The 63,298-nt window shown below is 45.5% G+C and overlaps 1 protein-coding gene across 1 annotated transcript; it reads left to right on the forward strand.

Moving 5' to 3' along the window:
- The first annotated feature begins 6,320 nt into the window (after window positions 1–6,320).
- LOC122942115 lies at window positions 6,321–37,378 on the forward strand. Its single transcript, XM_044299610.1, has 7 exons — window positions 6,321–6,376; window positions 28,867–29,018; window positions 29,141–29,332; window positions 29,415–29,538; window positions 29,658–29,758; window positions 29,855–29,951; window positions 37,158–37,378. Exons 2-7 carry the CDS (start codon window positions 28,911–28,913, stop codon window positions 37,376–37,378), a joined length of 843 nt encoding a protein of 280 aa, XP_044155545.1. The 5' UTR covers window positions 6,321–6,376; window positions 28,867–28,910.
- The last annotated feature ends 25,920 nt before the right edge of the window (window positions 37,379–63,298 follow it).

Below are 63,298 nucleotides of genomic sequence, written 5' to 3' on the forward strand. Positions count from 1 at the left end.
CTACCACAATTTAGAGGATCTTTGTTCTCTTTATGAATAATCGTACTGTGGGCCGAAAGCGATTGGGGGGGGAGGTGGCCACCGTTCAGTAGGTGGTTACACATGGAGCGGAAGTGGGGGACTAGGACCTCTTGAAAATTTTTATAGTACGTAATGGAGAAGCCATCAGGTCCAGGGCTCTTCCCTGAAGGAATAGAGGCCAGTACTTTCCGCGCTTCAGCATCTGTTATTGGGGCTACTAGTTGAGTTGACTGGGATTGGGTGATATTAGGGAGATGTAGGGAGGAAAGAAATTTTTCCGTGGCGTCCGTGAGGGTATTGAGCGACTGATTCGAGGGGGGAGGAAGATTGTAAAGCTCCGTATAAAAGGTGCTAAAGGCCATCGCAATGTCAGGGGTGGACTTCAGGTGAGTTCCTTTAGCATCTTTGATAGCAGAGATAAAAGAATCAGAATGTTGTTTTTTAACCAGCGCTGCCATAAGTTTGTTCCCCTTATCGCCATGAGCGTACGATTTAAATCTAGAGCGTAAGAGCAGTTTGGCTGATGTAACATTTAGTAAGTTCTTAAGCTTAGTTCTAGCATCACTAAGTTCAGTGGCACAACTAAGTGCCTGTGATTGTTTGTGCGTAAGTTCGAGCGACTCAATTTGGGACATAAGGGTGGCAATGGCTTGAGAACGTTGTTTTTTAACATGGGAGCCGAGGGCGATAAGTTCACCTCGGATCACCGCTTTATGGGTCTCCCATACAATCGGTGGCGAGGGAGGTGTGGGACCTGCGTTATTCCGCTGGAAGAACTCTGTCAGAGAGGAAGCTAGCTTCTGGGAGTTGGCTTGATCTAAGACGAGGGTGTCATTGAGGCGCCAATTCCACTCCCTTTTTGGAAGAGAGGTCAAGGTGAAATGTATAAAAATTGGGGAGTGATCTGACAAAGTAATATTACCTATTTTGGCGTGTAGGAGCAGTTGGGCATGTTTGGAGGATAAGAAGAGGTGATCCAGTCTATGGTATGAGGACTTGGCATGGGAAAAGAAGGTATAATCCCTACCAGAGGGGTTTAGAGTGCGCCATGTGTCAAACACACCTAATTTTTTCAGGGCCAATTTCAAACGCCTCAAACGTATGTGCGTAATAGCTGACTTCCCGGAGGAGGAGTCTAAGCTAGGATCAAGGGATACATTAAAATCTCCCCCTAAAATTACAATGCCCTCCTTGAAGGAGGATAGGAGCGTGAGGGTCTGAATCAGCCATTGGACCTGTCCCCTATTAGGAGCGTAGACGTTAGCTAGCGTGATCTGAGTGTCAGCAATTACGCCCTTCACAAACAAGTACCGACCATCTGGGTCTGAGGAAGAAGCTGAGACTACGAAGGGTAGTTGCTTGTGAATGGCGATGCTAACACCTCTGCTAGCCGAACCATGTGTGCTGTGGTACCATTGTGAGAATTTTTTGGGTGGAAGATTAGGTATCTTACCCGACCGGAAGTGGGTCTCTTGGAAGAATGCTATGGAGACTTTATCTTTCTGCAGTAGAGATAGGATTTGCGACCTCTTACATGGCTCATTCAGACCTCTCACGTTGAAAGAGGAAACTATGACTTCAGCCATCTCCTGGCGGTGGTTGGGTACGTTGCATGTCATCAGTGGTAGACCAATCAAGCGTGGAAGAAGGAGGGAAAGACACGGTAGGAGAAGGGAAGACACAGACAAAATGAACAAAACTTCTGCAAATAAAATAACGGAAAATTAAATGCAAAAACCAGCATAAAACACAGAAAAATGAAAGCTCCACAGGGCGCCCGATGGTGAAACGATCCATTTGCATGACGGCGGACAGCCGGGATCTACCGGGCGGGGGGTCTCATGGAGCCCTTAGGGGCCAAAAGGAGGCCATCAGGGGGTAGGGTCGTAAACCGGGTTAGACGCTGGTTAAACCCCAGCTTCTCGGGGGGAGGGGGGGAGAAGTAATGTGAACCATAAAACGTAGCATAAACAAGGTCCCAAAGAGAACGAAAAGGGAAAGTCTCTTTCGTGCTGTAACAAGGGACGCCATCTGGGTGACATCAGGGGTCACAGGCCGGGTGATCAGCGAAGGCAGTGCCCTTTTATTGGGCTGTAGAGTTGATTAGTGTCCCATATGCGACATATCATCTCAGCGGTGCGGAGGAAACTCGGAAGTGGCGGGGAAAGGGCGTTCCCGGCTAGGTCTGGTAGCTTTACCCGAGGTGGCAGTATTCCACTGGTCCGAGCTTGGAGGCGAGGGTATCGGCACTCCCTGATCGGCAGGCATCCAGGACGGTATCTCCAGCGGTGAAATACCCAGGTGAACCCAGGCAGCGTTTAGATCCTGAGGGGAGCGTATAGTAATCTGTCTCCCGTTCTTCATAACGGCCAGGCCGAATGGGTAAAGCCATCTGAACTGGACGGCAGAGGCCTTGAGAGCTTCTAGGAGTGGCCGGAGAATTCGGCGTTTCGCCAGCGTAGTAGGAGCCAGGTCTTGAAAAAACAAGATCGGTGTGCCTTCAAATCCCAGGCTGTCTGCTTCTCTACTTGCTTTCAGCAGAGCCGCAGTGTCCACATAACTAAGAAGGCCACACACAACATCTCTCGGCGGCTCAGAGCCTTTAGGTTTAGGTCTCAAAGCTCTGTGTATCCTCTCAATTGTGATTTTCGCAGCTCTGTCCGTTCCCAAAAGATTCGCAAAAATTTCGCATGCGATTTTTTCCAGAGCTTCCGATGCGAATGATTCAGGCAGGCCCCGGATGCGAATATTTCGCCTGCGGCTGCGATTTTCTTGATCCTCGATGCGCAGCAAAGCATCATTAAGGAAGCCTTTTTGCGAATTTAATACTGCGCATATTTCAACCTCGTGGCGAATAATCGCATCATGCGAATTTTCTAAGTCCGCCACCCGCTGCCCCATGCTGCGCAGGTCTACCTTGATCTCTGCTAGGTCTTGTCTCAGGGGAGCCAGAGCGGCGTCCAGGACCTCCCGAAGTGCTGTCTTAGATAGAGTTCCACTCCGTTTTCGGGCTTTGTAATCCGAGATGTCAGAAGCGCTTCCTGCTTCAGAATAATCTTCTCCCTCAGAATGCTGAGAGGCAGCCGGCGCCATCTTGGGGGTCTCAGCTCCACGGGCCTTGGGCTGCTTTTTCAGGTATTGCTCCATGTCTGGCTGCTTAGAGTGGACCCGGGTGGTCTCTAAGGGGTCCTTGCTGCGGTCTCTCCCCGTTTTGCCTATTTGCGCAGATAAAAAAGTGCTTTTAATGGGGTTAGTCACCAGCTAGCCGGAGGAGCTCAGCAACAGGCAGCCATTCAGGAAGGCAGCCAAGCTCCGCCCCCCTTAAGTAACCATTTTACTTCATGTTGCCATCATTCTGTAAATGTCATTTTTTTTTTTGTAGGACATTAGAAGGCTTAGAACCGTTCAGTTCTGAAGTCACTTTAAGGGGCTTTCATAGTAGAAACCACCCATAAATGACCCAATTTTCAAAACTACACCCTCAAGTAGTTCAAAACTGAATTTTGAAGCTTTGTTAACCCTTTAGGGATTTTCCATTTAAATCCATCTTTTCTGTCACACAGCAAGGGTTAACAGCCAAACAAACCTCAATATTTATTACCTTGATTCTGCAGTTTACAGAAACTCCCCATATGTGGTTGTAAACTGCTGTATGTGCACACAGCAGGGCTTAAAATGTTAAGCAACAAGAAAAAAATCTATGTGGATAAATAGAACTGTACAAAAAGCAATAAAAGACAAAAAGAAAGCATTTAAATCACTAAAGCAGGAGGGTAGCGAGGAAACCTTGAAAAACTATAAGGGAAAAAAATAGAATATGTAAAAGACAAATAAAAGCCGCTAGACTAGAGGCCGAGAGATTAATTGCCAAAGAGAGCATTGTTCTTCAATTATATAAATGTTAAAAAGTATAAATCTGAAGGTGTCGGCCCTTTAAAGAGTAATGAGGGGGGAGTCGCAGAGAGCGATGAGGAGAAAGCAAAGCTATTAAATATTTTTTTCTCCAATGTATTCACTGAGGAAAATAAACTGTCAGATGAAATGCAGAATGTAAAAGTTAATTCATCATTAAAAGTGCCCTGTCTGACCCAGGAAGAAGTACAGCGGCGTCTTAAAAAGATTAAAATAGATAAATTGCAAGGAAAAGATGGCACACACCCCCGTATCCTAATGTGATAGCCAAAACCTTAATTTTGATATTTGCGGACTCTATATTGACAGGGAGTGTTCCACAGGATTGGCGCATAGCAACTGTGGTGCCAATATTAAAAAAAGGTCCAAAAACAGATCCCGGAAACTATAGGCCGGTAAGCTTAACATCTGTCGTGGGTAAACTGTTTGAAGGTTTTCTGAGAGATGCCATATTAGAGTATCTCAATGAAAATAAGCAAATAACGCAATATCAGTATGGCTTCATGAGGGATCGGTCATGTCAAACTAATTTAATCAGTTTCTATGAGGAGGAAAGTTCTAGACTTGACAGCGGCGAATCAATGGATGTCGTATATCTGGACTTCTCCAAAGCATTTGACACTGTATCGCATAAAAGGTTAGTATATAAAATGAGAATGCTCGGACTGGGAGAAAACGTCTGTATGTGGGTAAGTAACTGGCTCAATGATAGAAAACAGAGGGTGGTTATTAACGGTACATACTCAGATTGGGTCACTGTCACTAGTGGAGTAACTCAGGGGTCAGTATTGGGCCCTATTCTCTTCAATATATTTATTAATGATCTTGGAGAAGGCTTGTGCAGTAAAATATCATTTTTTTGCAGATGACACTAAACTGTGTAAAGTAATTGAAACTGAAGAGGACAGTATTCTGCTACAGAGCGATCTGGATAGATTGGAGGCTTGGGCAGATAAGTGGCAGATGAGGTTTAACACTGACAAATGTAAAGTTATGCACATGGGAAGGAATAATGCAAGTCACCCGTACATACTAAACGGTAAAACACTCGGTAACACTGACATGGAAAAGGATCTAGGAATTTTTGTGAACAGCAAACTAAGCTGTAGAAACCAGTGTCAGGCAGCTGCTGCCAAGGCCAAAAAGATAATGGGTTGCATCAAAAGTGGCATAGATGCCCGTGATGAGAACATAGTCCTACCACTTTACATGGAGTACTGTGTACAGTTGTGGGCTCCTGTGAACAACGCAGACATAGCGGAGCTGGAGAGGGTACAAAGGAGGGCAACTAAAGTAATAACTGAAATGGGGCAACTACAGTACCCCGAAAGATTATTAACATTAGGGTTATTCACTTTAGAAAAAAGACGACTGAGGGGAGATCTAATTACTATATATAAATATATCAGGGGTCAGTACAGAGATCTATCCCATCATCTATTTATCCCCAGGACTGTGACTGTGACGAGGGGACATCCTCTGCGTCTGGAGGAAAGAAGGTTTGTACACAAACATAGAAGAGGATTCTTTACGGTAAGAGCAGTGAGACTATGGAACTCTCTGCCTGGGGAGGTGGTGATGGTAACATAATTCAAGAGGGGCCTGGATGTATTTCTGGAGCGTAATAATATTTCAGGCTATAGCTACTAGAGGAAATCCAGGGAATTATTCTGATTGCCTGATTGGAGTCGGGAAGGAATTTCTACCTCACAGGGTTTTTTGCCTTCCTATAAATGAACTTGCAGGATAACAGGCTGAACTGGATGGACAGATGTCTTTTTCAGCCTTATAAACTATGGTACTATGAAGCTATGCAAGGCAGATGGATGCATGCCCAGTACAGGTTTCGTCCACTCTGTGAGCCTCATTATTGTACAGCGTGTATAGCGATAGAAGAGATGCATGCCCAGATGACAACGGAAGGGGCATGGTCGGTGCATACACTGACTGGAGCTCCTGGTGCAACAGCAACACACTAGTTGCACCAAGGGGCTAATTAGCATAATATAAAACAGCACACAACACGGATCTACATGGCATATTTCCCATGCAGCTGAATTTACATCAAGGACCAAGATAGGTGCTGACAGATTCCCTTTAAAAGCAATAAATATAACCTATACAAAATACAGACAGGATTAGCTCCTAGTGCCCCTTTAGCCTGGCTATCTGCTATGCCCAATTCTTCCTGCAGTTGCTCTGTCACGAAAGTGAGCCATAACAATATACCACCCGAGAAAACTACAACAAAAAATGCCCTTTAGAAATGACTGTAATGAGCATGCGCATCAAGGCGGGATCAGGTAGAGCACTAACTGTACTTCCGGTGCTCTGTCAGAGGCCAGCCAGTCACGTGGTGCTCCCAGACAGGAAGTTTTCGGTAATGAGCCGAAGCTGCGCTTCTGAGGAGATGGTAATTTCCGGCATGAGTCAGTGGCGCTCAGTAAGTGCTCAGTGTATGTGAGTGTGCTCGGAGGCTCCTGACAGACGTCCTCCATACCGTCCTCTATTTCCCTGCATTGTACCGCTCTAGGGACGGCCGTGCTGAAGATGCTCGGCGCCCAACGCCAGCCTGTGTGTCATAGTGTATGGTTCAGTAATTGATGCTTATTGCTCGCCCTTCTGTGGGCTACTATGTGGCCATTACATCCAGGCCTATGTTTCTGTCAGCTGGTCTGGTGACAAGGACTGATCCTCAGCACCTACTGGTCAGGGTTGTCATGGGGACATTCTGATTTTTATAGTATTTAGTAGTTGCCCTCAAGTTCCCTGTTTATGTAGACATTGGTGCAGCAGCATGACCAGTGTGGAAGGCTTTGGACAGTCCCATTTCCCACACTAGTAGATGGATCCGAGGGGTTTGTTGCATTACCCCCGAGGAATCAATTTGAATATACTGGAAAAGAAAATGGCAATTGTTTTTTTTTCATAGTTGGCATCACAGGGAAAGTGAAGCTACACAGTTCCCATTGATACCCCAATAAACTTGTCATATTCTCCAGGGGGGGGGGAGGGGGATCATCTAGTAACCCAGACTGTCCTAATATTATATTTGTAAGTGGGTTTACCAGAAAGTCCCATCAAGCGGGCCCAGGAGCTGAGCATAATAGGAAGAACAGAGAATTCCTATAGACTGTATTACTATACTATTGAAGTCTATGGTATAAGTCCTCTAGCGGGACTATAAAGTAAAAAAATAAAATATTTTCAAAATATAAACCCCCTCAAAGAATTCAAAATTCAACAGTATACAATAAACATAATTGATATTGCCATGTGCAAACTAGTAAAATATAACAGTCGTAATGGGAAAAAATCTAAATACGTGAATCATGGAGAAGATGCTCTGTTTCGGGGTGCAGTGAAGAATGGGGCGGATCCCAAAACATAGCATCGTTCTTTATATACAGTGGGGAAAAAAGTATTTGATATACTGGTGATTCAGCAAGTTTTCCCACCTACAAAGAATGGAGAGGTCTGTAATTTTTTCGTATGTACACTTCAACGGTGAGACAGAATCAAAAAAAAAAAACGAAAATCACATTGTGGGATTTTTTTATAATTCTATAATAACTTCATAGATGAATTTTTACTGTAAAAAAAACCCATTTCCCAAACTTGGGTTAGTTTCCAAGTGGTACCTTGGAACCGAACCCAAGTTCGGGAAGTGTTTGTTTTTTTTTTTGTTTTTTTACAGTAAAAATGTATCTATGAAGTTAATATGTGAAGTCACGCGAGACTTCGCAAAGTAATAACTTCGGCTCATCAGGGCCAATACAAAGTTTTATGCAAATCGACTTCGGGTGTTTCATCCAAAGTCGATTCGCTCATCCCTAGCTTCGATGATAATGCTAATTGTATTCCATGTTTGTAATACATCCTTTATATGTTTAAAATCAATAAACAGATTTTAAAATAAAGATAATGCTAATTGCAGACATTTAACAGCTCAGATGCCATGGTAAAATGTGACCACAGCATCTGAGAGCTAAAAAAAAACAGGAACACGCTCTCCTGGGACTGGAGTGGCTCTGCCTGGCAGCAGTCGGGAGAGCCGTTTATAGCCTGTGTCAACCTCTTGATCCCAGACTGCTACAGCTATGTTGTGGAGACCCTGTCTGTGGCAAGGCTCCATAAGAACTAGGGCTGAAACGATTACGCGAGAAAGGCTACTTTCCCATTAGCGTTTTTTTGCGGATCTGTCATGGATCTGCAAAAATGCTTCCGTTACAATAATACAACCGCATGCATCGGTCATGAACGGATCTGGTTGTATTATGTCTTATACAGCCAAGACGCATCCGTCAGGAGCTCCATTGAAAGTCTATGGGGGACGGATCAGTGTTCTATTGTGTCAGAGATAACGGATCCGTCCCCATTGACTTACATTACAGTCTTGCTCCGTACCACATCGCAGACAGAAAAACGCTGCTTGCAGTGTTATTCTGTCCGCTATGTAAGCGCAATTAAACGGAACGGAGTGCATTTTAGTGCATTCCGTTTCATTCAGTTCAGTTTTGTCCACATTTACTAAGAATGGGGACAAAACTGAAGCGTTTTCTTCCGCTATTGACATCCTATGACGGATCTCAATAGCGGAATTGAAAACGCAAATGTGAAAGTAGCCTAAATCGACACAAAAAAAACCACGATGCAAATTTTTGGCATCGAGGATTCGCTTGTGTCATGTGACCACAGAGCGTTAGTAAATTGCTTGCTATTTCTCACGCTCCGTGGTTCCCCGCCGGCCTGTACCACACTGCACTGCCCTCTTGACACGTCGTCAGGTCATAGTGCACGTAAGCGTGCACTATGACCTGATGCTGTGTGACTTTATGACGACAATGCAGCGCGTGGCAGGAGCGTTGCTAGGTTATAACATTCGGGGCCTGGGACCCTAATGTTTTTCCCCAGGCCCCGAATGTCCTGCCTGCCAGCTAGATACAACTATATTGCCATCCTCAGGATGGCAATACAATTGAATCTAATGCACTGGAAGAGCTGAAGGACCTGTGGTGGCATCACAGGTATTGTGACCAGTAAAACAGTCAGTGGTTGAGAAGGGCTTGTGATGATGTCACCATTATGTGACCACTGCAGGAGAGGACGACAGTGAAGAGAAGACCTGGGAGAAGAAGCTGTGGTGATGTCTGTTACATGAGGAGAGGTAAGTGAAGGGAGAGGAAAAGCAATACTGGGAGTTGTGGTTATTTAACTGGGACTGTATGTTAGGGCTGAAGAGAGGGATATTACTTACATGGGACAGTGTGTTGGAGGTGGCTGGGGAGGGAGTGATGTTATTTACATGGGACTGTATGTTGGAAGTGGCCGTGGGAGGGAGTGATGTTATTTACATGGGACTGTATGTTGGAAGTGGCTGTGGGAGGGAGTGATGTTATTTACATGGGACTGTATGTTACAGGGGTCTGAGGGAATGAGTGATGTTATTTACATGGGACTGAATGTTGAGGGGACAATGTTATTTAAATGGGACTGTATGTTGAAGGTGGCTGGTGGGGAGAATGATGTTATTTACATGGGACTGAATGTTGAGGGGGTGATGTTTACATGGGATTGCATGATGAGGCGGCTGGGGGGGTATTATTTACTTGGGACTGTATGTTGAAGGCGGCTGGAGAGGAGGTGATGTTATGGAAATCTCTGCCTGAGGAGGTGGTGATGGTGAGTACAATAAAAGAGTTCAAGAGGGGCCTGGATGTATTTCTGGAGTGTAATAATATTACAGACTATAGCTACTAGAGAGGGGTCGTTGATCGAGGGAGTTATTCTGATTGCCTTATCGTAGTTAGGAAAATTGGCTTCTACCTCAGTTTTTTTTTTTGCCTTCCTCTGGATCAACTTGCAGGATAACAGGCTGAACTGGATGGACAAATGTCTTTTTTCGGCCTTATATACTATGTTACATGGGACTGTATTTTGGAGGGGGCTGTAGATAGAGAGGGATGTTATTTACATGGGACTGTATATTGGAGGGGGCTGGAGACATGGCGTGATGTTATTTACATGGGATTGTATGTTGGCAGGAGGAATATAATGGCACTGAGGGGCAGCTGATGGCACTGGTGCAAAACCTGATGGCACTGGGGTGGTGGGGGGCTGATGAGTTTTTATAAAGGAAATTATTTTTTAAATTAGTTTTATGTTATTAGAGTATTTGATTAATTGTTAGATTAATTGGTAGAATGCTCGATTACAAAAATAGTGGATAGCTGCAGTCCTAATAGGAACATAGCGGAATTCTCATCTTTTCTGAGAAAAGCAGTCTGATGATAGCTTTTGCAAGTTCCTAGGTGAACTTTTAAAAAGTGTAAAAAAATATAAGTTTTAAAAACATTATTAAAAATATAAAAATTCTAATCCCCACCCTTCCCCAAAATGAAAATACCGTATTTTTTACCCTATAAGATGCACCTGCCCATAAGACACACCTAGGTTTTTGAGGAGGAAAAAAAGAAAAAATATTTTGAACCAGAAGATGTGCTTTTGGTGCGTTTTGAACTAATGGTGGTCTGTGGGTGACACTTATATGGGGGGATCTGTGGATGACGCACTGTTATGGGGATCTGTGGATGACGCACTGTTATGGGGATCTGTGGATGACGCACTGTTATGGGGATCTGTGGATGACGCACTGTTATGGGCATCTGTGGATGACATATATCCTATATAGCATGTTATGCTATTTATGTGTCATCCACAGATATCCCCCTATAACAGTGTCTCTGTGTATGGTAAATAGTGACCCCAATACAGGGGGTGGAGGCTGGCAACTGGTGTTGAAATCTCGGAGTCACTGTACTCTATTACACCAGGCCCCGCTCACACCAGTATTCATATGTAAACTGTAGGTAATCGATATGTAAACTGCAAGGTAGGGCAATCCACATAGTACTCACTACTAGCAGACACTGCAGGCTGGCCGGTCACTCACTTCCTCACGTGCCTGCTTCATTAATAAAGTGGGAGGAGCATGCGCGTGAGGAAGTGAGTACTATGTGGATTGCCCTACCTTGTAGGTTGCATATGGATTGCCTACAGTTTACATATGAATACTGGTATGTGCGGGGCCCGGTATGTTAGAGTACAGTGACTGCAGCCGGCGCTGTATCAGTGTTAGCGGAGTAAAAATGTCAGCATTCGCCCCATAAGACGCGGGGGCATTTTCCCCCCACTTTTGGGAAAGAACAACTTGTCCCGCAAATAAACATGTCAATGGAAAATGGCTCCGGGAAGGCCGGGATTAACAAATGTAAACAGAAAATTGCCTGGGGTAGAAAGGGTTAATGCAGGCATGGCCAACTTGTGGATCTCCAGCTGTTGTAAAACTACAACTCCCACCATTCCCTGCTGTAGGCTGATAGCTGTAGGTAGTTTGGGCATGCTGGGAGTTGTAGTTAACAACAGCTGGAGAGCCTCAGGTTGGCCATCCCTGGGTTAATGAGAACCTATTCTCTTTTATAGTTTGTACCTATTAAAACAATATACTAAACAAGGCCTTTTTTTTTCCTAATTTGGTTTTATTTACTGATTGTAGATTTATTTATTCTGTTTTCCTTACATACTTGTGTGGGAGTTATCTCGCCCGAGCCACATGCAGAGCTCTGTTAACAGTAGTTCAGAAAAATGCTTTATAGCAGCCGCTTGGCAATCAGAATCTGTAGTCTAGAGTAGGGATCAACCGATTATCAGTTTTACCGATATTATCGGCGGATACCCAGGATTTTCAATGTTATCGGTATCTGCATCTATTTTGCAGATATGCCAATAACGAATCGGAAATAAGGATCGTGCTGCTGTCAGCGCGATCCGTGTTCCCTCAGCAGCACAGGGGAGAAGGAAGCAGTGTCTGCCTCCCCCAATGTGCTGCTGCTGCCGCTGCCACCAATGAGAGGAGGGGAGGGGCTGTGGCCACTGCGCCACCAATGATTAGAACTCACTCATTCATTCAACAGCTGCAGAATTCATTCAACAGCTGCATAATCACATAGCCGGCTCCCGACCTCTATGACAAGTAGCTGCGGTAGATAACCCCTCAGGTGCCGCACCTGAGGGGTTAACTGCCGCGGATTGCAGCTACCGCTCATAGAGGTTGAGTGCGGCTATATCATTGGTTATCTTCATTGGTATCTTCACAGTGCGCCCCCCAACCCCAGTATTATAGACATTGGTGGCGCAGTGCGCCCCCCCCCCAACAATAAAAACCTTGGTGGCGCAGTGCGCCCAACCCCAGTATTAAAGTTAAAGACATTGGTGGCGCAGTGCGCCCCCATCCCCCAGTATTAAAAACGTTGGTGGCACAGTGCTCCCCCCCACCCAAGCCCCCCAGTATTAATCATTGGTGTCAGTGGCCCCTTCTCATTAGTGATGCAGTGGCAGCTTCTGATAGAAGCCCCAGCAGTCGGTTACCATGGCAGCCAGAATGCTACTGAAGCCCTGGCTGCCATGGTAACATCCCTGCTGCTGTGTGCACAAAGCACAGGGCAGCAGGGAAAGTGTGAAGTCCTATTCACCCTAATAGAGCTCTATCAGGCTGAATAGGACAAGGCAACCAATGAATATTTTTCCCATCTACAGTGTTGCCCATAATTATTCATACCCCAGGCAAATTTTTACTTAAAGTATAACTGTCATATTTTTTTTTTGGGGAGTATTGGATTGTGGTGATTAATATCTCCTTGGTGGCCCTATTTAAACTTTTCACTGTGTTTTCAATTACCCCTTAATTCCACAGTTTTGTTCCCTCTACTGCCTGCTTTTACCTCTGCTTAAAATCAGGTTGCTATGCAGAGCCGAAGCAGCGCAGAGCAGGGAATGGAGATCTGCCATCTGTTCAGTGTATAAATGAAAGCAACATGTGGTAACAGGACCCCTTTGTGCTGCAGGAGATTAACCCTTTAGGGAGAGGGCTCTGATTACTGACACTTTTGGGGGGCTATTGTTACTGGCTAGTTAGGGCAGGTGGGATTAGCCTCAGGGTGAGGGCAGTGGCGGCCATCTTAACTGAATAGTGAGATTGCAGTTTTATGCAGATTGGTTGCTAAGGGCTGAATCTTATTAAATATGGGGTAAGTCAGTCCAATAGTAACTGATTCTGGAATATCATGTTATTAGTAACTACATATATGAAAATTGAAATTACGTGTGACAGTTATCCTTTAAAGTTACTTTTATTCAACCAGCAAGTGATTTTTTGATTGGAAATGACATATGCGTCTCCCAAAAGATAATAAGACGACGTACAAGAGGCATTATTGTGGAAAAAAAAAAATTATCAGCTTTTATTTACATGTTCCGCACTGCGGAAAAGCTCAGAGGATGTGGTCGGAAGCCAAAATTGACATCTGTGCTGTCCAGGAGAATAGTTAGAGAGGTTAAAAAGAATCCAAGGATCACCTCCAAGGCCATCCTGGTGAATCTGGTGGCAATGTCTCAAGGCAGACAATCCAACGGACACTGCACACTGCTGGGTTCCACTTTTCCAGATAAGGCATACAAAAGCTCATCTGGACAAAGAAGAAGACTTCTGGTCTTCTGTGTTATGGTCAGATGAAACAAAAATAGAATTGTTTGGTCACAATGATGTTTCCTTCATTTGGCATAAAAAAGGAGAAGCCTTCAACCCAAAGAACACCATCCCCACTGTCAAACATGGTGGTGGGAACCTAATGCTTTGGGGGTGTTTTTCAGCCAATGGACCAGGGAACCTAATCACAGTAAACGGCACCATGAAAAAAGAGCAATACATGAGGATTCTCAACGACAACATCAGGCAGTCTGCAGAGAAGCTTGGCCTTCGGCACCAGTGGACATTTCAGCATGACAATGACCCAAAACACACAGCAAAAGTGGTGAAGAAATGGTTAGCAGACAACAACATTAACGTTTTGAAGTGGCCCAGCCAGAGTCCAGACTTGAATCCATTTGAGAATCTGTGGAGGGAGCTAAAGATCAGGGTGATAGCCAGAAGACCCTCCAACCTGAAAGATTTGGAGCTCATTGCTAAAGATGAATGGGCAAAAATACCTGTGGAGACATGCAAAAAGCTGGTCTGCAATTATAGGAATCGTTTGATTGCTGTAATAGCCAATAAAGGCTTTTCTATTGATTATTGAGAAGGATATGAATAATTTTTGCTCGAATGGAAATAAAAGCTGAGAAATGTATTTTTTCCCACCATAATGCCTCTTGTACATCGTCTGTGTGTATATATATATATATATATATATTTATGAGACCTAATATCAGAATCATTGGAACCAATAATAGAAAATATATGGATCAAAATTTAAACAAACAGCAATTCCACCACTCAGTATATATTCATATAATCACAATTTTTATTAAACATTTCATAAATACAAAAATCTGGATTCACATGATTAAGAACATTTAAAATCTCATAGGTTGGAGGTATATGGTGATATTAGTTCATCAATGTAAAGTGCAAGTGCAAAATATATTAATTAGGTAGTATGAGCAATGCATACATATAATAGTATTGCTGACCACAGTATATAAATATCAACAGATATCAAATGTTGCTTCTACTAGTCTTACAGATACTACTAGTCTTACAGATACTCTGTAAGATGCTTAAATAAAGTTGTTCAATGGGCATCACAAAAACATTGTTACATTGATGCCCAATACTAGTATTACGCAACAGATAATACTGCAAGATCAATACATTACACTAAGCTATACCAAGATACAATGTATGGTTAACATAATGCAATACATACTGTCCCAAGGTATACACCACACCACCGCCAGACCGTGCCCCGACGCGCGTTTCACCGTCAGCTTTTTCAAGGGGTCATAACTTCTACTTAGCTAGCCGGATACTTATAGTCATAGGAGTAGGCGGGATCTCATACATTCAACCAATGGAGCCGGATTGAGTCGGATTTGAGATGAGTGACATTATCATTCTCACCTGAGTTAAAGCGAATATTGTGCACCGCTGTGTATATGGCGCGCAACTCGCCGCACACCGCCGGTGCGTGTGTGCGTGGTCATAGCAACGACGGGAGGCGGCCGTGCTCTGCGGGCCCCATCTAAAATACTAATTGTTCACCCCATATCAATTATTTAATATTGAAATATAGTGAATATCCTGAAGTGTTAAACTATTAAATATTGGATGAATACATAAATATGTCATCCAATGTGCTATTATAATCCCATTGATACACACAAGATGAATTAACTAACCCAACCTATCGACTAGTAATAAGGCATATAGCCCCCATTATCAAAAAATACATTGTTGAACTAATTATAGTAAATCAATGTGTGTATATATATATATATATATATATATATATACCGTAATTAATAAGTTACAATATTCAATCAAAAAAAGAAAGGTGATAACATAAAAAAATCTAGAGAATAAAAACAAAAGGTTTTTATAAAGAAATTTTAGTTTTTTATATACCATTATTTCTCATTTCTTAAATTGTAAGAAACCATGATTATTATAGATAATGTTGTATATACATTATTCATCAGTGACCTTCTAAAACCTTTCCATCATATACACAAATCATGCCCAATATACGACCAAAACAAACTGTGAACCAAACCCAGTGAAAAAACTAATATTAGTGATGGCCCAAAAGACAAACTTAAAAAAATAATAATAATGTAATTATTTCAATTTCGTTATATAATTAATTCTTTAAATATTATTGTGTCAATCAAGAGAATCCCATCTTAAGCCAATGATGATAACCATGTGCAAAGGAAAGGCATGTTTCCAATATTCATATCCTATAGCCAAAGTTAGATATATATCCTACATAAAAAGAAAATAAATTAATTAATATAAAAAAAAAATATGACCACATTAAACCGACTAAGGGCTCTTTCACACTTGCGTTCTTTTCTTCCGGCATAGAGTTCCATCGTCGGGGCTCTATGCCGGAAGAATCCTGATCAGGATTATCCCCATGCATTCTGAATGGAGAGAAATCCGTTCAGGAGGCATCAGGATGTCTTCAGTTCAGGACTGGAACGTTTTATGGCCAGAGAAAATACTGCAGCATGCTGGGCTTTTTGTTCCGGCCAAAAATCCTGAACACTTGCCGCAAGGCCGGATCCGGAATTAATGCCCATTGAAAGGCATTGATCCGGATCCGGCCTTAAGCTAAACGTCGTTTCGGCGCATTACCGGATCCGACGTTTAGCTTTTTCTGAATGGTTACCATGGCTGCCAGGACTCTAAAGTCCTGGTTGCCATAGTAGTAGTGGGGGGCGGGGGAGCAGCATACTTACCGTCCGTGCGGCTCCCGGGCTGCTTCAGAGTGACATCAGGGCGCCCCACGCGCATGGATGACGTGATCGCATGGATCACGTCATCCATGCACATGGGGCGCTCTGACTTCATTCTGGAGCGCCCCGGGAGCCGCACAGGCGGTAAGTATACTGCTCCCCCGCCCCCCACTACTACTATGGCAACCAGGACTTTAATAGCATCCTGGATGCCATAGTAACACTGAACGCATTTTGAAGACGGATCAGTCTTCAAATGCTTTCAGTTCACTTGCAGTGTTACGGATCCGGCAGGCACTTCCGGCAAATGGAGTGCACGATGGATCCGGACAACGCAAGTGTGAAAGAGCCCTTAGTGTAATGTTCTGATCTTGCAGTATTATCTGTTGCATAATGCTAGTATTGGGCATCTTGGGCATCAATGTAACAACATTTTTGTGATGCCATTGAACAACTTTATTTAAGCATCTTACAGAGTATCTGTAAGACTAGTAAAAGCAACATTTGATATCTGTTGATATTTATATACTGTGGTCAGCAATACTATTATATGTATGCATTGCTCATGCTACCTTATGAATATATTTTGCACTTTACATTGATGAACTAATATCACCATATATCTCCAACCTATTTATGAAATGTTTAATAAAAATTGTGATTATTTGAATATATACTGAGTGGTGGAATTGCTGTTTGTTTAAATTTTGATGAATAGGACAAGGGTTCTAGCCCCTAAGGCTACTTTCATACCTGCATTTACTTTCACACCTGGTGTCTGCACAGACGGATCCGCACCTATAATGCAAACGCTGGTATCCGTTCAGAACGGATCCGTTTGCATTACTCTGTAAAAAAAAAAAGGTCTAAGTGTAAATCAAACGGATCCGTCCTGACTTACATTGAAAGTCAATGGGGGATGGATCCGTTTACAATTGCACCATATTGTGTCAGTGAAAACGGATCCGTCCCCGTTGACTTACATTATAAGTCAGGACGGATCAGTGTGGCTCCGCATTACCATGCGGACACCAAAACGCTGCAAGCAGCGTTTTGGTGTCCGCCTCCAGAGCGGAATGGAGGCGGAACGGAGTCAAACTGATGCATTCTGAGCAGATCCTTATCCATTCAGAATGCATTGGGGCTAAACTGATCCGTTTTGGGCCGCTTGTAAGAGCCTTGAAACGGATCTCACAAGCGGACCCAGAAACGCCAGTGTGAAAGTAGCCTAAGGAGGCTAAAAGTTTGCAAAAAAAAAAAAAAAAAGTAAAAAACAAACAAACACCAAAATATTAAGTATAAATTAAAAAGAAAGATAAAAAAAAAACAACTAAATGTTAACAATAAACATGTTCATTTTCAGCGGATTTGTGTAGGAATTTTTAGTTTTTTCAAAAATAAATACGCACAGAATATCAGTATAAGTTATTGGCTGTCGGCCTGAAAGTTCACAGATTATCGGTATCGGCTCTAAAAAATCAATATCTGTCGATCCCTAGTCTAGAGATTACTAATTTGGCGGGAGTCTATCATTCCCCCACATTTTCTGGCATTAAAAATCCGCTAAGGCCTCATGCACACGACCGTACCGTTTTCTGGGGTTCGCAAACGTCGGATCCGCAAAAAACGGAAGCCGCCCATGTGCCTTCCGCAATTTGCGGAACGGACGGCCCATTGTAAAAATGCCTATTCTTGTCCGCAAAACGGACAAGAATAGGACATGCTATATTTTTTTTGCGGGGCCACGGAACGGAGCAAAGGATGCGGACAGCACACGGAGTGCTGTCCGCATCTTTTTCGGCCCTATTGAAGTGAATGGGTCCGCACCAGAGCCGCAAAAACTGCGGCTCGGATGCCGCCCTGAAAAAACGGTCGTGTGCATGAGCCTTACACGGTCTTTGAGACTTTGACACCATTTGTGCAAAAGTTTGTGAGCAAGTGGCGTTTCTCCAGCCCATCATATCTTCTCTTCTTCTGGCGTAAAAAATAAATAAAATAATAATACATTTGCAATAGGCTGGGGATATCATGGGCCAGAGTAAATCTCTATCCAAAAAGAAGAGCAGAGATCCAGTTTCCAATACAAACGTGGCAGCTTTTATTGAAATAGTGCGATAAAAATCAAAATGGAAGTCCATGTCTACGCGTTTCGGATCATGAAATGCTGATCGTTACTCATGAGTAAATCTCTCCTCTAGAGTTGTTGCGATACCAAATTTTTTATTCGATTTCGATACCATAAAAAAGTATTGCGATACTCTATACCATTTGATACCACGCCCAAAAAATAAGACAAGAAAGCCACGTGCATTCCGCATAAAAAAAAAATGGCGAATCGCGCAGTTTTTATTTTAATTTTTTTTTCTATTCCGGCGTTCACCGGATAGATTTTTTTAAATTTTAATAGTTTGAACTTTTTGGACGTGGCGATATGTGATATGTTTTTTTTGTTTATATATTTTATATGTAATTAATACTTAATATTTTTATTTTTTTTTACTTTTTATTTAATAACTATTTCCCCCCCTTAGGGGCTAGAACCTGGGATTTTCTCATCCCTTGTCCTATTCACCATGATAGAGCTCTATTAGGGTGAATAGGACTTCACACTCTCCCTGCTGCTCTGTGCATACAGCAGCAGGGAGACGACTATGGTAGCGTCCTGGCTGCCATGGCAACCAATCAGAGCCCCAGGATTACACTGCTGGGGCTCCGATCGGAAGCTGCCACTGCACCACCGAGAGGAAGTGAGGGGACTCTGTGGCCTCTGCCACCAATGATTTTAATACTGAGGGGTTGCTGCGCCACCAATGATAATTAACTTTTTTCTTTCACAATATTTTTATTGAGTTAATCAACAAAATAGTACAGGCATTTAGTAAAAGCAGCTTGATCAGACATACCATAGTTGTGATAATACTGAGAATCTTGGCATCACATCCATTAATTGCCCGCATCAGGACAGGGGGGATAAGGGAAGGGACATAGGGGAAAAACAAATACAGACAGGTAACAACAACAACAACCTGCCCATGGTCCAAAATCATATCCACCATACCAATACACCTTATGTACGCATGATGTTTTAATCAGTATGCTCTCTAGATAAACATAGGTCTCGAAGTGAGAAAGAGCGCCGTATTCTGTTTGCACTAGCTAATTTAGCACCCCCATATTGACATGTCAATAACACCTACTCCCAAAGAAATCCCCTCAACTCTCCCCTCTATCCGTTGACAGTGGGAAACTTTTCTTTCCAAACCCCCCAATTATTCAGGTAATGTTTAAACCTACCCTGACAAGACGCCAAGGTGCCTTCCATTTCACAATGAAAGCTGACACGGTTGATTACCTCTGTGATACAGGGAACTTTATCAGATTTCCAATATTTAGCTATGAGGATTTTAGCAGCCGTCAATACATGAAAGACAATCGTTCGGTATGCCTTCGGCACTAACTGCAACCCATTAAGCAATAAAACCAGATCCGGAGTAAAGGGGAGAGTTAAGTCAGGAAATACGGAAAGCATTTTAGCCACTTCCTTCCAAAAGGATTTCAGGTTTGCGCATTCCCAGAAAATGTGCATCATATCCCCCCCAAACTTCCCACATCTCCAACACACGTTTAATACTTCAGGATATATCAAGGACAACCTTTCTGGAGTCATGTACCATCTGTAAATTAGTTTCCTAGTAGCCTCTAAATCAGGGGTGCACAACGTTTTCTGGGTGGGGGCCACATTTTCAGACTGAACCAACGCCAAGGGCCGCAAATAAAATTTAAAGGGGTAAAAAAAAACTGAAATACTGTATTTATGGCATATCGAACATACAGTATATGCCACTAATGTGTAGTTACACTTGCAGGACTCGCATCTAATGGGAGTAAACATGAAAAATACATGTGAGCAGCCACAAGACATAGACATACATGTTTGTTACTAGATGGTTGGGGGCCGCACAGAATGGTATCAAGGGCCGCATGTGGCCCCCGGGCCGCAGGTTGTGCACCCCTGCTCTAAATGATACGAACATTTGGAGTGTTTCTGGGCCAGTGAGAATATATGTTCCCATGCAATTTGATCCATAGGCAGGCCCAAATCTTTGGCCCATTTATCCAACCCTGTTACAGCCTCTTTGTTATAAGCTTCCAGGAGTAGCCTATAAAACTTAGAGATACCCTTCTCCCTGTTACTAGCACCGAAGAAAAATGATGCAAATAAAGAGTCAGGATCACCTACTTCCTTTGGTAAAGAGTTCAATATTGATCTCAGCCTCAAATACTTATAAAACTCTTTGTTGGAGATCCCAAACTTACTTGATAGATCAGAAAATTGCCCCATCCCTGAATCTATCCACACCTCTCTTACTGTCTTAACCACCTCCCGACCGCCTAACGCAGATATGCGTCCGGGAGGCGGTTGCTTTACTCCTCCTGGACGCATATACGCGTCATCTCGCGAGACGCGAGATTTCCTGTGACCGCGCGCATACAGGCGCGCGCGCTCACAGGAACGGAAGGTAAGCGAGTGGATCTCCAGCCTGCCAGCGGCGATCGCTCGCTGGCAGGCTGGAGATCCGAATTTTTTAACCCCTAACAGGTATATCAGACGCTGTTTTCATAACAGCGTCTAATATACCTCCTACCTGGTCCTCTGGTGGTCCCTTTTGTTAGGATCGACCACCAGAGGACACAGGTAGGTCAGTAAAGTCGCACCAAACACTACACTACACTACACCCCCCCCCCCCCGTCACTTATTAACCCTTTATGAACCCCTGATCACCCATGATCACCCCATATAAACTCCCTGATCACCCCCCTGTCATTGATCACCCCCCTGTCAGGCTCCGTTCAGACGTCCGTATGATTTTTACGGATCCACGGATACATGGATCGGATCCGCAAAACGCATACGGACGTCTGAATGGAGCCTTACAGGGGGGTGATCAATGACATGCGGGTGATCACCCATATACACTCCCTGATCACCCCCTGTCATTGATCACCCCCCTGTAAGGCTCCATTCAGACGTCCGCATGATTTTTACAGATCCATGGATACATGGATCGGATCCGCAAAACACATGCGGATGTCTGAATGGAGCCTTACAGGGGGGTGATCAATGACAGGCGGGTGATCACCCATATACACTCCCTGATCACCCCCCTGTCATTGATCACCCCCTTGTAAGGCTCCATTCAGACGTCCGCATGTGTTTTGTGGATCCGTAAAAATCATGCGGACATCTGAATGGAGCCTTACAGGGGGGGTGATCAGTGACAGGGGGGTGATCACCCTGATCACCCCCTGTCATTGATAACCCCCCTGTAAGGCTCCATTCAGACGTCCGCATGTGTTTTGTGGATCCGATCCATGTATCCGTAAAAATCATGCAACATCTGAATGGAGCCTTACAGGGGGGGTGATCACCCTGATCACCCCCTGTCATTGATCACCCCCCTGTAAGGCTCCATTCAGATGTCCGCATGTGTTTTGTGGATCCGATCCATGTATCCATGGATCCGTAAAAATCATGCGGATGTCTGAATGGAGCCTTACAGGGGGGGTGATCAGTGACAGGGGGGTGATCACCCTGATCACCCCCTGTCATTGATAACCCCCCTGTAAGGCTCCATTCAGACGTCCGCATGTGTTTTGTGGATCCGATCCATGTATCCATGGATCCGTAAAAATCATGCGGACATCTGAATGGAGCCTTACAGGGGGGGTGATCAGTGACAGGGGGGTGATCACCCCCTGTCATTGATCACCCCCCTGTAAGGCTCCATTCAGACGTCCGCATGTGTTTTGTGGATCCGATCCATGTATCCATGGATCCGTAAAAATCATGCGGATGTCTGAATGGAGCCTTACAGGGGGGGTGATCAGTGACAGGGGGGTGATCACCCTGATCACCCCCTGTCATTGATAACCCCCCTGTAAGGCTCCATTCAGACGTCCGCATGTGTTTTGTGGATCCGATCCATGTATCCATGGATCCGTAAAAATCATGCGGACGTCTGAATGGAGCCTTACAGGGGGGGTGATCAGTGACAGGGGGGTGATCAGGGAGTCTATATGGGTGATCACCCCCCTGTCATTGATCAACCCCCTGTAAGGCTCCATTCAGACGTCCGCATGTGTTTTGCGGATCCGATCCATGGATCCGTAAAAATTATACGGACGTCTGAATGGAGCCTTACCAGGGGGGTGATCAATGACAGGGGGGTGATCAGGGAGTCTATATGGGTGATCACCCCCCTGTCATTGATCACCCCCCAATCATTGATCACCCCCCCTGTAAGGCTCCATTCAGACATTTTTTTGGCACAAGTTAGCGGAATTTTTTTGTTTGTTTTTGTTTTTGTTTTTTCTTACTAAGTCTCATATTCCACTAACTTGTGTCAAAAAATAAAATCTCACATGAACTCACCATACCCCTCACGGAATCCAAATGCGTAAACATTTTTAGACATTTATATTCCAGACTTCTTCTCACGCTTTAGGGCCCCTAAAAAGCCAGGGCAGTATAAATACCCCACATGTGACCCCATTTCGGAAAGAAGACACCCCAAGGTATTCCGTGAGGGGCATATTGAGTCCATGAAAGATTGAAATTTTTGTCCTAAGTTAGCGGAAAGTGAGACTTTGTGAGAAAAAAACTAAAAAAATCAATATCTGCTAACTTATGCAAAAAAAAAATAATTTCTAGGAACTCGCCAGGCCCCTCATTGAATACCTTGGGGTGTCTTCTTTCCAAAGTGGGGTCACATGTGGGGTATTTATACTGCCCTGGCTTTTTAGGGGCCCGAAAGTGTGAGAAGAAGTCTGGGATCCAAATGTCTAAAAATGCCCTCCTAAAAGGAATTTGGGCCCCTTTGCGCATCTAGGCTGCAAAAAAGTGTCACACATGTGGTATCGCCGTACTCAGGAGAAGTTGGGGAATGTGTTTTGGGGTGTCATTTTACATATACCCATGCTGGGTGAGAAAAATATCTTGGTCAAATGCCAACTTTGTATAAAAAAATGGGAAAAGTTATCTTTTGCCAAGATATTTCTCTTACCCAGCATGGTTATATGTAAAATGGCACCCCAAAACACATTCCCCAACTTCTCCTGAGTACGGCGATACCAGATGTGTGACACTTTTTTGCAGCCAAGGTGGGTAAAGGGGCACATATTCCAAAGTGCACCTTTCGGATTTCACAGGCCATTTTTTACAGATTTTGATTGCAAGGTACTTCTTACACATTTGGGCCCCTAAATTGCCAGGGCAGTATAACTACGCCACAAGTGACCCCATTTTGGAAAGAAGACACCCCAAGGTATTCCGTGAGGGGCACGGCGAGTTCCTAGAATCTTTTATTTTTTGTCACAAGTTAGCGGAAAATGATGATTTTTCTTTTTTTTTTCTTTTTTCCTTACAAAGTCTCATATTCCACTAACTTGCGACAAAAAATAAAAAATTCTAGGAACTCGCCGTGCCCCTCACGGAATACCTTGGGGTGTCTTCTTTCCAAAATGGGGTCACTTGTGGGGTAGTTATACTGCCCTGGCAATTTAGGGGCCCAAATGTGTGAGAAGAACTTTGCAATCGAAATGTGTAAAAAATGACCGGTGAAATCCGAAAGGTGCACTTTGGAATATGTGCCCCTTTGCCCACCTTTGCTGCAAAAAAGTGTCACACATGTGGTATCGCCGTACTCAGGAGAAGTTGGGGAATGTGTTTTGGGGTGTCATTTTACATATACCCATGCTGGGTGAGAGAAATATCTTGGCAAAAGACAACTTTTCCAATTTTGTTATACAAAGTTGGCATTTGACCAAGATATTTTTCTCACCCAGCATGGGTATATGTAAAATGACACCCCAAAACACATTCCCCAACTTCTCCTGAGTACGGCGATACCAGATGTGTGACACTTTTTTGCAGCCAAGGTGGGCAAAGGGGCACATATTCCAAAGTGCACCTTTCGGATTTCACCGGTCATTTTTTTACACATTTTGATTGCAAAGTTCTTCTCACACATTTGGGCCCCTAAATTGCCAGGGCAGTATAACTACCCCACAAGTGACCCCATTTTGGAAAGAAGACACCCCAAGGTATTCCGTGAGGGGCATGGCGAGTTCCTAGAATTTTTTATTTTTTGTCGCAAGTTAGTGGAATATGAGACTTTGTAAGAAAAAAATAAAAAATCATCATCATTTTCCGCTAACTTGTGACAAAAAATAAAAAGTTCTATGAACTCACTATGCCCATCAGCGAATACCTTAGGGTGTCTACTTTCCGAAATGGGGTCATTTGTGGGGTTTTTCTACTGTCTGGGCATTGTAGAACCTCAGGAATCATGACAGGTGCTCAGAAAGTCAGAGCTGCTTCAAAAAGCGGAAATTCACATTTTTGTACCATAGTTTGTAAACGCTATAACTTTTACACAAACCATTTTTTTTTTTGCCCAAACATTTATTTTTTTATCAAAGACATGTAGAACTATAAAGCTAGCGAAAAATTTATATATGGATGTCGTTTTTTTTGCAAAATTTTACAGCTGAAAGTGAAAAATGTCATTTTTTTGCAAAAAAATCGTTACATTTCGATTAATAACAAAAAAAGTAAAAATGTCAGCAGCAATAAAATACCACCCAATGAAAGCTCTATTAGTGAGAAGAAAATGAGGTAAAATTCATTTGGGTGGTAAGTTGCATGACCGAGCGATAAACGGTGAAAGTAATGTAGTGCCGAAGTGTAAAAAGTGCTCTGGTCATGAAAGGGGTTTCAGCTAGCGGGGCTGAAGTGGTTAATCCCTTTCTGTATCCATGAAGTAAAGGATATATCCGGTATCATCTGCTCTATAGCTTCCAACGGAATATCTGATCTTTTCATATGAACTAACTTTTTGGGAATAATTACATTCTTCCACAACGCTAACCCTGATTTAACCAGTGTTGACTGTGTTTCACTACCTGCTGGATTAATATATGGACATTGTAGAGCTACCCTAATATTCTTTTCAACCGACATATTTGCCTCTATCTGCGCCCACAATGGAGGATTCGGATCCAACATTCTTTGCCTTATGGGAGTCAAAAGCGCTGCATAATGATAATGTAATAAATTCGGAAAGCTGAGACCTCCCTGTGCAATAGATTTATAGAGGGTAGTAGCCGCTACTCTATGCCTAGCATTTTTCCACACGAAACGCAGCAACAGAGCTTGCAATTTCGCAATGCACTTTTTATGATAATTAACTTTTAATGCAGGAGGCGGGTACTGGCAGGAAATCAGCGGCAGTTAACCCCTCAGGTGCCAAACCTGAGGAGTTAACTGCCGCTGATCGCAACTCCCTGTCAGAGGCAGGGTGTCGGCAATGTGATTCTGCTGCCGGCACCCGCCTCCTGTATTATGTGTTAAAGACAACATTTTGTGGGTTCGGACTTGGTTAAGTTAGCAGGACATGTAGAGCGGCGCCCAGGGATCTCCCTGCACCTACTAATATTCCTGGGCTCCGCTTCGTTCGCCCGCTGTGCCTCCGTTACAGTCTCCTGCTCCATATGCCAATTACTACTATCTGATTGATGGGGAGGAGACATCCGCTTCTCTCCTGGGTGTTCCAAGAAGGAATGCTCAGGAGAGAAGCTGATGTCTCTTCCCTATTGCTCCGATAGTAGTAATTGGCATACGGAGCAGGAGACTGTAACTGGGGCACAGCGGGCGAAAGTTCAAACCCATAAAAAATGTCCTCCTATCATTGGTGGCGCAGTGCGCCCGCCCCTCCTCCTCCCCATTGGTGGCAGCAGCAGCACAGGGGGAGGGAGAGACTGCTTCCTTCTCCCCTGTGCTGCTGAGGGAACATGAGCGCGCCGACAGCAGCACGCTCATGTTCTGTGATACTAGACTGCGCAGCAGCGCAGGCCAGTATCGAAAAAATGGAAATCCCGGTATCGTATCGATACCGGGACAAAAGTATCAATTGGGTATCGAAATTCCGATACCCACAGCAACCCTACTCTGCTCTGTGATAAATTCCCCCCATTGTGGTGTAGTCATGCAGTGCCGTTGTCATAGTCAACAATGGAGTGTACAATATTGTCTTACAATAATGTCTTTCCACTTTCACTTTTTCTATATTTTATGCTGCAGCTTAGTGCTAAAATAAAAAAAATCTAGTTTTTCCCCATCAGTCTGCACACAGTGCCACATAATAAGAGATCAAATTCGTTGCTTTATTATTAAAAAAATAGAAACTAAACTCTTGCATTGACATACGTATTCAGACCCTTTACTCAGGACTTACCTGAAGCACCTTTGGGAGTGATTACAGCCTCCAGTCTTCTCAGGTATGATGCCACAAGGTTTGCTCGCCTGGACTTGGGGATTTTATTACATTCTTCTCTGCACATCCTCTCAAGCTCTGTCAGGTTGCGTGGGGACCGTCGGAAGACAGCCATTTTTCAGGTCTTTCCAGAGACGTTCAATTGGGTTCAAGTATAGGCTCTGGTTGGGTCACTCAAGGACATTCATAGAGTTGTCCCTAAGTCACTTCTGTGTTGTCTTGGCTGTGTGCTTAGGTTCATTGTCTTGTTGGAAGGTGAACCTTCTGCCCAGTATGAGGTCCAGGGTGCCCTGGATCAGAATTTCATTAACGATATCTCTGTACTTCGCTCCATTCATCTTTACCTCAATTCTAACCAACCTCCTTATCCCAGTCACTGAAAAATCCACCACCATGCTTTACTGTAGAGATGGTATTGAGCAGGTGGTGAGTGGTGCCTGGTTTCCTCCAAGCATGACTCTTAGAATTGAGGCCACAAAGTTATTGGTTTCATCAGAGCAGCGAATCATGTTTCTCATAGTCCGCAAAGTGCTTTTTTTGCAAACTCCAGGCAGGCTTTCATGTATCTTTTACTGAGGAGAGGCTTTTTTCTCGCCACTCTGCCATTAAAGAGGACCTATCATCGGTCCAAACATTGTGAACTAAGTATCATGACATATACAGTGGCGCCCAGGGATCTCACTGCACTTACTATTATCCCTGGGCGCCGCTCCGTTCTCCCGTTATGTCCTCCGGTATGTTCGGGGACTTGGTTATAGTAGGCGGAGTCTGCCCTTGTTCTGCTGGGAGTCTCCTTCTCCGGGCCTAGGCTGTAGCGCTGGCCAATCGCATCGCAGAGCTCACAGGCTGTGAGCTCTGTGCTACAATTGGCCAGCGCTACAGCCTGGGAGAAGGAGACACCCAGCAGAACAAGGGCAGACTCCGCCTACTATAACCAAGTCCCCTAAGTCTCCGCCTACTATAACCAAGTCCTCGAAAATACCGGAGGACATAACGGGAGACCGGAGTGGCGCCCAGGGATAATAGTAAGTGCAGTGAGATCCCTGGGCGCCGCTGTATATGTCAGGATACTTAGTTCACAATGTTTGGACCGATGAAAGGTCCTCTTTAAGCCCAGATTGGTGGAGTGCTACATTGATTACTGACTTTCTGCAAGTTTCCCCCATCTGCACACAGGATCTTTGGAGCGTAGCCAGAGCGGTCTTTGGGTTCTTGGTCACCTCTCTTACCAAGGCCCTTCTTACCCCAATTACTTTGTGAAGTGGAGCAGCCAGCTCTAGGAAGAGTCCTGGTTGTTCCAAACTTTTAGTGCAGCAGAACATTTTGTACCCTTCTCCAGATCTGTGCCTCCACACTGTCCTGTCTCTGGGCTCTACAGGCAGATCTTTCCTCCTCATGGGTTGGTTTTTGCTCTGATATGCATTGTCAACTGTGAGACATTATATAGACAGGGGTGTATCTTTCCAGATCATGTTCATTCAATTGAATTTACCCCAAGAGAAATGGGAAACTCCCAGAGCTAAATTTCTAGTCATTGCAATGGATCTGAAGGCAACCGTTGTTTTTCTCGGCCTCCGTTCCTTTTTTTTTTTTTTGGCGGATAGGGACCCATTCATTTCAATGGGTCAGCAAAAAAATGCTGATAGTTAATCCGTTTGTGTTCCGCGTCCGTTGTCCGTGTTTCCCTTCAGCAAAAAATAGTGCATGTCCTACTTTTTTCACATTTGCGGACAAGGATAGGCATTTATTACAAGGGATCTGTGGGAAAAAACAGATCCTCACAAAAAACGGATGCCGCATCCGTTTTTTGGGCGGACGCAAAAAACAACTGCCGTGTGCATGAGGCCGAATACTGATGTCCATGCGGAACTTTAGTTTTTCCTTTTCAATAAATTAGCTAAGATTTTGAACATTCGGTTTTCCTTTTGTCATTAACGTGTATTGAATGCAGAATGATAGGGGCAAACTTTATTTTTTAGAACAAGGCTGCAGGATAAAAGTTGAAAAAAGCGAAAAGGTCTGAAGACTTTCCAAATGCATTGTAGCTGCCTCCAGCTTTATAGGCAGCATTGTGATCCTGCTTGTGAGAGTAATGAGATGACTGCTGAGAAGTGATCTTGTCAGTCTATAGAGGGCTTGAGTGGTCAGTGTGAATTTGTTTTTAATAGATAGTGATATTACAAAAAAATATACTGTATTAACAGTAGTTCATTTTCTGATGTATTTTTTTTAAGGTTTTTATGGAAACAAACAGAAAACCTGGACCACACAGTCAATTTGTTTGCATTTATATTCCTACAGTACAGACACATCTATGGTGAAGTCTTATAGTCTCTCCATAAGACATGGTCCTCTGTCTGAGCAAACCTCTAAGGATGGACGTGGGTGAAACTAAAATATTCAAGAGTGTATTTAACCTCACTCGGGACATCATCTACCTACTGATTGGAGAGGTGGGCTGTTTTTGGGAATTATATCAAGTGACATCACACTTCTCTTTATTAACAAGTAAGAGTTTGATTAGATTTTGTAATCCTGGGAATATCTGTAGTTATATTGTAGTTTCCATAAACAGGACTATACAGTAGTGAAGATGACATCTGGAGAGTTTGCTTCACCAGTTAGCCATCCCAGTGTGTCAGGAGAATGGAGCAGGACCCAGAGCTCCATCTTGGAGACTCCAACTCATTCACATATACATGATAGAATGAAAAAGCAGAAGATCCTAGAACTCACCAACAAGATCCTTGAGGTCCTGACTGGAGAGGTGAGCGCTGCTGGGAATGCTGTGTGTTTACGGTAATGCCAATGGCTATGGTGCCTGATTGCTGACTGTATCTTTGTGTCAGGTTCCCATAAGGTGTCAGGATGTCAGTATCTATTTCTCCATGGAGGAGTGGGAGTATTTAGAAGGACACATGGATCTGTACATTAATATCATAATGGAGAACTACCAGACCCTCACGTCACCAGGTAGGAGAGGCGTCTAAATTTTAATGGAGCAATTTTGAAGGTCACCTAGTCTTCCCCATCCCCCACATATTGTAATCACATATAAACCATGTATTCAGTCACTGAGTTTGTGTTTGCAGCAGATGGATCCAGTAGGAGTAAAACATCAGAAAGGTTTCCGAATCTTCTCTGTTCCCAGGATTTTCCAGAGGAAAATCACAAGGTCCCACTGGATCATCAGGTATTTGGAGTTCAGGCCCTACCGGCTTCCTTATATGATCTAATGCAGAACTTGGGTTCCTTATCACTATCTCTTGTATTGCTTATTTTTTTAAAGATTTTTGAAGATTTCACTGGAATACAAGTTGGAGTTACAGAAGATGAAGAAGATACATTTGTGAGGGATGACCAGCAGCATAAGTTAGAAACCCCAGGTGAGTAAAGAGCGGGCCTCTCAGGACCATTAGGTCCAATAAGACTCCTCAAATGATACGTGTTGGAACTGAAATGTAAGTTACATTGTTAGTAAAAAATTTAAAATGAAGTACTTCTGAATGACCCTTCTATTGTGTTATGGAAAACATCCCGCACATTGTTTTTCTGTATGTGTTAACTGCTGCTAGATGTTTAAAGGATGACTAAACCTTTACTGATACCATGAGGCGCATCAGCTCTTCTCAGAATTCTCAGCACCTTTGACTATTCACTGGTTCTGCTCAGCTTTTCCAGTGTATGGGGTATGGATCTGTACTCTGGACGCTGTTGAGCAGAGATGATGAAGCCGAAGGTGCGCTGCATATCTGTAGTTTCAGCAAATGTTTAGGTCCCATTTTTACATTAGTCATGGGATAACCCCTTTAATACCCACTTCCTTTGTGAAAAGCCACATCTTTCTCACTAAATCGAATAATTGCTTTCTTAAAGGGGTTTTCTGAGTGTTTAAATCTGATCAGCAGGGGTTTGACTTCCATTCCGTTACCTCCGCCCCCACACACCGATTAGCTATTTGAAGACGCCGTGGTGCTGTACTGCTGCCTCCTCGCAGCTTACCAAGCACAGCATTTTACATTGTGAGCGGCTGTGTTTAGTATTGCAGCTCAGGCCCATTCACTTGAATAGGACTGAGCTGCACATAGGCCATGTGAGCGATGAATGTGATGTCACTGGCCTAGGAAGAGGCTGTGGCACTCACAGGTATTGATGACCTATCCTAAGGATTGGTTTTCAATATTAAACACCTGGAAAATCACTTTACTAAATGTGCACTAGAGTTCTCATCCAGTGTCATTAGTAAAGCTGCCCAATATTTTCAGTACTGGATGGACATCTGAGGCTTATATATTCTGGCACCTCAGACATTACCCATCAGGGCGGCCACATGCTGTCATGTATGGCTGTATTAACACTTAGAAAATAAAGCATAATGTGAGATGTTTCTCTGAACATCTAGCACCTATACAGCTTTCCCATTTCCCTCCCTGTATGTCCTCCTCATAATGCCACCGCACTGTAAAGAAGGTTATGTTCACATCTGCATAGTCAGTTCAGATATTTGATGAGAAATATTGGGCTGTATGAAATTCTATTTTGGTCAAAACAACGGACATCTGGGGGTGTGGCCTAAGAGCGCATGGAGTAAGTCGCACCGCTCCTCGCTCCTGCCGAAATCCTGACATTCAGAGTGGTAGCAGTCACTGAATAGCTGCTAGATCCTTGCCTGGTGGGTGAGAGGTGACCGGAGGGTGCGGTGACGATCCTGCGCGTACGGACATGCCGAGGAAGTCCAGCAAGGGGCCGCGATTCGACGCGCCGGAGGTGAGCCAACATGGCGCCGAGGAAGAAGAGGGGCCGGCCTTACAGCCGAAATTGAGCCAGAGTGCGGCTGCGAAACTGAGCAGGTTTGCTCGTACGGAATGTGGTATGGGCGAGGGGGCCGAGGAGAAGGAGCCGGAAGCGCACACTTCCTCTGAGCAGGAGGATGGATCCATCGATGGGGAGGCTCTGGATGCGGTGAACTGGCCGCCATTGACCCCTGCACGCCCTGCTAAAAGTGCGGTAGGCTCTAAAGTTGTGGCTGAGGAGGAACCCACCTTGAAGATATCATGGCTGCTGTGGCCAGCTGTAACAGCACCCTGAAGGTGCTTACAGTGCAAGTTGGTAGCCTGAGGTCGGATGTGTCTATAATTAGGCACGACCTGCATAAGATCTCTGAGCGCACCTCTGAGTTGGAGAAGAGGGTGTCCACCATTGAGGATGATATCCACCCTTTACAACTAGCGGCGAAAACTACTGCTAAAGATATAGCTGCATTGTATGCCAAGACAGATGACCTGGAGAACAGGTCCAGAAGAAATAACCTGCGGATTGTGGGAGTGCCAGAAAAAACGGAGGGGGATAATGCCACTGAGTTTGTGGAAAGCTGGCTGCGTCAACTATTTCAGGAAAAAGGGTTGTCTTCCCTGTATGCGGTGGAGCGGGCGCACAGAGTCCCCATGCGGCCGCTCCCGCCAGGAAGGCCTCCCCGTCCTATACTGGCAAAGATTCTGCATTTTAAGGACCGGGACACTATCCTGCGGCAATCAAGGGACAATGAGGAGATGGTCCTGAATGGGGTTAAAGTGTCCATATTCCCGGATTATTCCAATGAGGTCCAGCGGAGGAGAAGCAGGTTTCTGGACATAAAAAAGAGGCTGAGAGGATTACAGGTCCAGTATGCTATGTTGTTTCCTGCTAAATTGCGTGTGGTGGCCCTGGGATCCACCAGATTTTTTGAAGATCCGGAAGAGGCCGCGCAGTGGCTGGACGTCCACGAGCGACAATTGCGGAGTGGGGCTCTGGACACTTGATGGAGGCTAAGATGCGGTTCTTATATTTATTTGATATATGTATTTGCACTCTGGGGTTATGTTTATGTTTCACCAGTTAAGGAGTGTATATGCAATGCTACCATTAGGTAGATCCTGTGAGGGAGTTGGAGGCTGAGAAGGGAGAAAATGTGTTTCTCAGATGGGGAGAGGTTTCTCTACCTGAGGAATGGTGTTATAATCTGTTATGATCTCGAAATGTTGAGGGTCATGGTGCTCTCGGATTGCCCTGTTTTACAGTGGGAGGTTGTTATGAAAGGGATAGAGATCCCCAGTTATTGAGATCTGAATATGGGAGGGAGGGAGGGGGGTGGGAGGGTTGGGTGGCAGTTGGGGGGAAGGGTTAAGGTCATGATCTTTGTGCGGAGGGAGTGTGAGCGGGCTGTGAGATTCATGTATGGTTTGAAGTTCTACCATGTCACAGGGGATTAGAGTTTTAAGTTGGAATGTGAGGGGAATGGCAGACGCAAGAAAGAGACAGTGTGTTTTTCAGTACTTAGGACGGTTTCAGCCGGCGATATGCTGTCCTTCAGGAAACGCATCTGATTGGAGACAATTTTACAATGGATGAGTAAAAATTGGGTGTCCTATGCGTTGCATTCAAACCCATTCCTCTCACTCTAGGGGTGTGAGCATGATTGTGCACAATAGTATTAGATTTGAGCATATGCAGGACTGTGTGGATGCTGATGGTAGGTATGTGTGTGTGGTGTGTAAGGTGGATGGGATTCGGTTGGTTCTGGTGTCTGTGTATGTGCCCCCACCATTGCTTCCCCATTGATGAGAGAGATTATGGAATTTGTGGCGGACTTCCCTGGGTTGCCGTGGCTTCTGGTTGGGGACTTCAATTGCACGCTGAATGACTCCCTAGATAGGTGTAGGGTGGAAGGAGCAGGGGGTTCACCGGGGAGCGGGGCCCTCAGGAATATTATGTGTGAAATAGGGGTACAGGATGTATGGAGATTGCGTAACCCTGATAAGCGTGCATTCTCGTGCAGATCAGCCGCACATCATTCGCTATCGCGTATTGATTTGGCCCTTGTTAATGACGTAATGCTGCCGCTGGTGAAGGATGTGGTGTATCACCCTCGGTCGTTGTCTGACCACTCTCTGGTGCAGATTGACTTGTGCCTGGGGGTGCTCAGACAGGGACCTAGGCTGTGGAAATGTAACTCACATTGGCTGAATGTGTTGGAGGATTTGTCGGGGATCTCTCTGGAAATTAGGGAATTTTTGCTATTAATACTGGGACAGCTTCGATACCGGGGGTCTGGGACGCCATGAAAGCATTCCTGAGGGGAGTCCTGATGAAAGAAATTAGCAAGCATAAATCCAGGTCTAGGGAGGCGGATGTCAAGGCGCACGTTCTAGTGGCTGAGGCTGAGAGAGAGTTTGGTAGACTCCCCACCCTGGTTAATAGTGAAGCGCTGGCGGTAGCTCAGGAGCAGTTGAGGTGTCATTTAGTGCAGGCCGCAGAGAGAAAGGGGAGTTTTTATCGTCAAAGATCCTTTGAAGAGGGTGAAAAGGTGGGGCATCTGCTGTCGGTGGTTTCGCAGGCCCAGCGTGCCTCCTCTTGTATTCAGGAGCTCAGGGATGACATGGGGAATGGTAGGCAGGACACAAAAGGAATATTAGATATTCTGAAAAGTTTTTATATATCTCTGTACGCTTCCACTGGCTCTAGTTCTGAGGAGGCTCTGACTGATTTCCTGGTGGGGGCACAGTTACCGGTGCTGTCAGAAGAAGATAGAGAAAGGCTGGAGGAGCCGATAGCGCTTGAGGAATTGGAAGCTGCGCTTGGGGGTATGGCGAATGGTAAGGCGCCCGGGTGCTGATGGCCTCCCTGTAGAGGTATATAAAAAGTTGCAGGGGATATTACTTCCTGAATTACTTAAGGTGTTTGAGCACTCGCTGGAGGCAGGTTCGCTACCACATTCGATGCAGGAGGCTATAATTGTGGTTTTACCTAAACCTGGGAAGGATCCAAAGATGCCGGATTCTTACAGACCAATTTCGCTTCTCACAGCTGATGTTAAGCTCCTGGCGAAGGTGTTGGCGAACAGGCTGTCCAGGGTGATTCTGACTATCGTGCACCCGGATCAGACGGGTTTTATGCCTGGGAAGTCGACGGCTATTAATCTTCGTAGGTTGTATGCTAGCCTAAATATTCCGGCGGATAATTGTGGTGACAGGGCCCTGCTTGCTCTTGACGCCGCCAAGGCGTTCGATAGTGTGGAGTGGAGCTACCTGTGGGGGGTCTTGAGCAACATGGGATTTGGTCCGCGGTTCGTTCAGTGGGTAAAGGTCCTATACTCTAGTCCCAAGGCGAGAATCAGAGCAAATGGAGGGTTGTCAGACTGTTTCGCACTCGCCAGGGGCACCAGACAGGGATGCCCATTGTCGCCCTTGTTGTTTGCTCTTGCAATAGAGCCGCTTGCGGCCTATATCCGCTTGTCAACAAATATAGAGGGGTTCAGGTACGGTGACTTGCATAATAAAGTGGCCATGTACGCGGACGATACTCTGCTTTTTATGGGTGACACGGGGGCATCCCTGGATGCGGCCATTGGCATTGATTGACAAATTTGGAGGCTTTTCTGGGCTTCGGATAAATTGGCAAAAATCCTCTTTGATGCCGATTGATGGGCAGGCCCTGGCAGGTAGGCATGTAGATAGTTTGGTTCCCTGGGTGGATAAATTTAAATACTTGGGACTGCATATAACTCCTAGACTGTCGGATTTTGAGGATCTTAATCTGTTTCCGTTGCTGGCTAACTTTAGGCTGAAGGTGAGGTCATGGTGTAGGCTTTTTCTTTCGGTGGTGGGTAGAGTGAATCTATTAAAAATGGTTATGATGCCCCAGTTGCTTTATGTACTGAACACTGCTCCCGTGTGGATACCCCTGGACAGATTCAAGAAAGTTCACTCTATATTTAGGGATCTCATATGGAAGTATGGTCAGGCCAGGATTAAACTGGAGACATTGCAGTATCCTAAGTCTGAAGGCGGCCTGGCTGTTCCTAATGCATGGATTTATTTTTTGGCTTCCCAGTGTCAGCATTTCAAGGGTTGGATTAGCTTCCAAGTGCCGGACATGACAGGGCAGATTATTGCAGCGTTGGTTGGGCAGTCGGACCTCATGGGCATTCTGAAGGGTCAGGTATGCATGGTGGGAGGGGGAAAAGTCCTTCTGGTTGACTTATGAAAAAGTTTGGGCAAGGGTGAAGCAACTGAGAGGTGTAGGTGGAATCAGTGAGCTTTCCCCTATTAAGAAATAATCACCTATTGCCTGAATTTTTTGCCATGACAGGACTTCGGAATTGGGAAACTCATGGAGTGATGAGAATTGGCCAATTGATGGAGGACAAGCTATGCAAGTCGTTTCAGAACCTGCAGCAGGAATTTAATATCCCTAGGGGATGGTTCTATAAATATCTTCAATTGAGGCATGCCCTTGAGGTCACGCTGCGGAAAGGGGTGTGATAGCACAAATGGAGACGGTTCATAAGCTTGTTCTCTCGACAGGAGGGGGGAAATAGAGGGCTGATATCACAAGTGTACGCTCTTTTACTGGATAAGTTCTTAGAGGAGTTCCCGCTCTTAAGAATAAAGAAATGGGAGGCTGACTTGGGAGGTATGTCTAAGGATAAATGGGAGGATATACTGGAAGGAGTCCCCAGGGTGTCCCTTGAGTGAACAGGGCAAGTTGTCCCAACTATTTATCATACATAGAGTATACAAAACACCGGTGTTCCTAAAAAAGGTTGGAGTAAGAAGTGATGATAAGTGTCCTAAGTGTATGGAAGATGGGGCGGATTTGTTGCATATGCTGTGGTTCTTGCCCAGTTATTGGTGCTTATTGGGATGCTGGTCAGGATATGATTAACAGTTAAAATGTCTTTGCAAATTCAAAAGGACCCTAAGGTGTGTGTGTTGGGGTATGTGTCTGAGATTGGAGGGACTGAATCGGTTAAGGTGGCTGTGGGGAGGTTGTGTATGTGGCTAGGAAGTTGGATGAGGTGGATCCAGGGAAGTCCGCCCACATTAGAAGAGTTTGAACGGAAGGTGCATGACATGTTGATATTGGAAAAAGGGGTGTATGTGAAGAGAGGGTGTTCTCAGAAAATTTGATAAATTGTGGAGTGAATGGTTATCTCATACTCATGTGGTTATATAGACATTGGATGGCTCATGACCAGTTAGTAGGGTGGGGAGGGGTTAGGGAAGGGGTGGGGGGGGGGGGGGGGGGGGTTGGGTATTGGGAGGGGTCTTGGGGCTAGTTAGGACAGGTACAAATTTTTGTCTCATTACCTGAGTCTACGAGTATACATGCTATATACTGATACCTGGTATAATCATATGTTGGTATTTATATGGATACTGTTGTATATGGATTCCACGTGGTGGATATGATGCGGAAAGGCTGTATTGTTTTTATGATGTCCTACGGCTATTGTTTAAATAAAAACGATTTGATTCAAAAAAAAACAACGGACATCTCAGTAGAACCCGAAGGAACGCATTGTAAGTCATTGGTTCTGTCATGTGACAGATCTGGTTATGGAAACCACAATATGTGAACAGAGCCTAACCCTTACAGACGCGTGACTTACATAAAAAGGCACAGTCTATTCATTTGTAACTTTTAGCTGATGACAGGGTCATCTATAGACACATGCCATTGGTACCTGTGGGTAAAACTGATCATGTATAGTTCACAAAAAATGTCTCCCTTGTTCTTTTGTTCTTAAATGTATTTGTTTACCCCTCTCTCAGATTACAACAGGTCAGAATCTTCCAAGGTGAATTTTCCTCATAGTGTTTTCCACAAGACTGCCACCTTCTTCCTGACCGACCCTCTAACTATGGAGAGCTACAAGATGATGACCGAAGGGGTACTAAACCTTTTCCTGGACATTTTCTGTCTGCTTACCAGAGAGGGAGGGATTCTGAGAATGATCACATTACCTAACTTCAATCTGTTTGCTGTTCCATAACAAGTGCAATTTTGCCAAACCCAAAAGTGGTTTTTAAATGGAGAAAAAAATGTATAGGCCCAGCACCATCAGGGTTAATATCCAGTATCTTTATTTCAGATGTGTAAAATCTTTTTAGCTACCATGTACTGTCAAGTTTTTAAACATTTAAAACAACAATATTGGATTTAAAAGTGATGGTACAGGTCATATGAAAATTTTCCTTTACTGTACATGTTGCCATTTGTAGTCGCTATAACCTGGACTGCCGACAACCTGGAGAAGCATATCCACAGTGGGTTAGCTGTTTCCAATTTTTGTATACCATTGGTTGATCTTAATGGGGTTTTCTAGGAATTGTTCCCTAACTTGCAGGGTCCTCACATTTGCCTGCTCCCAGCTGCCCTGGTCTTGCAGTCTGGCTTCTGTTCGATCATCTTCTGGGTCTTGGCTTGTTTACTTCTGGCTGAGGTGCGGATGTGCTCACTTGCGCCACTGCAGCCAATAACTGCTTTCAGTGGTATACAAAAGAATAAACAAATGGGTTGAAAGCCGTGGGTTCTGGAGGTTACCCACCGGGTAAAACCTGTTCTATAACCCACCCAAGAGCGCCAATTTTCTAGCTATTACTAGAATACAGCTATAAGGCCAGCACTGTATTGATATATTGTAAATAGTGTTTCCATGATGGCTATTTAGCCATCACAGAACACAATAGGCCAGTGGTGGCGAACCTATGGCACAGTTGCCAGAGGTGGCACTCAGAGCCCTCTCTGTGGGCACCCGCACCCTGTATGCCAATATGCCTTAGACTTTTCCTGCTATTCATTAGCACAAGGCACACTATGAAGGCTACAAGCAGAGCATTAAATATAGGCAGGCTATTATAGCTAGATGATAAAGTACATGGAAGATTATTGTATTGGACTGTATGTAGTATTTAGGTTAAATTGACGTTTGGCACTTTGTGATAAATAAGTGGGCTTTGGGTTGCAGTTTGAGCACTTGGTCTCTAAAAGGTTTGCCATCACTGCAATAAGCCATTTATTGATTGCCAGTTAAAGTCACCCAGGGCGACTTAAAAAAAAAAAGATGAAAGTTAAAATCACCTGTTTCCCCAAAATAAAAAATACACATTGTGGGTATTGCCACATGTGAAAATGCCTGTACTATTAAAATATGACAATATTTATCCCATATGGCGTAATGGAAAAAATAAAACATTTTTGTCCCTTCAACTCCCCCCAAAAATGTAATAACAAGTGATCAAAAAGTGGCACACACTTCATAGTATCACTGAAAAGTACACCAAAAATTAGCCCTTACTCTGCTCCGTACACAAAACTACAAAAAATTTATAAGGGTCAGAATATGGCGATGAAAAGAAAAAATAATTATATTTCAGGTTGTTTTTTTCAGTATTAAAACACAAGAAAAACTATACAAGTGTGGTATTTGTAATCGTACGACCTCGAGAATGAAGGTAACAGGTCAATTTTAAAAGCGTAGGGAATGCAGTAAACCCCCCCCCCCCCCCCATAAAACAGTGGTACAGTTGCTTTTTTTCCAGCTCACCACTACATCATATGCAATATTAAATAGTGCCATTAGAAAGTACAGCTTGTCCCGCAAAAAATAAGCCCTTTTATACGGCTACGTAAACAGAAAATAAAAAAGTTATGGCTCTGGGAAGGCGGGGAGTAAAAAATGGATATGCAAAAAAAAACAGAAAATCCTGAGGTCCTCTAAAGGTTAAGGAGAGGTTTAATCTAAAGAAAGGAGTAACAAGTAGTCGGTCTGCTGCTGCATTGTTAGTTATTCCATATGGGTCTGTATATTGTTAGGCATTTTTGGATACTTATTGTCTGAGTTCTTATGTTCACTTTTGCCCTTTTTTGGGTGAGTTTGTGGAAGCACTGATGCACTTTAACTGTCTGTTTGCATATTGATTTTCTTATGCATTTGGGGATTTTTTTTCCCTTAATGCCTTATTCACACGTCAGTGTTTGGTCAGTGATTTCCATCACTGATTTTGAGCCAAAACCAGGTGCGGCTCTAAACACAGAACAGGAGCAGATCTTTCCCTTATGTCTGTGGAGGCTCCAATCCTGGTTTCGGCTCACAGTCAGGGCTCATTCAGACAGCCATAGTGTTTTGTGGCTCGCAAATTGTGGATCCACAAAACACAGATACCAGCCGTTTGCGTTCCACATTTTGTGGACTGCACATGGCGGCCCTATAAAAGGAATGACTATTCTTGTCCGCACGAAGAATAGGACATGCGCTATCTTTTTGCGGGACTGTGGAATGGAACTACGAATGCAGACAGCACACGGTGTGCTGTCCTCATCTTTTGCGTCCCCATTGAAATGTCTGAATGAGCCCTCATTGAGGAAAATCACTGACCAAAACACTGACGTGTGAATGAGGCTTAATACTGGCTCCTTCTCATATATACCATTATATGTATGTGGACTTTTTAATTACATTCCCAGGGATTCTTGGATTTGATCTGAACCTGATGCACTTGTATAATGGTTCTTTGATAACAATAATATGCAGTATAATGATTGGTTTTAATCAGTTTTTATATGGATGTTGTATATTATTTATTATATGTTCTAATAAAATTTTTGTGGTGTATATATTAGGCTACTTTCAAACTATGTTTGGTGCGGATCCGCTATGGATCTGCACAGACGGATCCGTTCAGATAATACAACCGTCTGCATCCGTTCAGAACGGATCCGTTTGTATTATCTTTAACATAGCCAAGATGGATCAGTCTTGAACACCATTGAAAGTCATGGAGGACGGATCAGTTTCTATTGTGCCAGATTGTGTCATAGAAAATGGATCCGTCCCATTGACTTACATTGTGTGTCAGAACGGATCCGTTTGGCTCAGTTTCGTCAGACGGGACACCAAAACGCTGCAGGCAGCGTTTCAGTGTCCGCCTCCAGAGCGGAATGGAGACGGAACGGAGGCAAACTGATGCATTCTGAGCGGATCCTTTTCTATTCAGAATGCATTAGGGCAAAAACTGATCAATTTTGGACCACTTGTTAGAGCCCTGAACGATCTCACAAACGGAAAGCCAAAACGCGAGTGTGAAAGTAGCCTTACTATTTGTTATTCATTCTGATATTATGTAGAAACAACATGTCCATTTGTAGGTTTAATTATATAAAGAAAGGACCAATACGTTTTTCTTTCTTATCCGTTCCTGTGTTTGGTAAAAAAAACACTGCAGTGAAAATGGAATTTCCACCTAAAATACACGGATTAGTAGGACAAAAATTAAAATTGATATCTTTTTAAGTAACGAGAAATAATGAACATTGACAATAGGTCTGACATCTGATACACTAGTATAGGGATACTTCTAGGTTCTAGGTGACATAACCTTTAACACAGGGGTATAAGTGAAGTGATGCCAGGTTCTGGCAATGTGCATCATGATGTTAATCACTATTTCTCCATACACAGGATTTCAAAGTGGTGAAGAAGACATCTCTGAGGGTTTGAGCCCCAGCGGCCATCCCCATGTGTCAGCAGAACTGAGCAGGTATCAGAGCCCAATCACAGAACCTGCATCTCGCTCACCACTACATGAGACAAACTGTAAGCAGAAGATCCTAGAACTGACCTACAAGATCATTGAGCTCCTGACCGGAGAGGTGAGCGCTGCTGGGAATGCTGGGACATCATGTAGTAATACAAGGGATAACTGGATGATGTCTGTATCATTCTGTGACAGGTTCCTATAAGGTGTGAAGATGTTATATCTATTTCTCCATAGAGGAGTGGGAGTATTTGGCAGGACCAGTGATCTGTATAAGGATGTTATTTTGAGCCACTACCTGTCTACATCACCGGGTAAGAGAAGACTTTCACTCAGTAAAGAAGCAGATTTAAGGGTAATACCGATACCTCCATCATCTGATCATTAATATAAAGGATTTGTTCAGACACTGTGTGTATCCTACAGATGGATCCAGTGAAATAAATCCACCAGAGATCTGTCCCAATCGGCTATATTCACAGAACTGTCCAGAGGAAAATCATTGTGTCTCAAAGGTAGATGGAGCTGAGTCATCCTAAACTTTATATGATCGTGTAGAGCAGCTGTTTCAAGCTGAGTTTCAGCTTCTACTTCTGCCTTTTGATTCTGTTTGGGTGTTTTGTATTGCTAATGTTTACCCAGACCTTAGTCTATCACACATGTAGTTTTTGATCCTGTTTTATAATGAAAGGACTGCAAAATTAACTTCAGACTTTTGCTCATAAAACTACAACAAAAACAGCAGCAAAAACTGCGTGTGTAATTCCAGCGTCAAACTTTGTGTCTAAATATATATATTTTTTTTCCACATCTTGGATAGGGTGAAGATATTATTGATCTTAAAGTTGAAATTATAGAAGAAGAAGAAGAAATGTTTGTCAATTGTGATGAGCAGTCAGTGGAGGAGAAAATTCCTACAGATATTAGCGCTGGGTGAGTAATAACCTAAATACTGAATGACAACATGAGGCTTAAAAGAAAGCTGAGAGGTCTTAAAAATCCTTTTGTTTTTGGGTCAAGCTTTACAAGAGTGTGTTTATCCATGAAGCTGTATAATAGAGGATTTCTTAGGCCTGGTTCACACGTCATTGTTTGATCAGTGAAGCCTACACAGAGATAAGGTATAGAAAAAGATCTGCACCTGCTCTGTGGTTTTGACCCAAACCTGGTTTTGGCTCACAAATCACTGATGAAAATCACTGACCAAACACTGAAGTGTGAACAATGCCATAGTCTCCATATACAGCTGGTCTCCTTAACCCCTTATTGACCAGCCTGTTGTAGGCCTTAGTGACCAAGTGGATTATTTTTTTGTCATTATCACATTCGCATAGCTATAACTCTTTTATTTTCCATTATATAGCTGACAAGTAGTTATAATGTAGCTTTTAATGGCACCATTTTTTGCTGCACATATCTTACTGATTAACTTTTATTAACCCTTTCTGGGGGGATGAGAAAAAAGGCAATACCCCATTGAGTTTTTATGTTATAACTTTTGCAGCGTTCATTTTCAGCATAAATAACAATTTTATTCTCTGGGTCAGTATGATTACAGTGATGCCAAATACATTAAAGGGTTGTCCGAGTTATGAAAAACAATAATATAGCACTGAAAATCTGATATATAACTGAGCTAAGCAAGTTTATGCAAAAAAAAAAATATATATATTATTATTTCCTAATTTTCCTGGTTCTTTTCTGGCCCTTTTTTACATGCAATAAAAACAATCTCTGCCCCTCCCCCTGCTCTGCTAAGGGAGTGGAATACAAGAGCTGCCCTGAGTACATGTCTGCCTGCTGGGAGACTCTGTAGCATGTTGTATGTGTAGAACTACAAGTCCAAGCTGTATAATGACACTGCTAAGGGAGTGGAATACAAGAGCTGCCCTGAGTGCTGGGAGAATCAAACAGCAACTTGTATTTGTAGAACTACATGTCCCATCTGTATAATGACACTGCTAATACACACAGGATCTTACCCCTGCCTTCTTGTGCAATGCTCTCTCTAGTATGTCAGCTCCAGTGCCCAGCATTGTCTCCTCACTGCTCTGCAGAGCTGTGCAGCTGAAAGGGGTTAAGAATCCTAGCAGAGAGTAGCCGGCAGTGAAGGGGGGCGTGGCCAGTCTCGTTTACAGGCTTGTAAACGACCTTTATCAGAGCAGGGAGAGAAGCTGACATCCACAGGTCATGTGACCCTCAGTGAAATCTGAGAAACCAGCCACTGGAGATAAAGTGAGTTAATTGGAAAGCTGTTACATTTGCTTAGTTAGGAACATAGAAAGAACAAAAAAATAACTCGGAAAACCCCTTTAAGTGTTTTATTTTTTTTTTTTTTTTTTTTTACGTTTTACTACATTTGCACAATTAACCACCTTTTCTCGCCCATTTTCCTTGGGGGACACAGACCTTGGGTATAGCTCAGCTCCCTAGGAGGCGTGACACTAAGTAAAACTGTTAAGCCCCTCCTCCATCAGCTATACCCTCAGCCTGGAGATGAGGCTACCAGTTTTAGCTTAGTGTCCAAGGAGGCAAGACACCCCCTGCTACTGCAGGGCTGTTTTCTCCTGTTTTAATTTTTTCTCTAATTTTGTTATCCCGATCTTACGCTTAAAAGATAGCCCCTGCTTCTTACTACCTCCCCCCGCCGCCCGCTCCGTACCGTGATCGAGGGGGCGGGGCTTAGGCCCGGCATCGGCGGTTCGGTTCGGCGGGACGGGGTCAGGTGACCACCTTACCTTCCGACGTCCGGTTATACCGCCGCGCTTTTGGGGCCTGCGGGCCCTTCTTGACAACATATGCCTGGGAATCTCGGGCAGCACGGGGTGCGGGTGTTTTTTCGCGCGCGCGCGCGCGCGTCATGGGGGCGGAGTTTCGTTATGAAACATTCAAGCGTGGAGGGGGCGGAGCTTGTTCCCGCGTCTCTGCTCAAGCTTGCCGCGCTTCCTCACTCCGGACTGAAGTGGAGACACGTGGGAGACACCGGTGCATCGCTGGGGACGCACGCTGGTTTTCTGGCTGCCTCGCGGCTGCTGATCTGGACCTTCGCTCCTAGGGATCTGACCTGACGTTCTTCTGAGGCACTGGTAGGGCTGTTAACCCTCTCCTAACCCCACTGGTCATAGCCGCTGCAATCCCTTGTCCCTGTATCAAGGTACGACCACTTGTCAGCATGTCTGATCCCACGGGTGCCCCCAAACCCTGGTACCACGCCTGTACCGCCTGCAAGGCACTTTTTCCAAGTGGGCAATCTGAGCCGCATTGCCTTGCATGTCAGGCCCCGGTGCAGGGCCCGCTTTCTCTGTGCCCCCTGTTGTTTCTGAACCCCCTGACTGGGCTAGGTCTCTGTCTCTGGCGGTGGAGAGCCTTACACACGTGGTGGGCCGTCTCGTGGATAGACCGCCTCTCCCCAGACTGCCGAAATCCCTGTCGCACCTGCTGGGAATGCCGTTTCTGCCGCCCCCACTGATTCCCTGCCTCCCAGTGAATCTTCCAGGGCCTGGCGTACTCAGAAACGTTCAAGGGTTGAGCGCACATCTTCTCCTGATGTTTCGCTCTCTCTCGCCATGCGTGCGAGCTCAGTCAAGCCTATCCTCTCAAAGGGATACGCCTTCTGAGGGAGAACTGGCGGATTCGGATGTGGACATGGACTCAGAGCTTCCGTCAAAATTGTCATCCGCGGTGGGGCATCTTATCACTAGTATCCGCGATACCTTTCAGATACACGATGACCCCCCCAGCTCTGAACAGGCCGGCGTGTCCTTTCTCCGACCCAGACAGGCCTCCAAGGTCTTTCCCATACATGCAGATTTTTCTTCTGTGGTATCCAAGGCTTGGACTCGGCCAAACGTCCGCTTTGTTACACCAAAAAAGCTGGACATTTGTTATCCCTTTCCGGCGGAGTCTGTGACCACCTGGACATCTCCGCCAAGGTGGATCCTCCTGTGGCTCGCCTGTCCAAAAGCACTGCTATTCCTGTACAGGACGGATCTTCCCTCCAGTCCGCTGAGGACCGTCGGACGGAATCCCTTTCCAAGGCAATATTTTCTGCCTCTGGTTCAGCCCTTAGACCGGTTTTTGCCTCCGCCTGGGTTGGCAAAGCGGTCTCTGAATGGGGTTTGCAGCTGGAGCAGGAGTTGGGGTCGGACGTTCCTGTTCAGGACCTCCGTTCCTTAGCCCAGCTAATTATCCAGGCTGGAAAATTTATTTGTGAGGCCTCCCTGGATGCGGGGGCCCTCATTGCCCGTTCCTCTGCCCTGGCGGTTTCTGTCAGGAGGGAACTCTGGCTGAAGGTTTGGGCGGCGGACGCCGCTTCCAAACGCTCCTTGGCCGGTCTACCGTTCACGGGTTCCCGCTTGTTCGGGACCCGCCTGGACGAGCTTATATCAGAGGCCACGGGTGGGAAAAGTACTCTCCTTCCCCAGTCCAGGCCAAAGGGCGCCCACGGGTCGCGCGGGTTCGTCCCGTTTTCGGTCCTTTCGTAAGCCCTCCGGATCTAGACCCGGGGCCGGTTCTTCTTCCTCTGGCCCAACCCAGGATAGACGCAAGAAGCCGTTTTTTCGGGCGCAACCTACCTGGCGCAAGACCCAGCCTGCACGGGCTACCACAGGCCAGCAGCCCTCTGCCTGAAGGTGCGCCCCCACCCACCCGGGTGGGGGGCCGCCTTCTCCTTTTCAGGAACGTTTGGCGGAACCACATCTCAGATGCATGGGCGCTCGAGATTGTATCTTGCGGGTACAAGATCGAATTTGCGGCCATTCCGCCAGACCGTTTCTTCCGGTCCCGTCCTCCGCGGGACCCCGTACGAGCGGCCTCTTTCTTCGCGGCCGTTCGCTCACTCATGGACAAGGGTGTCATCGCCCCGTGCCTCCGACGGAAAGGTTCAGGGGGTTCTACTCGAACCTCTTCGTGATCCCCAAAAAGGAAGGCTCGGTGCGACCGATCTTGGACCTGAAGCGCCTGAACCGCTTCCTCCGCCTGCAGAGATTCCGGATGGAGTCTCTCCGGTCCGCAGTGGCCTCCCTGGAAAAGGGGATTTCATGGCCTCCACTCGACGTTCAGGATGCATACCTCCACGTGTCCGGTATGCCTACCATGTCATCACCGCTTCCTACGCTTCGCTGGTGGGGGACGATCACTTACAGTTCGTTGCCCTTCCCTTTGGTCTAGCAACGGCTCCTCGGGGTGTTCACCAAGGTCCTGGCCCCTGTCTTGGCCCTTCTACGTTCAAGAAGTGTTTTTCTTCTTCCGTACTTGGACGACATCTTGGTCAAGGCACCCTCCCTTTCACAGGCATCCGGCAGTGTGGATCTCACTCTGGAGACCCTGACGCGGTTTGGTTGGATATCAACCACCCCAAGTCTTCCCTTACCCCCTCCAGACGGCTGATCTTCCTGGGGATGCTCCTCGGATACGGAACTGGCAGAGGTCCGTCTTCCGTCGGACAAGCGTCTGGCCCTTCGCGGGTCGGTTTCGCAGCCTTCTCCGTCATCACCGGCCTTCCCTCAGATCCGGCATGCGGTTGCTGGGGAAGATGGTTGCCTGTTTCGAAGGCAGTGCCGTTCGCACAATTCCATTCCCGCACCTTTCAGAGGGCGATTTCTGTCGGCCTGGGACAATCACCGAGGAGTCTGGACAGGACCTTCCTTCTGCCTCCCCTGGCTCGGGCTTCCCTCAACTGGTGGTTGCATCTCCCTCTGAGGGGGAGGTCCTTCCTTCCACTGAACTGGCTGGTGATTACCACCCGACGCCAGCTTACGGGGTGGGGGGGGGTTTTTCCCTCCCCGATCCGTCCAGGGCGTTTGGTCTCTATCGGAGTCCAGACTTCCGATCAACATTCTGGAGCTGAGGGCAGTTCTTTTGTCCCTCAGACACTGGACCCATCTACTGAGGGGGCCGCCCTGTTCGGGATCCAATCGGACAATGCCACGGCGGTGGCGTACATAAACCATCAGGGAGGCACCCGCAGCGCTGCGGCGATGCAAGAGGTGTCCCTCATTCTCCTCTGGGCGGAGACGCACGTGCCAGCCTTGTCTGCGATTTACATCCCGGGGGTAGACAACTGGGCGGCAGATTTTCCTCAGCCGGTCCACCATCGATCCGGGAGAATGGTCCCTGCACCCAGAGGTGTTCGAGGCCCTTTGTCTTCGCTGGGGTCGCCCCCGACGTGGACCTCATGGCCTCCAAATTCAACCGCAAGGTTCCCCTATACGTATCCAGGGCACGGGACCCGGAGGCTTACCGGCGCCGACGCGCTTGTCCTTCCGTGGTGCCAATTCTCCCTTCTGTACATCTTTCCTCCTCTTCCCCTCCTGCCACGGGTTCTTCGGAGGATCGCGGGCAGAGGGCGTTCCCGCGATTCTGATCGCCCCGGATTGGCCCCGTCGGTCCTGGTACGCCGACCTAATGTTGCTGTTGGCAGACGTTCCGTGGCCACTGCCCTCCAGGGAGGACCTTCTCTCTCAAGGTCCGATCTTCCACGAGCATTTAGGCTCGCTACGTTTGACGGCGTGGCTGTTGAGACCGCCGTCTTAACGCGACGGGGTTTCTCCGCGGACGTTGTCCGCACCATGATCCGTGCTCGTAAACCCGTATCTTCGAGGATCTACTATCGGGTTTGGAGGTCCTATCTGGGGTTCTGTGAGTCCCGGAGCGTCCCACCTCTCCGGTTTTCTCTTCCCACGATCCTGTCCTTCCTCCAGTCAGGCCTGGACCTGGGGCTGGGCCTCAGTTCTCTGAAGGGACAGATTTCGGCGCTGTCTATTCTTCTCCAGCGTCCCCTGGCCCCTCTGGGGCCGATTAAGACCTTTTTGCAAGGGGTGGCTCACTCTGTTCCACCGTATCGCCCTCCGGTTCCTTCCTGGGACCTGAATGTGGTGCTCTCGGCGCTTCAATCTGCCCCCTTCGAGCCCTTGCGGGAGGTCTCCCTTCGCCTTCTGTCCTGCAAGGTCATCTTTCTTGTGGCCATCACGTCTCTCCGGCGGGTGTCTGAGTTGGCGGCTCTTTCTTGTTCCGAACCTTTCCTGATCTTCCACCAGGATAAGGTTGTGCTCCGACCAGTCCCGGCTTTCCTGCCAAAGGTGGTCTCCGCCTTTCACATCAATGAGGACATCGTCCTTCCGTCGCTCTGTCCCTCTCCTTCCCACTCCAGAGAACGGGAACTGCACCGTCTGGATGTGGTCAGGGCATTGAGGATTTACTTGGAGGTCACCGGATCCTTCCGGCGCACGGATTCCCTGTTTGTGGTCCCGGAGGGTTCGCGCAAGGGTTTGGCGGTCTCCAAGGTGGCCATTGCCCGGTTCATTAAACTGGCGGTGTCTGAGGCTTATCGAGCCAAGGGTAGGGCTCCGCCTTTCGGCGTCACTGCTCATTCCACCAGAGCAGTCGGGGCTTCCTGGGCGCAGAGGCATCGAGCCTCGGCTGAGCAGTTGTGCAAAGCGGCCACTTGGTCCTCTTTGCACACTTTCACCAGGTTCTATAGGGTGCATACGCACGCGTCGGCGGATGCTGCTTTGGGCCGCCTGGTCTTGCAGGCTGCGGTTTCCTGATGCTCCGGTGGTCCGCCTTGGGTTATGGTCCCTCCCTTCTTGGACTGCTCTTGAACGTCCCAAGGTCTGTGTCCCCCAAGGAAAATGGGCGAGAAAAGGAGATTTTTGTATAACTTACCAGTTAAATCTCTTTCTCGCTCTTCCTTGGGGGACACAGCACCCACCCTTCTGTGTTTGGTTCTAGGGTTTTGGCTGGCGCCCCGTTGGGTTGTTGGCTGTTGTTTGCATTGTTGGTTGTTTCCTTTCACTACTTGGACACGCAACTGGTAGCCTCTATCTCCAGGCTGAGGGTATAGCTGATGGAGGAGGGGCTTAACAGTTTTACTTAGTGTCACGCCTCCTAGGGAGCTGAGCTATACCCAAGGTCTGTGTCCCCCAAGGAAGAGCGAGAAAGAGATTTAACTGGTAAGTTATACAAAAATCTCCTTTTTTCCTATCATATCTTTAGTTGCTTATGCAGTGTATTAGTCTGTCAGTTCTATATAACATCCACCACAGGATTGGCTGGGGCCTTTATTAGGTTCCAGCCTGCCGTACAGAGACATCAGTACCCCACAATCTCTTTCCCATATGCAGCATCTAAGAAGTTAAACGACCCAGATCTGCGCTTCTGCTGCGCGGTTACAGTGAGAGCCGAGCCCCCACACTCTGCTGCACGGTAGACCTGTGCAGCGTTTACACTAGACCACGATAAAAGGGCCCAGCCTAAGGCCCTTTACTGATCGCCATAAAAATGAATAATAGTGGGATTAAAGGGGTTGTCCAGTATTTTTATATTGATAGCCTATACTCAGGATAGGCCATCAATGTGTGATCGGTGGGAGTTTGACACCCAGCAACCCCTGCCGATCAGCTGTTCTGGAATAGCTCTGGTGCCAAAACTACACAGCTCTGTTCATTGTGTACTGGACAGAATTTATTAGTGCACCTCTGCTCCCATTGAAGTAGATTGAATCAGAACAGTGCTGCAGTAATTGGCTTTATCCGCTACACAGTGGATGGATCTGTGTAGTTTTAGTGACAGCTGGCTGTGGGGTGTTGGACCCCTGCCAATCAGATATTGATGACCTATCCTGAGGATAGGCCAACAATATAAAAATACTGGACAACCCTTTAAGATGAGTCATTACCTCCCCTAAGCTGCATCTAATGCATCACACTCAGCTAGTCAGAATCCTTTTCTTAACCACTTCAGCCCCGCTAGGTGAAACCCCCTTCATGACCAGAGCACTTTTTACACTTCGGCACTACACTACTTTCACCGTTTATCGCTCGGTCATGCAACTTACCATACAAATGAATTTTACCTCCTTTTCTTCTCACTAATAGAGCTTTCATTTGGTGGTATTTCATTGCTGCTGGCATTTTTACTTTTTTTGTTATTAATCAAAATGTAACGATTTTTTTGCAAAAAAATGACATTTTTCACTTTCAGCTGTAAAATTTTGCAAAAAAAACGACATCCATATATAAATTTTTCGCCAAATTTATTGTTCTACATGTCTTTGATAAAAAAAAAATGTTTGGGCAAAAAAAAAAATGGTTTGGGTAAAAGTTATAGCATTTACAAACTATGGTACAAAAATGTGAATTTCCGCTTTTTGAAACAGCTCTGACTTTCTGAGCACCTGTCATGATTCCTGAGGTTCTACAATGCCCAAACAGTAGAAAACCCCCACAAATGACCCCATTTCGGAAAGTAGACACCCTAAGGTATTCGCTGATGGGCATAGTGAGTTCATAGAACTTTTTATTTTTTGTCACAAGTTAGCGGAAAATGATGATGATTTTATTTTTTTTATTTTTTCTTACAAAGTCTCATATTCCACTAACTTGCGACAAAAAATAAAAAATTCTAGGAACTCGCCATGCCCCTCACGGAATACCTTGGGGTGTCTTCTTTCCAAAATGGGGTCACTTGTGGGGTAGTTATACTGCCCTGGCAATTTAGGGGCCCAAATGTGTGAGAAGAACTTTGCAATCAAAATGTGTAAAAAATGACCGGTGAAATCCAAAAGGTGCACTTTGGAATATGTGCCCCTTTGCCCACCTTGGCAGCAAAAAAGTGTGACACATCTGGTATCGCCGTACTCAGGAGAAGTTGGGGAATGTGTTTTGGGGTGTCATTTTACATATACCCATGCTGGGTGAGAAAAATATCTTGGTCAAATGCCAACTTTGTATAAAAAAATGGGAAAAGTTGTCTTTTGCCAAGATATTTCTCTCATCCAGCATGGGTATATGTAAAATGACACCCCAAAACACATTCCCCAACTTCTCCTGAGTACGGCGATACCAGATGTGTCACACTTTTTTGCTGCCAAGGTGGGCAAAGGGGCACATATTCCAAAGTGCACCTTTCAGATTTTGCAGGCCATTTTTTACACATTTTGATTGCAAGGTACTTCTCACACATTTGGGCCCCTAAATTGCCAGGGCAGTATAACTACGCCACAAGTGACCCCATTTTGGAAAGAAGACACCCCAAGGTATTCCGTGAGGGGCATGGCGAGTTCCTAGAATTTTTTATTTTTTGTCACAAGTTAGCGGAAAATGATGATTTTTTTTTTTCTCTTTTTTCCTTACAAAGTCTCATATTCCACTAACTTGCGACAAAAAATAAAAAATTCTAGGAACTCGCCATGCCCCTCACGGAATACCTTGGGGTGTCTTCTTTCCAAAATGGGGTCACTTGTGGCGTAGTTATACTGCCCTGGCAATTTAGGGGCCCATATGTGTGAGAAGTACTTTGCAATCAAAATCTGTAAAAAATGACCGGTGAAATCCGAAAGGTGCACTTTGGAATATGTGCCCCTTTGCCCACCTTGGCAGCAAAAAAGTGTGACACATCTGGTATCGCCGTACTCAGGAGAAGTTGGGGAATGTGTTTTGGGGTGTCATTTTACATATACCCATGCTGGGTGAGAAAAATATCTTGGTCAAATGCCAACTTTGTATAAAAAAATGGGAAAAGTTGTCTTTTGCCAAGATATTTCTCTCATCCAGCATGGGTATATGTAAAATGACACCCCAAAACACATTCCCCAACTTCTCCTGAGTACGGCGATACCAGATGTGTCACACTTTTTTGCTGCCAAGGTGGGCAAAGGGGCACATATTCCAAAGTGCACCTTTCAGATTTTGCAGGCCATTTTTTACACATTTTGATTGCAAGGTACTTCTCACACATTTGGGCCCCTAAATTGCCAGGGCAGTATAACTACGCCACAAGTGACCCCATTTTGGAAAGAAGACACCCCAAGGTATTCCGTGAGGGGCACTGCGAGTTCCTAGAATTTTTTATTTTTTGTCACAAGTTAGCGGAAAATGATGATTTTTTTTTTTTCTCTTTTTTCCTTACAAAGTCTCATATTCCACTAACTTGCGACAAAAAATAAAAAATTCTAGGAACTCGCCATGCCCCTCACGGAATACCTTGGGGTGTCTTCTTTCCAAAATGGGGTCACTTGTGGCGTAGTTATACTGCCCTGGCAATTTAGGGGCCCATATGTGTGAGAAGTACTTTGCAATCAAAATCTGTAAAAAATGACCGGTGAAATCCGAAAGGTGCACTTTGGAATATGTGCCCCTTTGCCCACCTTGGCATCAAAAAAGTGTCACACATCTGGTATCGCCGTACTCAGGAGAAGTTGGGGAATGTGTTTTGGGGTGTCATTTTACATATACCCATGCTGGGTGAGAGAAATATCTTGGCAAAAGACAACTTTTCCCATTTTTTTATACAAAGTTGGCATTTGACCAAGATATTTTTCTCACCCAGCATGGGTATATGTAAAATGACACCCCGAAACACATTCCCCAACTTCTCCTGAGTACGGCGATACCAGATGTGTGACACTTTTTTGCAGCCTAGATGCGCAAAGGGGCCCAAATTCCTTTTAGGAGGGCATTTTTAGACATTTGGATCCCAGACTTCTTCTCACGCTTTAGGGCCCCTAAAAAGCCAGGGCAGTATAAATACCCCACATGTGACCCCACTTTGGAAAGAAGACACCCCAAGGTATCCAATGAGGGGCCTGGCAAGTTCATAGAATTTTTTTTTTTTTTGCATAAGTTAGCGGAAATTGATTATTTATTTTTTTTCTCACAAAGTCTCACTTTCCGCTAACTTAGGACAAAAATTTAAATCTTTCATGGACTCAATATGCCCCTCAGCAAATACCTTGGGGTGTCTTCTTTCCAAAATGGGGTCAGTTGTGGGGTGTTTGTACTGCCCTGGCATTTGAGGGTCTCCGCAATCATTACATGTATGGCCAGCATTAGGAGTTTCTGCTATTCTCCTTATATTGAGCATACAGGTAATGAGATTTTTTTTTCCGTTCAGCCTCTGGGCTGAAAGAAAAAAATGAACGGCACAGATTTCTTCATTCGCATCGATCAATGTGGATGAAAAAATCTCTGCCAAAAAAAAAAAATGGAGGGGAAAGGCGTCTGCCAGGACATAGGAGCTCCGCCCTACATCCATACCCACTTAGCTCGTATGCCCTGGCAAACCAGATTTCTCCATTCACATCAATCGATGTGGATGAATAAATCATTGCCGGGATTTTTTTTTTTTATATATATATATATATATACAAAGTGCTTGCCAAAGCATAGGAACGCCGCCTCCTCCTCAGCTCGTATGCCTCGGCAAACGTATCTGTCACTGCAGAGGAGAAAATCCCGTCTTGCAGCGCCGCATACACCGACTTGCGTGTAATCTGACAGCAGCGCAATGCTTCTGTCAGAATGCACATCGGTGCTGCAGCTGGTCGATCGGTTGGTCCACCTGGAAGGTAAAAAAAAAAAAAAAAAAAAAGAAAAAACCAGGCCACAACGCAATAATTTTATTAACTTTGGAACAGAACATGTAACTTTAACTTTTGGAACTAAACATTAACCTGTTTGCTTACCTGTTTTTTTTTTTTGTTTTTTTTTTGTTTTTTTACCTTTATAGAACAAACCTCTCCTTCCCCATGGGACAATGTGCAAAGCGCAAATCGCCCAAAGATGTGGCGAAGTGCGTTATGCACTTTGTCCCATGTGAAAGGAGACGTTTGCAGCAGCAGTGAGTGAATGGGCCCTAATAGCCCTGTGTGCCTATCCTGGTGAGATGATCCCTATGCTAATAGTGTACCTGTGAGTGGTACTTCCGGAAACACTCTCCAAAGCATAGGGCAGGGTGGTCCGGACAGTCAGGACAGAAATAGCGGGTGTCACGCCTTATTCCACTCCTGCTACAGACACGACATCTTTTTCGGGGTGACGGTTGGGTTGAGGTACCAGGAACGACATTGGGGAAATGTCGCTCGTGTAGACGGCTAACTACACTGGTGGTTGGGGCCACGGAACCTCCTGGATACAGGAGGTTCTCGATGATCTCTTCCTGAAATTTGAGGAAGGATCCAGTTCTCCCAGCCTTACTGTAGAGAACAAAACTATTGTACAGAGCCAATTGAATTAAATATACAGACACCTTCTTATACCAGCGTCTGGTGCGTCGGGAAACTAAATACGGAGACAACATCTGGTCATTGAAGTCGACCCCTCCCATGTGGAGGTTATAGTCGTGGACTGAGAGGGGCTTTTCAATGACACGGGTTGCTCGCTCAATTTGTATTGTCGTGTCTGCGTGAATGGAGGAGAGCATGTAAACGTCACGCTTGTCTCTCCATTTCACCGCGAGCAGTTCTTCGTTACACAGTGCGGCCCTCTGCCCCCTTGCAAGACGGGTGGTAACGAGCCGTTGGGGGAAGCCCGCGCGACTAGTTCGCGCGGTACCACAGGCGCCAATCCGTTCTAGAAACAAATGCCTAAAGAGGGCCACACTTGTGTAAAAATTGTCCACATAAAGATGGTACCCCTTGCCGAATAAGGGTGACACCAAGTCCCAAACTGTCTTCCCACTGCTCCCCAGGTAGTCAGGGCAACCGACCGGCTCCAGGGTCTGATCTTTTCCCTCATAGACCCGAAATTTGTGGGTATAGCCTGTGGCCCTTTCACAGAGCTTATACAATTTGACCCCATACCGGGCGCGCTTGCTTGGGATGTATTGTTTGAAGCCAAGGCGCCCGGTAAAATGTATCAGGGACTCGTCTATGCAGATGTTTTGCTCTGGGGTATAAATATCTGCAAATTTCTGGTTGAAATGGTCTATGAGGGGCCGAATTTTGTGGAGCCGGTCAAAAGCAGGGTGGCCCCTGGGACGGGAGGCGGTGTTGTCACTAAAGTGCAGGAACCGCAGGATGGCCTCAAAACGTGCCCTGGACATGGCAGCAGAGAACATGGGCATGTGATGAATCGGGTTCGTGGACCAATATGACCGCAATTCATGCTTTTTTGTCAGGCCCATGTTGAGGAGGAGGCCCAGAAAAGTTTTAAGTTCGGAAACTTGGACTGGTTTCCACCGGAAAGGCTGGGCATAAAAGCTTCCCGGGTTAGCGGTGATAAATTGTGTGGCATACCTGTTTGTTTCGGCCACAACTATGTCTAAAAGCTCCGCAGTCAAGAACAGCTCAAAAATCCCAGGGCCGAACCGATCTGAGCCGTCTCAACCCGAACTCCAGACTGGGCAGTGAAAGGGAAAACTACAGGTGCGGCTGAAGTTGGGGACTGCCAATCAGGGTTTGCCAGCACCTCTGGGATTCTAGGGGCTCTACGGGCACGTCTTTGCGGTGGCTGCGACGGGGTCACTACTGCACGTGCCACCGTACCAGCTTCAACTGCCCTTCTGGTGCTCGCTACTTCACCAGGTTGTACGGCAGTGCTGGTACTAGGTCCAGGGAGGGCTGGGCTGCTGGTGTATGCCTCACCACGTAATCCGACAGCACCAGCCCCACTCTGCTGCTCTTGAAGCGGATCCTGCGCAACCTGCGGTCTAGCGACACGGGGCCGGGTACGCCTGGTGGTATCAGGGACCTCAGCCTCCTCGTCCGAACTTTGGGTCAGAGAGCCACTGCTTTCTACAGGTTCGTATTCTGACCCGCTGGATTCATCAGATGAGGGTTCCCACTCCTCATCCGACTGGGTCAGAAGCCTGTAGGCCTCTTCAGAGGAATACCCCCTGTTAGACATGTGGGCAACTAAATTTAGGGGTATTCCCTGAGACTACCCAAGAAAAAAAAAGCAAGCCTGTCTTACAAAGGGGAGGCTAGCGAAGTACCGGAGGCCGCTGCGGTTGATAAAAAATATCAAAACTGATTTTTTTATCGCCGCAGTGCGTGTAAAGTGAATGTGCAGTGATCAAAAAAAAATTTTTTTTTGTCACTGCGGTGGGGCGGGTGTGGGCGAACGCACGTGTGGGCGACCGATCAGGCCTGATCGGGCAAACACTGCGTTTTGGGTGGAGGGCGAACTAAAGTGACACTAGTACTATTATAGATCTGACCGTGATCAGTTTTGATCACTTCCAGATACTATAAAAGTACAAATGCTGATTAGCGATACGCTAATCAGCGAATAACGGACTGCGGTGCGGTGGGCTGGGCGCTAACTGATCGCTAACTACCTAACCAAGGGACCTAAACTATACCTAAAACCTAACGGTCAATAACAGTGAAAAAAAAAAGTGACAGTTTGCACTGATCACTTTTTTCTTTTCACTTGTGATTGACAGGGGTGATCAAAGAGGTGATCAAAGGGTTAATTGGGGTTCAGGGGGGTGATCAGGGGCTATAGTGTAGTGTTTGGTGTACTCACTGTGAAGCCTGCTCCTCTGCTGGATCCAACCGACGAAAAGAACCAGCAGAGGAGCAGGCAGCCATATAACAGATCATATTTACTAATATGATCTGCTATCTGGCATCTGTGATTGGATTTTTTAAAAATCAGCAACCTGCCAGCCACGATCATTGGCTGGCAGGTTGCTGACGAAATGGTCTGTGACGAAATGCCGGCGCGAACTGCGCATAGCGCGCGCATACTCGCGTCATCTCGCGTCTCGCGAGATGACGCGTATATGCGTGACTGTGCGCAGCGCTGCCACCTCCGGAACGCACATGTGCGTTAGGCGGTCCGGAGGTGGTTAATTTGCCTCAGCAAGTGTCTTATGATGTCAATATAATTATACACATGACATGTTTGTTAATCTTGCCTCCTTTACTTATTCTGTTTCCATTACATTCTACACTGCTGTTCCATAGGTTATGTACACCTGTCAATTATAAAATCCCATCTCTAAAAATATATTGCTATCGTCAAATAAATCTATTGATGTTCTGACAAGGGTTAACTTTTTCTAACTGTGTAAATGGTACTGTTTACTTTCACTTTGTGCCGGTCATCTAAAAACCTTATCTCTAAATTGCTGGTCATATTGCTTAGGCTGGTTTCTCATCTGTGCTGTGAACTCTGACAGCCTGTTCCGGCAGAGGAACAGACTACTGAGTTCACCGCATCTGGCAGAGCCAGATACCACAGTGCACCGCTGGATCCCCATTCACTGCAATGGGATCCGGCAATAATCTGACCGCTTTCTGGCATATATGCTCTTTAGCCGGACAATTTTTTTTAGCATGTAGCATTGTTTTGTCAGAGATAAGGAGGGGAACAGAGTAAAAATTCAGATCCTTCTACTAGATAAATTCAAGGCTGCACAAAGATAGTGGTTCAATATTTTAATAAAGACAATTGAAGAAAGGATTTTAGCCAAAATGAGTACAATGCAATAATAAAAATAAAAAAATTGCCCCCAAAGGTGTACATAGCCTTTAATCCTACAAGAACGTTCAATCTCTTTACCTCAAGATCTTTAATTGGCTGTTTCCAGTAGGGCATCAATGGGGTTGTCACATGACAACCAAGTTCCCTAGCACAAGGGGATAAATTGTTCTTATGGGACAATGGGTTCTTTAACCACTTCAACCCCGCTAGCTGAAACCCCCTTAATGACCAGGCCACTTTTTACACTTCTGCACTACACTACTTTCACCGTTTATCGCTCGGTCATGCAACTTACCACCCAAATGAATTTTACCTCCTTTTCTTCTCACTAATAGAGCTTTCATTTGGTGGTATTTCATTGCTGCTGACATTTTTACTTTTTTTGTTATTAATCGAAATGTAACGATTTTTTTGCAAAAAAATGACATTTTTCACTTTCAGCTGTAAAATTTTGCAAAAAAAACGACATCCATATATAAATTTTTCGCTAAATTTATTGTTCTACATGTCTTTGATAAAAAAAAATGTTTGGGCAAAAAAAAAATGGTTTGGGTAAAAGTTATAGCATTTACAAACTATGGTACAAAAATGTGAATTTCCGCTTTTTGAAGCAGCTCTGACTTTCTGAGCACCTGTCATGATTCCTGAGGTTCTACAATGCCCAGACAGTAGAAAACCCCCACAAATGACCCCATTTCGGAAAGTAGACACCCTAAGGTATTCGCTGATGGGCATAGTGAGTTCATAGAACTTTTTATTTTTTGTCACAAGTTAGCGGAAAATGATGATGATTTTTATTTTATTTTTTTCTTACAAAGTCTCATATTCCACTAACTTGCGACAAAAAATAAAAACTTCTAGGAACTCACCATGCCCCTCACAGAATACCTTGGGGTGTCTTCTTTCCAAAATGGGGTCACTTGTGGGTAGTTATACTGCCCTGGCAATTTAGGGGCCCAAATGTGTGAGAAGTACTTTGCAATCAAAATGTGTAAAAAATGACCGGTGAAATCCGAAAGGTGCACTTTGGAATATGTGCCCCTTTGCCCACCTAGGCTGCAAAAAAGTGTCACACATCTGGTATCGCCGTACTCAGGAGAAGTTGGGGAATGTGTTTTGGGGTGTCATTTTACATATACCCATGCTGGGTGAGAGAAATATCTTGGCAAAAGACAACTTTTCCCATTTTTTTATACAAAGTTGGCATTTGACCAAGATATTTATCTCACCCAGCATGGGTATATGTAAAATGACACCCCAAAACACATTCCCCAACTTCTCCTGAGTACGGCGATACCACATGTGTGACACTTTTTTGCAGCCTAGATGCGCAAAGGTGCCCAAATTCCTTTTAGGAGGGCATTTTTAGACATTTGGATCCCAGACTTCTTCTCACGCTTTAGGGCCCCTAAAAAGCCAGGGCAGTATAAATACCCCACATGTGACCCCACTTTGGAAAGAAGACACCCCAAGGTATTCAATGAGGGGCCTGGCGAGTTCATAGAATATTTTTTTGGCATAAGTTAGCGGAAATTGATTATTTTTTTTTTTTTCTCACAAAGTCTCACTTTCCGCTAACTTAGGACAAAAATTTCAATCTTTCATGGACTCAATATGCCCCTCAGCGAATACCTTGGGGTGTCTTCTTTCCAAAATGGGGTCAGTTGTGGGGTGTTTGTACTGCCCTGGCATTTGAGGGTCTCCGCAATCATTACATGTATGGCCAGCATTAGGAGTTTCTGCTATTCTCCTTATATTGAGCATACAGGTAATGAGATTTTTTTTTCCGTTCAGCCTCTGGGCTGAAAGAAAAAAATGAACGGCACAGATTTCTTCATTCGCATCGATCAATGTGGATGAAAAAATCTCTGCCAAAAAAAAAAAGGAGGGGAAAGGCGTCTGCCAGGACATAGGAGCTCCGCCCAACATCCATACCCACTTAGCTCGTATGCCCTGGCAAACCAGATTTCTCCATTCACATCAATCGATGTGGATGAATAAATCATTGCCGGGATTTTTATTTTTTTTTATATACAAAGTGTTTGCCAAAGCATAGGAACACCGCCTCCTCCTCAGCTCATATGCCTCGGCAAACGTATCTTTTACTGCAGAGGAGAAATCTCGTCTTGCAGCGCCGCATACACCGACTTGCGTGTAATCTGACAGCAGCGCAATGCTTCTGTCAGAATGCACATCAGTGCTGCAGCTAGTCGATCGGTTGGTCCACCTGGAAGGTAAAAAAAAAAGAAAAACCAGGCCGCAACGCAATAATTTTATTAACTTTGGAACAGAACATATAAACTTTAACTTTTTGAACTAGAACATTAACCTTTTTGCTTACTGGTGTTTTTTTTTTTTTTTTTACCTTTATAGAACAAACCTCTCCTTCCCCATGGGTCAATGTGCAAAGCGCAAATCGCCCAAAGATGTGGCGAAGTGCGTTATGCACTTTGTCCCAGGTGAAAGGAGACGTTTGCAGCAGCTGTGATGTGAATGGGCCCTAATAGCCCTGTGTGCCTGTCCTGGTGAGATGTGATCCCTATGCTAGGTGTACCTGTGTGTGGTACTTCCGGAAACACTCCCCTAAGCATAGGGCAGGGTGGTCAGGACAGTCAGGACAGAAATAGCGGGTGTCACGCCTTATTCCACTCCTGCTACAGACACGACATCTTTTTCGGGGTGACGGTTGGGTTGAGGTACCAGGCAACGACATTGGGGAAATGTCGCTCGTGTAGATGGCTAACTACACTGGTGGATGGGGCCACGGAACCTCCTGGGTACAGGAGGTTCTCGATGATCTCTTCCTGAAATTTGAGGAAGGATCCAGTTCTCCCAGCCTTACTGTAGAGAACAAAACTATTATACAGAGCCAATTGAATTAAATATACAGACACCTTCTTATACCAGCGTCTGGTTCTGCGGGAAACTAAATACGGAGACAACATCTGGTCATTGAAGTCCACCCCTCCCATGTGAAGGTTATAGTCGTGGACTGAGAGGGGCTTTTCAATGACACGGGTTGCTCGCTCAATTTGTATTGTCGTGTCTGCGTGAATGGAGGAGAGCATGTAAACGTCACGCTTGTCTCTCCATTTCACCGCGAGCAGTTCTTCGTTACACAATGCAGCCCTCTCCCCCCTTGCAAGACGGGTGGTAACGAGCCGTTGGGGGAAGCCCGCGCGACTAGTTCGCGCGGTGCCACAGGCGCCAATCTGTTCTAGAAACAAATGCCTAAGAGGGCCACACTTGTGTAGAAATTGTCCACATAAAGATGGTACCCCTTGCCGAATAAGGGTGACACCAAGTCCCAGACTGTCTTCCCACTGCTCCCCAGGTAGTCAGGGCAACCGACCGGCTCCAGGGTCTGATCTTTTCCCTCATAGATCACGAAATTTGTGGGTATAGCCTGTGGCCCTTTCACAGAGCTTATACAATTTGACCCCATACCGGGCGCGCTTGCTTGGGATGTATTGTTTGAAGCCAAGGCGCCCGGTAAAATGTATTAGGGACTCGTCTACGCAGATGTTTTGCTCTGGGGTATACAAATCTGCAAATTTCTGGTTGAAATGGTCTATGAGGGGCCGAATTTTGTGGAGCCGGTCAAAAGCTGGGTGGCCTCTGGGACGGGAGGTGCTGTTGTCGCTAAAGTGCAGGAAACGCAGGATGGCCTCAAAACGTGTCCCTGGACATAGCAGCAGAGAACATGGGCATGTGATGAATTGGGTTCGTGGACCAATATGACCGCAATTCATGCTTTTTAGTTAGACCCATGTTGAGGAGAAGGCCCAGAAAAGTTTTAATTTCGGAAACTTGGACTGGTTTCCACCGGAAAGGCTGGGCATAAAAGCTTCCGGGTTGGCGGTTATAAATTGTGTGGCATACCGATTTGTTTCGGCCACGACTAAGTCCAAGAGCTCCGCAGTCAAGAACAGCTCAAAAAATCCCAGGGCCGAACCGATCTGAGCTGTCTCAACCCGAACTCCAGACTGGGCGGTGAAAGGGGGAACTACAGGTGCGGCTGAAGTTGGGGACTGCCAATCAGGGTTTGCCAGCACCTCAGGGATTCTAGGGGCTCTACGGGCCTGTCTTTGCGGTGGCTGCGACGGGGTAACTACTGCACGTGCCACCGTACCAGCTTCAACTGCCCTTCTGGTGCTCGCCACTTCACCATGTTGTACGGCAGTGCTGGTACTAGGTCCAGGGAGGGCTGCGCTGCTGGTGTATGCCTCACCACGTAATCCGACAGCGCCAGCCCCACTCTGCTGCTCTTGAAGCGGATCCTGCGCAACCTGTGGTCTAGCGACACGGGGCCGGGTACGCCTGGTGCTATCAGGGACCTCAGCCTCCTCGTCCGAACTTTGGGTCAGAGATGCCACTGCTTTCTACAGGTTCATATTCTGACCCGCTAGATTCATCAGATGAGGGTTCCCATTCCTCATCCGACTGGGTCAGAAGCCTGTAGGCCTCTTCAGAAGAATACCCCCTGTTTGACATTTGGGCAACTAAATTTAGGGGTATTCCCTGAGACTACCCAAGAAAAAAAGCAAGCCTGTCTTACAAAGGGGAGGCTAGCGAAGTACCGGAGGCCGCTGCGGTTGATAAAAAATATCAAAACTGATTTTTTTTATCGCCGCAGCGCGTGTAAAGTGAATGTGCAGTGATCAAAAAAAAAATTTTTTTGTCACTGCGGTGGGGCGGGTGTGGGCGAACGCACGTGTGGGCGACCGATCAGGCCTGATCGGGCAAACACTGCGTTTTGGGTGGAGGGCGAACTAAAGTGACACTAATACTATTATAGATCTGACTGTGATCAGTTTTGATCACTTCCAGATACTATAAAAGTACAAATGCTGATTAGCGATACGCTAATCAGCGAATCAGTGACTGCGGTGCGGTGGGCTGGGCGCTAACTGATCCTAAACTACCTAACCAAGGGGCCTAAACTATACCTAAAACCTAACGGTCAATACCAGTGAAAAAAAAAAGTGACAGTTTGCACTGATCACTTTTTTCCTTTCACTAGTGATTGACAGGGGCGATCAAAGGGGTGATCAAAGGGTTAATTGGGGTGCAGGGGGTGATCTGGGGCTAAGTGTGTGTTGGTGCTACTCACTGTGAAGCCTGCTCCTCTGCTGGATCCAACCGACGAAAAGGACCAGCAGAGGAGCAGGGCAGCCATATACAGATCATATTTACTAATATGATCTGCTATATGGCTTCTGATTGGATTTTTTTAAAAATCATCAGCTTGCCAGCCGCGATCATTGGCTGCAAGCTGATGAACGTGACCCCCCTTGACGAAATGCCAGGCCCCGAACTGCGCATGCGGCTGGCCTGCTAAGCGCCTCCATCTCGCGTGCTCGCGAGATGGACCGCCATATGCTGGACTCTGTGCCAGCGCTGTGCCAGCCTCCGGACCGCAGATCTGCGTTAGGCGGTCCGGAGGTGGTTAAAAGGGAACTTCCGGTTATCTCCTATCCACGGAAGAGAGGATAATTATTAGAACGGTGTGGGTGTGACTGGTGGGACCCTGACCAATCACAAAAATGGGTCCCTATATCCCGGTACCACTTACTGATATACAAAAAGAAGGTGAAAAGAGAGTTGATTTATGTAGAAAGGATGAAATCTTTGAGCACTTGGGTATAGCGGGAGTCAGGGATTATTTAGAGCTGAATGTAGCTCAGACTTTGAAATTGACTAGTGAGAAGAAACAAATACGTTTTTCCTTAGCAGCAAGAAATATGATGGTAAATATAAATATTCTTCCCATGCTGTTAGAGTGTACAGAATAGTTCAATTTCAATATCCGATAATATTTTATTTCTATGTCCGAAATTAATGGTGCAGCAGGTGGATCATGCTGTCTATGCCATTTCTTGCAGACCCATAGAGATGAATGAAGAGGCAGTGCACATACTTGACCTGCTGCTCTGTTCATTTCAGGGGGGACCTGTTCTCATGATTGGTGGATAAGAGATACGGACGTAGCAGAGTTAACACACACACTTGGTGACGTAACATGGTACAGCCAGCATACATCTTAAGTGCTTCAAATAGGACCGCTATATTAAATACATAATTTAATTAATCAGTAACTTGGACCCAGTAGCCATGGAGCTTAGGACATCTTCCTGTCATTTAAATCAAACCAGCATTAGAATT

The sequence above is a fragment of the Bufo gargarizans genome, chromosome 6 (assembly GCF_014858855.1).
Source record: "Bufo gargarizans isolate SCDJY-AF-19 chromosome 6, ASM1485885v1, whole genome shotgun sequence".
In the NCBI taxonomy this organism is placed as follows: domain Eukaryota; kingdom Metazoa; phylum Chordata; class Amphibia; order Anura; family Bufonidae; genus Bufo; species Bufo gargarizans.

What these genes read in the sequence shown, in the direction of transcription:
- LOC122942115 (XM_044299610.1), top strand. Translation starts at nt 28,911, where the DNA reads ATGGTCCTCTGTCTGAGCAAACCTCTAAGGATGGACGTGGGTGAAACT. An exon ending in TCTACCTACTGATTGGAGAG is followed by an intron (nt 29,019 to 29,140) that starts GTGGGCTGTTTT and finishes TTCCATAAACAG; the next exon opens with GACTATACAGTAGTGAAGAT. An exon ending in TTGAGGTCCTGACTGGAGAG is followed by an intron (nt 29,333 to 29,414) that starts GTGAGCGCTGCT and finishes TCTTTGTGTCAG; the next exon opens with GTTCCCATAAGGTGTCAGGA.